Source organism: Catharus ustulatus, chromosome 7 (genome assembly GCF_009819885.2).
Source record: "Catharus ustulatus isolate bCatUst1 chromosome 7, bCatUst1.pri.v2, whole genome shotgun sequence".
Lineage (NCBI taxonomy): Eukaryota > Metazoa > Chordata > Aves > Passeriformes > Turdidae > Catharus > Catharus ustulatus.
Genome location: NC_046227.1, coordinates 30,228,620 through 30,300,708, shown reverse-complemented (window position 1 = coordinate 30,300,708; position 72,089 = coordinate 30,228,620). Strand labels below are relative to the sequence as shown.

The 72,089-nt window shown below is 41.2% G+C and overlaps 1 protein-coding gene and 1 long non-coding RNA gene across 2 annotated transcripts in view; both read left to right on the top strand.

Moving 5' to 3' along the window:
* INSIG2 (insulin induced gene 2) overlaps window positions 1–4,418 on the top strand; it is a 12,338-nt gene extending 7,920 nt beyond the window's left edge. Inside the window, exons 4-6 of the mRNA XM_033064891.1 lie at window positions 528–694; window positions 1,108–1,207; window positions 1,664–4,418. Coding sequence (XP_032920782.1) covers window positions 528–694; window positions 1,108–1,207; window positions 1,664–1,705 — 309 coding nt within the window. The 3' untranslated portion in view covers window positions 1,706–4,418. The remainder of the gene's footprint in view (window positions 1–527; window positions 695–1,107; window positions 1,208–1,663) is intronic.
* Window positions 4,419–39,555: 35,137 nt separating this feature from the next.
* Window positions 39,556–45,398, top strand: LOC116998848. The gene is made up of 3 exons (XR_004418482.1): window positions 39,556–39,708; window positions 40,612–40,726; window positions 45,244–45,398. It is a non-coding gene; the product is annotated as an uncharacterized LOC116998848 (long non-coding RNA).
* Window positions 45,399–72,089: the final 26,691 nt, after the last annotated feature.

Here is a 72,089-nt window from a genome sequence, read left to right as displayed (position 1 = left end):
GTTTACATTTACCCTTTCCTGTAATATTTTCATTTTGATTTATAGAACATATCAACATTTAATATTGAGCTGAATGTAAAGCATGATAGCATTTAAACAAAATTGCAGTTAAAATTGCAGTTAAATTCTTTTTTTTTTTTTAAATCCCTGTCAGGTGAAGAAATATAATGCTAGATTTAACATTTCATATTGAGTGTAATAAAGGGCAAGGTGAGTGTGAAAAGTAACATGTTCAGTGTGTGTCTGTATAAAATGCTGGATTGTTTGGTAGATGAAGATCTTCAGTCTTGTACAGTGCAAAGACCCTAAAATTTGAAGAAGTGTCATAAGTCCTTAGTTTCCTGAAATATTTACAATTGCAAGCCTTAATTCCTCATATCTGATAGCTGTGTGAAAGGTGACACAGGTAGCACTGTATTTGTCTTAATGGTGCTTTGTTCTATTGTGCCAAAATAGAATCAGAATGACAAAAACTGCTTTCTACTTGTACATGGTATTTCCAAGCTTATCCTTGACAGCCAACACAGAAGGTGGATTTTGCCAACAATATCCAGCTGTCTCTCACATTGGCGGCCCTGTCCATTGGGCTCTGGTGGACCTTTGACAGGTCACGAAGTGGCTTTGGTCTCGGAGTAGGAATTGCTTTCCTGGCCACGCTGGTGTCACAGCTTCTGGTGTACAATGGAGTTTATCAGTAAGTATTTGTTCCTCTTAGGTGAAATGACAATGTTCTGAAGCTATAACATTAAATCAGGGTAACTGGAGGGGTACAATTTGACATGATTTTCAAAGCTGTCAGTACCTAATTTTGAGCATAAATTGGACCCTTTATGAAACCTCTTACTTGTGTGTAAGTGAGAAATCTAGTTGGAAATGCTAACTGAAATAAAATTGCTACCTTGCCAACAATGTAGCATGCTTTATTTGGTTGAATAAATGCAGCAATAATCAATAAGAAGCCTCCATTGTTGTTTGCTGCAAGAAATTAAATTTCTATAATGTGTATATTTTGAGTTAAAATATCCTAATAATTATGAATTTGCCTTGTGATTGGCGGACTCTCTGTATTGTACAGTACTGAGCTCAAAAATGTGCCTTCCTTTCCAGATACACATCCCCAGACTTCCTCTATGTCCGTTCTTGGTTGCCATGTATATTTTTTGCTGGTGGAATAACAATGGGCAATATTGGCAGGCAGCTGGCAATGGTGAGTGTGGAGGAGGGGGATTGGTTACCTTCCAGTAAAAATTTAAATGTACATATAATTTCTTCCTCCATGTATACCAGCTATTTGGCTCAAGGGTGTGCAGTGGGATAGGAATGAGCAATCATTTCTTGTTGATGTATTTAGTGAGCTGATCATGCTGTAAATCAGAGCACACCCATGCTTTGCTCTGTACACTGTGTTACATACTTTCGGGACCATGAACTAAGTAAGAGCTCCTGTGTTTGGGGAGAAATCAGGCTGTCCCCAAAGTCTCACCTGCTCAGAGGACAGAAATTTCAGCCACCAGTATGTGCACAGAACTTAAGGAGATCAAATTTATCTGGGTAGAGTTTAACAAGAGTATTTTATCACCCATTTTGTAGAAAAATCACTTACTTTAAGTCTTTTTCACTAGTTATGTATATTAATATTATTTTGTCAACTTCTGTTTTTCAGTATGAATGCAAAGTCATTGCAGAGAAGTCTCATGAGGACTGAGGAAACAATATGCACCTTTGAAACAGGAAAATGTCTGACAAATGACTGTTGGAGGAGCATAAGGAACACTTGACTATGAAATTGCCAAAATGCAATTTTTCCCCTTGAGTGGTATACTTTACTGCAATCTGTGATTGCTGCTTCTATAGAAACCTTGATGTCTGATTTTGATTACTGTGAAGTTACAATAGTATGCAATACATTTGACAATATTGGTTCAATTATAGGATTCTTTTTTCCAAATCTAAACAGTTTACCATAAATTCTTGTCTGTCTGTAATGTTGCAGTGCCAAACTGAACCTTTGCACTACGTTTCTGTAGCTGAAACTTCTTCATTCACTTTATCTTGAAAGTTTTGAGGAATTTGTTCTTAACAGCTAGTGAAAGACAGAGGGGGTTCATGTTTAGCAATGAAGAGCTCTTTCCATGATGACAGCCCGTAATATCTGTATGAAATTTATGGATTACAGGTGAACTTTGATGCAATAAGTAACTGATTTACACCTATTAACACAGTATATAATTCTTCTGACTCACATTACAGGTGAGGAAACTCAATGCAGGTTTCATGGGTTATTGCCATAGCGTTTCATCTGTCTGTGCTGTGTGCCCAGTATCACAGAAATGGAAACTGAGTCTGGAAACTACTTGCTAATTTTCCTTTGGTACACCCATCAACTGTGCTTGGTTTTGAATTTATGTGAATTGTGGACAGATTCTGAAACTACTTGTGTGCAAAACAGGATACAGTTCAAGTCCTTCTTGTACAATCCTTTAAGCTGATTTGTGTCAATAGGAAAAAAACTTAAGGAGTTTTTATAAATCAGCTACTACCATATAGTGTCATAAAGTCATCCATTACCAATGTTACTCCTGGTGGTCCTTGCCCACCCCTGCTCAGTTGGCAGGGATCAGCAGGGCTGTATTTTAGGTACTGATGGAGCCCTTGTTGCTGTTGCTGTGTCCAGGCAGCCATAAATGCATTTGTTCTTGGGGCAGTTTTCTGAGGTAGAGAAATGCTGTTAACCCTGTTTGACAGACAGCCTGGTAGGACAGTGAGCTGAAATAGACTGTGTGCTGAGCAGTTCCTGTCTTCAGAAGGATTGGAGTGTGTGACCCATATTTGGGGGCATACATGGAATTTTCTCTTGGCTTTGCAGCTCCCTTTTAAGTCCATGAGCTGGAAGAAGTGCAAGAAGGCAGAAAGCATATTTCAAGAGGACACTGCTAACCTGTGCCTGCAGTGAGTTTGGTGCGGGATGTCTCCACTTTGTTTTCCCCTTCTGTCTTTGTTGATGATATTTAAATGTATTTGTTTTCCATTTTTTGTCTTTATGTACTATTTTTTAAGTCTTCCATGAAAGGTTTGTAAGACATGTTACAGTCACCTAGGGAGGCTGGAGTTGGTCCAAAGAATAGGTGTTTAGACAAGTTAATAAATGTGTGAATGCATTGTACGTGAAGCTTGAACTAGGCAACTTCTTCACTCTTACCTGCTTACCTCCGAGTCTGAAAAGTGTGGAATGAGCACTTCCAAAAGCATTGTAACAAAAGACATGGTCACAAAAGAAAATTTCTTGAATGGGAATCTGTAAGAATATCAAGTAAGCAAGTGATGTATGAAGAGCTTGGTTCTGCAGCTCCACAAAGTGTCATCACTTGCTGTCCTGGGAGGATGATTCAGGATGGCACTTACAGAAGCACTTTGCTTTAAGCAGAGGCAGAACATGCCTAAGTAGATCCCTGACCTGAGATTTTCTCTTAATCAACCATATGGTAATAAGCAACATTAACAAAACCAAGAAGCTGGACAGGAATGCAGGGTGAGTTTCTTTAGGCAGACTCTGGCAATTTGCTGAAGAAGCTGTTGGGTCTCTCTCTTACAGTATTTCACCTCTTCCACCTTTACTTCAACAAATGGCTTCAGCTTGGTGGGCAGTGTGAGAAGTTCCTATTGAGTTATCAGGGCATGAGTGGCATAAAGATTCAGGTGTTTCTAGGAATAACATGGTACCTCAGTAGCCAGTGTGCTGGCTTGGTAAACAATACAGTTTCATCATGACCAACGAGTGTGTACAACTGAAGATGAGTTGTTATTGTTATTCCCTTGGTGGTAGAACTGCTGTTATCTGCCAGTCTCCATACTTACACAGAAGCAGCCTTGTGTGTGTTGGAATGTGCAGTATGTGAGAAGTGGTTCTTGTGCATCTGTGGCACCCACTTTGCAGCACTTTGCACTCAGATTCAGCTAAACCTGGTTAGACTGTGCTGTCCGCTGACTTTTAAATTTCATTTTGGAAATTTTGAGCATGTTGTGCAAAGGCAGCAATCATCCAAAATAAATTTGGGTGGAGTCCTTTATTACATGTGTCTTACTGTTTTTATTTTTACTTGACTAACATCAATACAGGATCACATAGTGGGTGTCCTGTTGTTTCAAACTGCTGTGGTTTTATGGCTGATGTGTTCAAACCACGATGAGAATGCTGACACAGCCTTAACTTCAGTGGTGTGGACATGCTGCTACTGTATAGCATTTAGTTATAACATTAGACTGTCTTTAAAATGTTATTCAATAAAGAATGAATTTTAGATGCAATTTTAAAAGCACTCTAACCTCTTCACCAATTAACTCTTGTAAGATCTGTGCTGTTTAAACTGGCAAATTGCTGTTAAAAGCAAAATGTGCATTAAACAGAATTGCAACCTTGATTGATAGGTTTCTTCTTTCTTTAAGAAATTATATTGATATTTAAAATACACTGAGTCACCTTCTATCAGCAATCTTATAATAATTCTGACCATTTAGCTGGCATATTGGTTGCACATCTGTATAAAAATAGTGAAAAAGAAGGAGGGAAGATCAAATCAGCTGTGATTCTATCTTAATTACCATGCTGAGCAGCCTTGGAAAATGTGCTCTTTTGAATCTGCAGTGGGAATAAGATAACTTCACTCACAATACAGAAAATAGAGATTTAGATACACATAGCTACTGTGGATATGAAAAAAACCCAAAACACAAATGGCAGGGAAATTCATAATATATTTGTATTTATTAATGTTCTGGTCTGGATATGAACTGAATGTTACTTTGGTATTCAGACTCCATTCATCGTGCCCATCACTGTCTCAGAAAAGATGTGATAAAGGGAGGTTTGGAAATGTAATGGAAAAGCATCCAGGCAGAGGTGAGGGAAGGGTGGGAAGAGGGGTAATGGGGGTTTGGGATGCAGTCCCACAGCAGGGCAGCAGCACAACTGAAAGCTGAAAGGAGTGCAGGAGATGAGTGGAAAAATCCAGTTTGTCTTGGCAACCTGTGGCCCAAAATTCCTAACTCTGCTGTCAGAGTGCAGCATCCTGGGCATGCCATGTGTCTGAGCAGGCAGATTACAGCCAGGGGTAGAAATAACCATAGTATTTGGATAGTGAGCACTAAGATTAGCCAAAAGCATATGAGTAAAGGTGTTCTGCTGGAAACAACCTCTGCCTTCCACCTGTAGCCTCAGAGAATGGAAATTCCAGGTCCTTCAGCCTGAGGGTGTCAAATGGAAAGTTACTTGGGTTATGAGGGAATATTCCAACTGCTGAGCTGTCAGACTCTTGAAAAATGCATCCTGTGCCTCTCATTATGACATGGCTACTGTAAGCAGCTAGGAGGAGAGTAAACAAAGAAACTTCTCCTCACTGCTTCTGTACTTGCCTGCTGCCATCTGGCTGGGAGCTGCCATGGGGACCTGTGGGCACACACCAGTCCTCCCTTTTTTTCTTTCCTGGTATGTAAGGAAGGAGTATAATTCCATCACCCCAGACATTTTGCATATGCTTTCTACATTTTGGAGCAGTGGTACCGATAATTCCTGGTGGCAGTGGGTGAACAGAACCTGTGGAATGATGTTAGATATCAGATCAGTGCTGGTGAAAGTATGTGCACAGCTGGGCAGAGGGAGCGTGGGCCCCACGGTGGGAATAGCTATCTAATGCTGTTAGTTCTGATGCCAGTACTAAATGCAAAGCATGAGTAATTTTGCAGCTTAATGTTCAGCACTAAACAGTAAATGAAAGGTCAGTCCAACATGTTAACTGTCATGGAATAGTAAACACTCCTTTAATTGCTTCAGGCATCCAGCTTGGATTTTTGGTGTGTCTGTTGTCATGTTTTGAGCAGCAGGGTCCAGAGCCTTGTCCTGATTACCTCCTCTCCAGTCAAATGACAAAACCTCAAATTAAAGGATAAACTTTATGCCTGGGATTTTCAGGCAGCATACTGGGAGTTTGTGCTTTGAATGTTTAAAAGCAGTGCTGGGGAGAAGTAGGGGTTATTTCTTGATCTGATCAGAGCTGAAATTCAGGTTGAAATGTAGTTGGGCATTTTTTTGAGGTTTTCCTTTCTTGTCTTTGGTTCTGAAGCACAGTAGCTCCTGTTGCACATCCACACTTTTTTAGCCTGCCCGTCACTGTAGCAGATAGAGGGCAATATATAGGAGCAAAAAGGAATGTAAAGCAAAGGGACAGCTACTAATTCTCTTCAGGCCAAGCTGGTGGAGTGCTCTGTGTCCAGTGTGCCCTGTACATCTGTGTCAGATGCACAACCTGCAGCAGTTCCAGACTCAAGTTCATAGAATTCCCTTTCTGTACAGGCAGCAGTTCTGCATTGTCTTTGTCAAACACCCCTGCAGGAGGTCACCTGTTGTGTTTTAGTTCTGTGGGGACATGTGCACACATTGCAGAGCATTTGCAGTGGCAAGGTCCACAGGTGTAGCCATAAGATCTGCTTTTTATGACTTTGTTGGGAGAAATCCTCTGAAATTGTGCCTTCAAAGCAAATATGGCAAAATATTTATTGAAGGAAATATCTGTATTTATAAATGTCTCTGTCTGAATTCATTATGTAATTTTGTTGTTTCTGTTCTCTGATTAGTTCAGTGTACATCTTGTAATGAACTTTTAGATATTTAATAGTTTTTGGTAATCAAACCTCAAAACAAAATTTGTTTCACATAATTATTGGGGAAAAATGTTTGCACTAAAAGGAAAGCTTTAACAGGGTTGCACCCTCATGTACCATATAGAAATTATGCAAGGAGATCCTCCAGCATTTTCCATGATGTTGCAAGAAGGAAAAGGACAGTGATTGTTCTGATTGTACCCTGCTTTCAAAACAAGGGTAAGGGGAGTCTTGCAGATGCATTTGTATTGACTTGTTCTGCTCTCAGCTGCTCTCCAAAGGCATCACCTCATTGGCAATGATCACCAGAACATGTTTGGGCTCATCTGTTTTTCTCTATCCCAGCTGTGCCAGTTGTTCCCTCAGTGACTAGGGATGCCTGGGGTAAGCCTACCTGTACCACCAGAGAATTTTCATGGGAATACAGCTTTAGCAACTTCTTGCTTATGTTGACACATTCCACGTGAACTTTGTGAGACACTGCAGCTCTGACCCAGGGCACTGGTTGGTAATGTTGTGGTAAAGTGAGGGATGTAACTCCACAGTGGGGTGTGGGTGATGGGGTGAAAGGATGCACAATGGCTGTAAGGACATCAAGTGCATGTGTTAATTACAGGTTCCAACAAAGAGCAAAGTTGCCCTACTCTACAGAGCACCATTTCTTGTCTCAAGTGGTGAGACATGCCATCAGTGTGCCAAAGAGAGAAGAATGTGCTTTCTTCCTCCTCCTTACTCTTTACTTGCACAATACATAGGAGCCTGAGCTAAGGACAGTTAATCCTGCACTTGGAGCCAGGACTATGTATAGGCTGGGATAGTACTGAAAGACTCCACTGTTTCTGTTTAAAAACAAATGCTTGTTCTGAGCTGCACGTCAAGTGCAATCATTGCTGAATGAACTGACGTGCAAAGCCAAGTTCTCAGCCAGACTGGCATGACTCCATCCATTTCAGTGGATATGCAGCATTTCATGCTGGTTGGGAATTTGGCCCACTGTGTTTGAAAGGGATGAAATTGTTTAGACCTTACTCTTTCCTCATCTGATACAGGTCAAAAAAAATTCCTACATTGTGCAACATGTAAGAGCAGCATACTGCAGTCTGCCTTTTCCTCTTCTCATTCAGCACTGATGAAAACTGTCATCCTCCTCTGTGATTTGCAGTGTGTGCTTTTTATATGGGATATCAGCTCTTCAGGAGAATCAGATCTGGCAGAGCAGATTAATAATGATGCAAATACAAAATGTTGGCCACTGATGAGCTTGTTGTCATAGATGCTTGCCACAATCCTGCTTTTTTTTTTTTTTTTGTCCAGTATTTTGCATGTAGGAAATTCAGCTGAGGCTTTGTGTTGGACCTGTGCCTGCTCTGATTAAACTAGGGAGAGTGAAATAATACTGCTTTGTGTGGTTTCAGACTCCTCTTACCAACCAGTTTCCTCAAATCAGTGTATCATGCAAAAATGGTGCCAGACTAATGGCTTGAAGAAGATGAATGAAAGATCCTGAAGGACATGAATCGATGAGGTGATGTGTCCACTGTGGGGATAGGTGGTACAAGAAACATTAGACATTATGTAGGTAATAAGTGTAGAGATGCAGTGTTAGGAAATAATGAAGCTGGTGGAAAGGAAGGTATGTACCTATTCCTGGAAATGTATTTTTTCCTGTTTTAGTTCTGCAGACTTTGATCATTGCACTGGTCCAGGGGATGAACTTTGGGACAGTGAAGAGCAGCAGGATGGGAGGGTCACTTGATAAACTGGCTGGATACAAAAGGGAGTTAGATGTCAGGTCAAAATGCCCTGTTCAAAGACAAATACCAGTGGTATTTGTATAGTACACACACAGGCTTTTTGATTTTTTTTTTTAAATGTAAGTTTATAAAGGAGAATCACCTTTAAGTACCAAAAGACAAAGAGAGGTATGACAGGTTGCTTTTGCATTCAACCATTAGCCTTGGTGGGAGTAAACTTGAATGTGTGAGGGAGAGTTGTTTTTTCAGACCCCACACATTCAGGTGCTTTTTTTTGCACCCCAAGTCCCTGGATTTGCAGTGTGGTTTGGGATGTGAAACCCACTGTGTTTCATCACTCTGGATCTGCTCACAGGTAAATGAGGAGGGCTGTGTTGCTCTCACAGCCTGTGGCTTGACAAATGTTCCCAGGCAATAAAATAAGATTATTGAAGCTGGAGCTTTCCTATCAATGCAAGGTCAGTGCAAAGGGTTGCCCTCTTCTTGTCTGTGGTGTTGCCTCCTCCTGCCTACCACTAGTCTTAGAAGCAGCACACCAGAGGTGCTCTGCAAGGGAAAGGGACCCAGTTGCTACCAGACCCCCCCACACTTTCAGGGAAGTTTCAAAGCTGTAGGCACAGTATGTGCTTTCTGGCATCACCTGAATCAACTTTTCATGGAATACTTCCACTTTGGTGACCTGTCAGACCCTGGTAGTTTGTGATTTCCAAGGTCACAGTGACTAATGAAACCCAGAGGGATGTGATGAGCTTGGTCATGGAGCAGGGCAGATTAAGGGATGGGACCTAGGAACGGGTTTGTACAACACACTCCTGATGTCTCTTGCACAACTGCTCTCAGGTGCACAATGAGATTTCACTGAGGAAGGACAGAAACAGGCAACTGACACTTAGAAAGACAAATCTTTATGGGATTTAATGCCCTACCTAATGCTGACTGATGTTAAAGGTAGGAAACCTTGCTAGAAAAATTGTTTTACTTGAGTCCGGATAAATGATGGGCAGTATCTGGTGCATGCAATGAAGATGAACATATGTTCATCACTTTGGCATCTCTTAAATTATTAAGGCCTGTTCATTCTGGTATCTAAAGCTCTTGAAGGTAGTATCTTATCACCATGTCATTTCTTCCCTGAGATGGTTCACAATATTGTTTACCATGAGCACTCTTGCATCTTGTAGTTGATTAAAACAGTAACTCCCAACTTAATCTCACTGTGAGAACGAAGTGGCTTAGATATTAATTTTCCTGCACTTCTTCAGTATCAGTCTTCTCTTCAACACAATACTATTTTTAATTAAGTCAGCTGACCCTTTGTTATGATTTCTAATGTAAAAAATTGCTGATTAATGCCCAGGCACAACACCTACCTAAAAAAAAGGTCTGAAAAAAGTCTGAATTTATTCTGGCAGACAGTTAACACCTAAAACATACACCTTGTAGCATTTATATATGTGCTTAGCTTTTGGGATGTCTTCATCGTGCTGAAGTGTCTGAGGTCTGATGTGAGTTGTTGGATGATGCCACCTCCATCCCTGGGAGCAGAATGTGCATTTTTTGGAGTATGGAAGGTCTGGGCTGTGGTAGGACCTTGAAGATAGCTGCAAGCAGAAGATGGAGACCTGTCTGCTCTTTCTTTCCCCACTGGTTCAAAGAAAGACACCAAAGCAGTACTCTGAGCCAAGTGGTAATTGTACAATTTTGATTTACAGTTATCTGAGTGTTGAGGAAAAAAAATAGTTTCTTTTCAGTGGCGTCTTGTCAAAATGCCAAATGCCGCTTGTTTTTGACATTTTCAGCTACTGTTAAATAATAGTCTTGCTTCTGTCACAGCTAATGTTGACTTGAAGGCAGTTGTGCATCTCTCAACTCAAATGCTAAGCAGACAGGCTTGGGTCTTGACAAATATTTTTCTGGGTTTGCCCAAGGCAAGTAAAAATGAGCTTCTAGTTAATCGTTTGTTTTAAAATTCAAATCGGTGAAATAGGCAATTAAAAAAATGACAATTTTCATCAAAATTTGCAAATTAAACGTCTCTTTGCAGTCAGAGTGGGTTCAAGAAACTGCAATAGATAATTGCTATTTGAAATCAGTGAAGTATCCAGCATTTTAGGGCCATGAGGATTGTGGCTGGTTCTGCCTTAGTAAATCTTGATTGATTTGGTAAATAAGCATTTCAACTTCTCTCTTTAAAATAAATAAGCAATTTTATTGCTTTATTGCTTACCCCTGTACGGGAGGTAAACAAGCTCTTGAGCAGCAGCCCTGTAATATCATGAGCCCAAGTGCCATCTGTCACCGAGAATTCTGTCCCTTTATGCACAATAGCTTCTTATGGCATTAGGTCCATTGTAGGTTAATTGATTAGCAGAGATCCTCCTTTCAGTTGTTCCTGCTTTTCTTCGCTAAAGGACCGTATCTCTCATCTCCATTTCCTTTTCTCTCTCCCGTATTAGCATACTAATCACACTGAACTCCCACTGCTAAAAAACTCTATCCATTTCATACTGGGGGAGGGGAGGAGGAATAAGCTGGCTTTTCCTGGGAGATTTGTGGATGCTGTTTTTTATGACGGTTGGAAGGGAGGAAAAGAAAAGAAGAGGTGGTGGCAGAGGCAAATAATGCAGGCTCTCGTGTGCCAGTGAAAGCTGAGCCTATGGCTGCATAAATATTGAACACGTTTGAGAAGCACTATTAAAATAAATATCAAAGGCAGCGTTGCTCACACATCTGTTTCTCCTCAAATTTTGCCACAGCGCTCTCCATTTGTTTTCTTTCCAGCTGTTAACACCTGTCTTTCTGTCAGTGGTAATAATGCAATTTTAGGTGGGCTACGGAGCTGACAGTGACATGAAAGAATTCTCTATTTTTGATGTAAGAAATTCCTTTTTCGAGATTAAAAAGGGCCCAGTGAACAAAGATATATCCTTGTGCTAATGCTTCAGAGCAGTGTATAGGGGGTTTGTTGTTGTTTTAGGGTGGCTTTTTATCAAACTACACAGAGTTGGGCTTGTATCGAACATCTGAACTTGAACTAGATGAGACATCCTACAGTAGGTAGCTAGTGCTTGCCTTTGTAGTTATTATTTTATTGCTGACATATATTCAGCAGGTTGTGTGTGCATGGTGCTCCTCTCTCCATGTGATGCTTGTTATCTAACCTCATCAAAAGTGTATGCTGTGCATTGATTGCTAGCAGAGAACGCACATCCAGCCGTGATGTCTTCTTTATTTACCCCTCAAATGAGCACACTATGCACAGGGCTGCCTCAGAAAGGGCTTTATGCCTTTGCAGTAGCCATCAGCAGAGGGGTCATAGGAAGTGCTCAGCTCTTTTGGATTGAAGATGATGAGACAGATCCTCAAATAATGTAAACAGAGAGTCCATTTACTGTGCCTTTTTACTAATGCAGGAGAAAAAGCTATTTATGCCTTTTGGCCTATAGAAACACGTCCTGAGATTTGGGGCAAAAGCACTGATGAACCACACCAGAAACAGTCCAGGTAAGGCACAGGCTTAAGACCGTTGAGCCCATTTTTAGTCCTTATGCCACCTTCTCCTGCAAGGCAGCCCATGGGTGAAGAAGCTCCCATCCACTGTGGGCCTGTACCTTTCCATCCATAATTCCTAGCTGTACCACAATCCTTAGTCCCAAGGAGAAGAACGTGGGTGAACTTTGCAGGTCTTTCAGCACAGGTTGTTTTTGCTGCCTGGGTGAAGCTGAGCTGGCAGTCAGGGTTTGTCAAGAAATGTGACAATGGGTGTGGCATGGCAGGTAGGTGTCCCCAGGTTTGGTTTGCCTTTGGGTGGTAGGCACAGTTTGATCAGACACTTCAACAATAAATTATTCTTCTCCTTCTGAAGGTCCTACATGATGATTTATGGGCACATTATTCTTTCATTAATAAATGAAACGAGTCAATTTTCAAAAATATGAACTTGCATCAAAATTTGCCACCGGGGAACCAAAACTGACCATACAGCAAATAGCCCTCAAGGTCAGAAATCACCATCTTTGTTATCTGTGGGAGGAGATGGATGTATGAACCACGTCCTGGCCAGCCTGGCCCTGAGCTTCACAGGCATGCATGAAGCAGGCAGCTGGGGGAACGCGGGCTCCCCAGGAGCAGCATTCCAGGGAAGATCCCAGCCTGTGAGCTGCAATGGTTAACGCAGAGGGGCTGTGGTGTCACAGGCTGCCCTTGGCACGGCGGCTGCGCTTCCCCACGGCGATTCCTTGTGCAATGCCTGTTTATTCAGGCTTCACACAGGGATGGAACATTTGACCCATTGTGCGGGAGCGGGTGGAGGAGAGGAATTTCCCGAAGCGCTCTGTGCTGGCTGCGCTCTTCTGCCATTAAAGCAGCGAGGGGGTTTGGGGGCTCATTGTTTTCCAGCGGGACAGGATTTGGGCCAAGGCTGAGCCCTTCAAAAGAGTCCCACCCCAAAGATCTGCAATAATAGAAAATTGAACCCAACTGTAACTCTGGAAAAGGGGATGTTATAGCATGAAGCACTCCTTCATGTTTTCACTTTGCCATGGGGGCTGCATGTGCTTTGGGGAAGGTTTCTTACATGTTTAGTGCATGCTGGAATATTTTCCACTGCTGGGGAAAAATTCTGAGGTGCCAAAATCCACTGTCACCCTCAAGTCACCTCTCCCATTTTTTTAAGTGCTGTTAGTGCTGATGGGCATCCACACTGTATTAGAGCTCCTGGTGTCTCTCAGAAACTCAAATATTGTGCAAATTACAACCAGGATGTTCAGGGAGCAGAAAGTCCCTTTCATAGCAGATGGCAGCAACCCACAATGTCCTGTAATCGAAACATAAAATATTACTACTTTTGCATGCTGTGTTTGGGAAGACATGCCAAGGAGTCGTTAGTTTTCATAGACTCAGAGAAGTTTCTTCAGTAGGAAATAAGTTGTTTGGAGAGTTTGGCTTTGGGAGGCTTTTTTTTTCTTTTTTGTTATTACCAAATAGATCTGTCTTCAATCTGTAAGTGCAGCAGGTCTCTGAATATGGCATTGTCACAGAGGCAGCCTGGAAAAGGCTGTACTTCCCTATAGCAGAGCCCAAGAGTTTAAAAGGTCTTATAAACCTGTTTGGGCTGAGTGATTTGGCACTGCTTTAGAGGCCTTTGCCCTGGGAAGTTACAGGGTCTGGCTGCTCTTGGGACAGGCGCCTCGAAGAGGAGGGCTGGTCTGAAGTGGCTTTAGCTGAGCGTGGTTCTGCTCCCAGATGATAAATGGAGCTGTACGTGGAGTGTGCAGAAAAGAGCATCCTTCCTCCTGGAGACAAATTACTTTCTAGTTTCTGCAGGCTGCATGGTTGTGATTTTTCCCCCCGATGTAATCTGTATTGGGTGTAATGTTACATAATGCGCGATTAAAGACCAGTGATGACTAAGAAGGTAAGTGATCAAATATTTTACCCGAGACACATACACACATCATTTATCTCACTTTTCTCACAGAAGAAATTAAACCAGTTTCCTTAGCTGTTAGTCCAAGCAAATGAAAGCCTGGATTTGATTAAGCATTGATCCTTCTGCCTCACTTTCTCCAGGAGATGTTATTCAGATTTTGGGATAACATCAGTCCTTTGAATTGCTCTCAACAAGTCCCAGTCCATGTGGTTTCTTTTGTGGAGCAAAGAAATCAAATCACTTGGGTTATTCTAGAGGTTGTAATGTCGTGGCAAGGACGTTTTTATGCTTTCTGAGAGGCCACCTCTCAGAGGCCTGCTGACCAAAATATTCTCCCATCCTAGATGACAAAACATGTGGTTAATGCCATCCTAGAACAGATAATTTTACCCAAATCATGGCTCTGTTAAACTTCCCTTCTTCTGAATATGTAAGTCCCAGACAGGCTGCCAGTATGAATGATGAGCCATAAAAACTGATGAAGCAAGAAAAACATCAGGATGGATGCCTTGAATGAGAGAAAACAAATCCTTTTGTGCATAAAATCTTCAGTGTAACGTGGCTGCACATCTGCCCATGGGCGGGGATAAGGATACTCCAGTCCTGTTCCCTGACCTCTCCTGGTACTACTCAACTGTTCTTTGAGTTATTTGGGAAAGAGTAAACTGGCATGACATCAAATTATTTCAACATCAAGCACCTAAATCTGAAGAGCTTCTCCTCTGTGGGACATTCCCAGGGTTGGCCACATATCCTGAAGTTTCTTCCTCTCCGTACCTTGCCAAAGTCTTTGTAAAACTAGCCTCAAATCCAGCATATTTCCAGCAGGATGACTGCAGCACAGCTGCTGTCCCAGCTCCTTCATAGTCCTGGGCCTTGCAGCAGCTTCTTCACAGAGATGAGGAGAAACCTGAGCCAAGCAGCGGGGCACTTAACAGGAGCCTCACATCTGATATGTTCATTTTTTTAAGTGCAGTGAATTACACATTTCCAGCCAAATTCAGAGCATTCTGTTTGCTCATCACAAAAGCCACCAGCACAGCTGGCAGCTGTCCCCCTGCCTGGTTTGATGGGAAGGGCTGTGAATAACCCCATAGCCAAATTCCGGGTGAGCAGCGTGGGTGTAAGGCTGCAATCCTGCTGCAAACCCCACTGTGCCAAGGAGGGAGCCCAACTTTTAATGTCTATGCAGTAACAAATGGATTAGAGATGGAGTCAGGCCATGGATGCTGGACAGGAATTGAAAAGCTTCCAAAATTTGTGGGTATTTGAATTAGTTTAAACTTTTGAAACTTTCCAAAACATTAATGTCCAGATTTTTTTTGACTCCTCTGGCACGTACCAGAGAAGGGTGTGCAATGAAATATTTTTCCAGGCTTTACAACACGTCCCTTCACACAACTGTCCTCTGTCTTTGCCTTGCACAAGGCTGGCATTGGGATCATGGTGAGCAGGCAGCCCTCAGCTTACAGAGGTGCTCAGCCTCTGTGTTTTTGCTCCACTGAAGCTTCACTCCATTCGGGCTGAAATATGAAGTGTTAAAAACTGCTGTTTCCCTCCTTCCAGTTGCATTCCTGAGGGAAATTCTGGAAGGTGGCCAAACCCAATAGAAGGCAGGAACCTTGCAGGAGATGGTGGGGCTGAGGCAGCAGGAGCAGCCTGTGCTGGGAGTGCCTGCAGCTGCCAGGGCATCCTGCTGCTGGCTGGCCATGGCCAGAGGAGCAGTAGCACCATTTCCTCTGCCCTCCTCACCTGCTGCTGTGCCTCGTTTGTTTTTCTCTCTGTCATCCAGAGTCAAATCATGGGATCACAGCTCTCAGGCTCTTGGGGAGAAGGAATTGACACTTCTGGGCTTGCACTAGGGAATGGCAGGAAAAGGCAGCCAGAGGGAGCAGAGGGCAGGAAAATGTGTCCTCCCCACCCTGACCGCAGGCATCAGAGCACAGATCCTCACTAGAAAACGTGACCCAGTGGAAGCACACTCTGCTTCAGGGCTGAAATGCTCGTGGAAGGGAGGAGCACTGTTCCACTTACTTATGCCCAGGATTTATGTTGGGTGAGGGAGAAGGGAAACTTAATTAAAAATATGTACATAGAAAGATCAGGAAGCAACAAGGTGGAAGACTGAAAGGCATGGCCTTGAGTGTTGAGAGCCAAAGATACACACAAAAATACACTTCAGTGATCAGGCCTTTGACAAGCTTGAGCTGTGTGTTAAATAAAAACCAGAAAAGGTCACAGAGCCATTCATGAGAAGGCACTAGTCAAACAGACATCCTTGTGTGGAGGTGGCAGAGCCTGCAGGGTGTCAGCTCAGACAAGCACTGTCTGTCCCTCCTGCAAAGGGACTCTAAACCCTCTTTTGAGGTCTGTCAGTCCCAAAGGCACTTTGGGGCCAGGCATGGGTTCTGAGCTGTGAGCAGGGCCCATGCCCAGCTCCTGCCCTGAAGGCTGCAGCAGAGCTGCCTCATTCTGTGTGAGCTGCTGATGCACTGGAGGGGAGCTGGGGCAGGTTCCATCACCTTGGAGGGGATTCAGCTGCTCTAACTCAGGTGTCCCACACTCCATGGGGCAGCCCTGCCCTCCTCTGCAGATGTGGGGTCTCACACTGGCCGTGCTCCCTCCCTGCCAGCCCCACACCAATGTCTCAGCTGCCCAGAGAATCCCACCTGGCACCAGGGACTGATGTTTCAGCTGCTGATCCTTTAATTCCTCCACGTACACGTTGGCAAACTGTGCCTCGTTCCAAGAGCTTCTGAGTGGAATTCAGGAGCAGAGGGAAAGGCTTTATGGTCTCCAGTGCAAATTACACTCCAAAGAGAAAAACATGCCCAGATTCTGAGATAAGTGGCTGTTTTGCTAATCAGAAAATGGCAGTAGTGGGTCTGGATGTAATTGGGCTCCATTGGTACTATCTGGAATAACATGAGATGTTATAACCTGGAAGGACATTGCTAAGGCTGTGCCAGAAAGAATCTTAGTACAGATGTGGATGAAATTTAATCAAAATATTTTAGGGTTGAAAATCATGCTGCTGTTTTCTTTCTCATCCATGTTTTAATAGAGCCATTTTTCCCTGGAACCTGGCCATCAGTTCTGTCTCCTGAAGCCACGCTGAGCCAGATTCTGCTCAAGGCACATGTGAGATGCCATGAAAAACCCTGCCCCAACCACTGTGCTTTGTGATGTGGAGGCACAGCATTCCTTTCAGCAGCAGTGCTGAGGAAAACTCCTTGGAGAGGTTTCTCCTTTTTTTACACATGGGAGTGTTTTCACTGTACCATCTCCAAACTCTGCCCTGGCTTTGTCTGGCTCTGCCTTTCCTCAAATATGCAATACCTCACCTGCTCCACTGTGTTTTGTTCACAAAATGGACAGTTTTCTTTGCTTTTCTGGTGGAAATACCTACCTGGATCTGATGAACAAGGATGAGATTTCAATGCTGTAGAGCCAGTGCTTGAGCTCTCAGAGGCAGGAAGATTTTCCACAGGAAAATCCCTTCAGCACAGGATGCTCTGTCAAAAGGAGAGGGCATGTGTTTCTTGAGGGAACAAAAAGACATTTGTCTGACACCTTCCAGTGGGGTCTCAATCCTGACATGGACTGAGAGCAAACAATAAGCTTTTGAGGACTTTTGAACTTCAAAAAAAAAAAAATGTGGGCAGTGCATTGCATGTTTTTATGACAAGTTTTTGCAGCCTGGGCTCTTTCAAGAAGTTCAGGTTTCTTCCCTGGACTATGTGCTAAAAAGCAATGACTGTGGAATTTTATCTCATCAATGCAGTGTGTTATTTTATGTATCTGAATTATTCCAAGATAACAATAAGCCTAGATTTTACTATGGCTTGTCATAATAACAAATGCAAATTTTAAAAAGTTTATTTCTCAAAAAAAATATATCTAATTTAAATGAAAATTATATTTACAATCCAACTGGAACCACAGTTCCTGCTGCTGTGGAATCCAACTCATTTCTAAAGCAAGGAAGTCTTAGGGATTAGTTTTTTTCATCACTAATAAATTTCAGCTTATTTTCAGTCCAAGTGTATTTAACTTGAGCTTGCAGCTACCAGATCCTTCTCTACTTCAGCCTGTTGGCTTAAGGAGCCCTCTGCTGTCAGAATTACCTCTCCTGGTATTGTGTGTAGGTGATAACAAAACTATTGCTGAATTTTCATTTTACTGAATTACACAGGCTGAACTTTGCTCCATGAAGGTTTTTCCAAATGCTGCATCATTTCCTTGGCTCTTTTTTGGAATCAGTTTCAGTTCCCTATGTGTCTTTTCTGTTTTTGGCAGGCAGGGAGCCCTGGCTTCTCTCTGGGAAGGCACAGGATGTTAGTGGTGGACAGGGACTCCAGCACTGCTGGATTTCACTGGAGATTAAAATGGACAAGTTGATAATATGTCAACTTTGCCATTTCTTCAAGTGTAATTTTTATTTCCATAGTTACCATTTGTGCATTTTGCCAAAAGAAGAGGCTGAAAAACTTTCAGCTGTGGAAAGTTCCTTGCAGCCTAAAATTTCCCAATCTCTCCTTCTTTGTGTGAGCCCAAGGCACTGTCCAGCAGGACGGCAGCTAATGAAACTTTTAAATTTGAAAATCAGTGGTGAAGGAAAAAAGGTGTTCGGAAGCATTAGGCACCTTTTCAGATTAAAACCTCTGTTCTCCTTTTTAACAGAAGGGTGGAAATTGGTGGCATGTGAGTTCATGGCATGTGTTTCCTATCATATAATCACTGGGAGAAATATAAAATAAGTAAAGGGGAAGTCATTTATTGTGGGGCCTTAGAAAACAGTTCTGGAGCTCTTTTCATACCTCCTTCAGTAATTACACATGAGAACATCATGCACATACTATAACATCTGCCAAGAAATCAGATGCTTTTGATTCCCATCTGGCTTTGGGGACTGCTGTGAAGCTTGACCTTGGGGTTTGAGGCGCAACCTCCTCAGGTGTATGAGGGACCACCTATATCAAGGGGGGAACTCAACTCCAGTGGTCTGAAACCAGCTCCTGTGAGTACAGGAAAGGCAAATTCCCCAGAAATGTGCTCTGTGACCCACACATGCCCTGTGGGCAATGTGGGGTGTGCAGATTATTTAAGGTGAACTTTGAAAGAGTTCAGAGTAGTTTCATGCTGTGTGTGACATCCAGCAGCCAGGGTTTCCATTGTGCTTGTGGGAATCGTGCCTTCCAAACCTGCTGGTTCAGCCTCTGGCACAGAGCCCTGCATCACCACTGCCCAGTGTTCACCTCACACAGGCACCTGAGCTGTCCAGGTAAAAGTTACAGTTCATCTCACCTGGGTGGCCTACATGGAACTGGAATGACATCAGCAAACTCTGAAGATTAGAAAATGCTGGGAGCCAGCTTTAATAACTTCTAGAAGAATTTCTTTCTATAGCTTTTTTTTTTCTTTTAAACACCCGAGAAACTTTTGCATTTATGTTAGGGTTAGCCAAGGCATATCTGAACTGTAAAACTTTAATATTTTCATGTCAAAAATGATTTTGCTAAAGTTAACTTTCCCCATACTTTGACTTATCAGTTTCAGTCGTGGTGGTGTGCATTTCAGTTGAAGTTTTATTACATTATGTTGGCAGCACATTATGTTTTTTACACATGGATTTGATTGAGAAATGAAACTGGAATAAGAATGAGGCAGCAGCAGCATCTGCTGGGAGACGCAGCTAGTGCTGGTGTCAATCAATCTGATTGATTAAATATGGTGGCACACATTTTATTAAAACAAAATGCTCTCCCTGAAGGAGACTATTATGCCAATATAATACACAGCTTTCCTAAAGAACATTACAAAAGAGGTGGTCTGTTTGTGACATACAATGCTTGTAAATAACTGGAAAGAACTGAAGAGTTCAAATTACATGGGGCTGCTCATGGAAACAGCTATTTTATTGCTTTGGCATGCCTTAGCTGGTATTGTTGCGTTGGCAAGATCAGCAGCCCTGATGGAAGCTGAATTATTGAGTGGGACCACAAAGGGTTTCACGCACTCGCTGACGTCCCTGAACAGGTCTGAGGCTTTAAAGTGTGCAGTGGATCAAGACTAGGGTGCAGGACAGAGGCACTGCCTGCCCACCCCACGCCTCCAGCACCATGGAATTCATTTCCAGGCCTGCTCCTGGCTCTCCCATTGCAAGGATGGGTGCTCACAGCGCCGGCCTGACATTCTCCTCTGGGAATGGACAGACACCAAAGGCACAATCCCTGCCCTGCCAGGGCAGACATCTCCACCTTGCCCTCCTCTGGCAGGAGCAAACAGGACCTGCAGCCCCTGCACCCCAAAATACAGCTGGTGGCAAAAGAAACCATTTTGTGGTGCATTCTCTGCTGTCCCCAGAGGAAGGTCAAGAGAAACAATGACTCATGTTCCTTGAGATGTGCTTGGAGGCTGTAGTGGTGGAGAATTTAGGACACAATAAATCCTCACAGTGTTTCCCATCCACCTAAAATAATGGCTTCTGCTGTGTATTTTAAAGACTCCAGTAGTTTTCCACTAGATTCACTTGGGCTGAGGTTTTACCCACTTCCACTTACATTCTCCACATTAAGATGAATTAGGAAAATTCTTAACCAATGTCAATATTTTACTCACTTTCCTCCAAATGTAGACATTCATAATTTAGTATAGGTTTCTGCTTGCTACGTTCTTCCTCACTAAATGTATCCAAATGATATTTGCTTTGGTAAATAGTATAAATATAAACACCTGCACCATAGAAGAGTGCTGCATCCTGCTCTTCAGATGTGATGGCTCTGGGATCAAACAGGTGTGGGTTGTACATGGCACTGCAGGAATAGAAATATATGTAACAGCACAGGGGAGAAGCATAGAAGACATAGAAGAGGTTCACTCCCTTTTCATTTTTATTGCTGGGTTTCTCATGGTACCTCCTGTGTATCAGCTCTTCTAGTGAGAGTGCAATTCCTTGTCCTCACGGTAACTCCTATGGATCTCCTCACCTAGTTTCAGAGCAACTCCTCATCCTGTTTTATTCCATTAGGAGGAAGCAGTCTGCTCTCTGTGCCCTGATGTCCAGGTACCCTCAAACCCACAAGCTGCTCCCCAAGCACTGACTGCTCTTTGGCCATCTAATTCAGGGAAATACTTTAGTGGGTACTAGATTTAAAACCAAGCTCAGCAGAGAATCTCAGCATATTTAATGTGATGACTTCAAAACAACCTGAATTGGCTTAGACAATATCTGTGTTGAATTTTTAATGGCATATTCAGAACTATTTTTAAGATCCTACTGTTATTTCTCTTGAGAGATCTTTTCTTAGCAATCTAAGTAGAAAATAATAATGAGGGGAAAAAGCCCTTGCTAGGCAACCTCTTCAATATGCAGATGGTTTCTGCAGTGACACTTCTGCTGAGGCTAATCTTTCAGGATTGAGATATTTTCAGAAACATCCATTTGTGGGTTTTGTTGGGTTTTTTTCCTTACTCACAAAGTCACAGCTTTGTACACAAATCTCTTCTCCATCCACACCTGTTTATTTGGTGGTTTTGAGGCTTGCTAACAACTTTTTGCATGAAAAGACATTGCTGTGGTACTTTGCAGACCTCAGGAATGTAGCTAATGATGGTATTTGTACTTCAGCCTTCTTTTCATCATGGAGTCATCATTCCTTTCTTTAAAGTTCACTACCATCTGCATTGTCTTAACTTGCAAACTTATCCCAGTTCAGAATTTCTCTGAAGAGCATCAGGGCTCTGATCTTACCATTTTACAGTAGGAAATGGTGTATTTTCAGATATCCTCTCAAAAAGAGTCACTGAGGTCATTCTGAGCACATCAGTCTTTGGCAGGTGACTCTCCCATTTTTTCTTCTAAGTTAGTTTCCTTTCATTCCCATTAATCTTCTGTACTCCCCACCTTTGCAGGAGCTTCTCCATTTAGTTTCCTTACTGCTTGGATGCCCCTGGGCTGGGAGACTTCCTGGTTTGTGGTGCTTATATTGTCATCCTGATGGAGAAACCCAAAGGCAACATAATCTGTGGATTTATGGTTAATGTGCAAAGACAGGACAGTGATGTGGGCTTGGGGGAAAAGCCTCAGGTTTGCTGTACAAGCAGAGGAGAGGATGGTCACTTCAGACTTCAGTAAGCATCTGAATTAAAGCAAATGCAGTGCCACCACCCCTTTTGATATTCCCTGACAGTGCAAAAACGAAGATTGACATAAGAATTTGATTTCATGCTAAAATGCCAGATTGCACAGCAGTTCAGGAGCGCTGAGCATCCTGTGCAGGTGTAACTTGCAGCCAGCCCCAGGAGCAGCCTGGGCAGCAGAAATCACTTCAGCCATAATGGTTAAATAGCTGAGAAACATGCATCAATTTTTAAGTAGCATAGAGTGAAATGTAACAGCTCCTAAAACATTCAAGAGCAGACTAAACATTGCTGAAGGAGTGAAAATAACATGAGATATTATCAAGCCTTTTCTTTAAATCTTCATGAGTCTGCCAGTTTTACTACCAGAGATTCATAGCTACAATTGTTAACCCAAAATGCTTGTTAATAACAACTGAAGTGCATAATAGGACTTTGATCCATATTTTGACACAGCTGCAAATGCTGGCATGGAAAGACTTTAACTTGCTGCTGGCTGTGATTAGCCCTAAAAGAAATATTTTGTAGGGTGGCTCTATGAGATTTTAATCTCCTGATAGCTGTTGAAAGTTAATAACATATATAAAACATAACTAAAATGCAGTGCTTATGCTTTCACACAGGACAAGGCACTGATCTGTGTTAGCTAAAGTAGGTAATGTGCTCTGGGGATCCTGAACAGAGACACAGCATCAAACTGGGACCTTCTGTACAATCAAGATTTTGCATACCATGAACTGGGTAAAACCCATGTTAGGTGTAAACATTTCTAAGACCATAAAGCAGTTCAGTGCTCGACCACCCCCATATCTCAAGTGCTTTTGCTGGGCACAATGGATGCCAGCTTCTCTTTTTCCTTCTTAGGACTCAAAATCCATTTTTGATAAGGAAAATGCCCCTGAACAATGCAGTAGGAGGGAAGACCAGCTGGAGCTCTGCTTTGTGGTTAGTTATATTTTGGAATCCTAAGTAGCTGCTTGCCTATGTCTATATTCATTAGACAGGGATTTAAAGCAAAAAGTACACCATTCATTATTGTTACCACAGCACAGACCTCCACAGCCAGCCCTATCAAATAATGCAAACCCAGTGAACAACCAACCAACATAATTTACTGTCAGCTTCTGTAAAAACTTGGGAAAAAATCTCCACAGTCCAAAATATCGTGGGTGGTTTTAACAATGTTGTCCACAGTGCATGAAATGCAGTATTTTGGGGGTAGTAATTGCCGTTATTTAAACCTCAGAAAGCCACAGATTTATATTTGTTCAGTTTCCCCTTAAGCTGGATAATAAATCTGTACAGCCTCTTCTGGGCTTTTTTTTTTGTGTGTCTCTTATTTATTTATTTTTTTATAAGAAAGGCTTCTGAAATTATAATATCTGCCTATATCAGGTTTGGGTTTTTGGGTTTGGTTTTTTTGTTTGTTTTGTGGTTTTGTTTTTGTTTTTTAATGCTTTTTAGAAATCACAAAAAATACTTTAGCTGCTGGGTTGTTCTGCATGGAGCAAATTCTGCCCTTAGACATCCCATATGTACTGGAGATAGCACCACAGATACATATGCAGAGACCAGCAGTCAATTTTGACTCAGAAGATAATACACCAACTGTGTATTAAGTTTAATGTAGATTAATGTGAGTTGCTTTCCTTTGCATGTATGTACACAGGTACAAATAATTAAGATTAATTCCACTGGCTATAATGGCCTTCACTGTGCACAGTGCCATAAAATTCTTCTTTAATAGCTGTTAATTGGATGTATTTACTTTGATGGTGAAGTCCTGATTAGTCTTGTTACCCTACAACCCCTTCCCCCTCCCTTTGCTCACTTTTGTGCTTAGGAAAAGATTTATAATAAGGGAATCACAGCTATGCAGTTTATTAGCAAAAAAATCAATAGCTGTGTCTTTTTACACATATTAGAGGTTCAGCCAAAGAGGAGTGCTCTGCATAATATTTGAAGAGTAAAGATAATGCATGTTTTCATTTTTGATTCTTTTCCCCCTGCAATGTCTTTACTGGTAATAACTCAGATTTCTTACTCTATTTCCTTTTCTTAATCTCTTTTTTTTCTTTGGCTTCTGCACTGCACCTGAGGAATTTCTCAGTGGTAACCGGAGGACCTCGGTACCTTCAGCAAATTCCAACTCCAAGGCTTTAGGCAGAGGGTTGAATTTAGGAGCTGCTTCCATACAGTGATTCCATGAGATTTTTTTCTGGAAAACAGTCAGTAATTATTTTGGCATTTCTTTTCTCTGAAATACAGTAATCCTTAGCATAGGGACGTGTTCAAGTCAGAACATCTTCACTGAAATCTAGGTGCATATTTGGTTTGTGCTGAAGTGCTGCCCCTATTTTTTAACCAGCTTGTTTTTAACAATGATGCTGTGCATTTTTTATCTCCCAGGAGCACAGCTGTGTTTATGGAATTAGCAAGTGATGAAGGAAGAAGTTAAAGGTGCAGCTGCAGCCAAGGCCTGTCTCAGAGCTGAGCTCCTGGCACAGCTCCCCCGCTCTCACCCTGGCTCTGCTGTGTGTGTAACTAGGGGCAGTTTTCCCGGGACACCAGCCCAGATGTAGCCAGGGCAGTTTTTTCTGCCTGGAGCCATTTTATGTACCTGAGTCCAACCACCCAAGAGCTATGACAAAGCCAGGCTTGGCCCCTGCTGCACCTCTCCATCTTCACTATGGATTTCTGCTCCAGCGCCTCAGCCTTACTAACAAATCACCTGTACCATTTCACCACTAATATACTGGTTCCTTTACTCATATGAGCATGAGCTCATCAGCTCACTCTCTTTCCTTCTCCTGATCATCTCATTGAAGGGAACAGGGCTCTTTCCTTCTCCTCCTGCCCCTTCCCATCTGCCCAGAGCCACTTGACACTGTTGGGACACAGCCCCACACTCCGAGGTGGTTTGCACAAATATGTTCTCCCTCCAGAAACACTTGCATTAAATATTGTGGGGTCTGGTCTGCTGCCAGGAAAGCTTTGGTGGGACTTGGTCCAGCCCAGGACAGGCTTTGCCTTCCTCCTCCTCCCCCTCTGCCCTGTGTTTAGTGAGTCAGCACACTCCAGCAACCAAATGAGATGCCTAAAAATGAACGGGTTATAAACGACCAACCTGATTAAAAATTACTGCATCAAGCGCTCCATGGAGGACAGGCTAGCTCTGATACTTGCATGAATCACTGCTGTTTATGTCCTTTAATTAGGAAAATTGCAGCACAATGCAGGTTTTAGAAGATGCCTTCTGACAGATCCTCAGGGCTCCCTCTGATTTTATCTCTGCGTCCAAGCCTGCTGCTTATATTATTTGGATCTCTTACTGCAGCCAGGGGAAGCCCAGACAGGGCCAATTCCTAAAGTGTTTAAATCTGAGAAGCCCCATCATGATGCCCAATTATAGCATCATCTGAGGATCTGAATGAACGATTTGGAGACTGAAAGAGCAGGTCTTTTATGAGATTAATAATCTACGGAACATTAATATGTAATTCTCTCCCCTCCTCCAAAAAGGAAGAAGTCTGCATAATAATGGCAATTATAAGAAAAGTTTTAAAAAAAAGAAAGGCCATTTATTTGGAACCACTTAAACATGCTTTGCAATTATACATTTATTGTCAGTTCTGAATGAACAATTCAGAAAAAGCTGGGTGCATATCAGCAGAAGCAATTAAGAAAGGTGTTTATTTTACTGAGAACTCACCATTTCAATTTCAGGAATAGAGCTCTACCACTGAGTTTGCAGTTGTTTTATTCATGCTTTTAATTACAGCCCATTCCCAAACTTGGCTGCATCTGCCCTAGGCAAGGCTGTGTTTCCAAGCACTTCTGCCTAAAGTCCCCTCTGGCAAGGGAAGGGTTAAAACCAATATTTGTAGATAAAGAGGTAAACATATTTACATTCAGTTTTTCACACTTTATGCATATGTCATGCAGTGAATAGTTTTAGAGGTATGTTTGTACTATCTCTCCAGAATTTTTACAGTCTGCAGGACACAAAATCTCTATAAAGTGACTTATTGAAATAGAAGCAGATTGGTAAAACCGTTTCTCTCTTATGAACTGTGAAGAATGATCCTCTAAATGAAATCAGGAAGGAACTGGACAGAATCTTGTTTAATGGTGTGACAAAATGAATCACAACTATTCCAAGCATCCATCACTGCTAAAAGGGGACCACAAATGATCTGTGAACTACTATATATTGATTACTCATGTACTACAAGTGTCGGATTTAATGTTCACACACCATGGAAAGGCGGCAGGGACAGATGGTGCCTTAACTCTTCTTTGATAGATTTTAATGGTGAAATATTGATTTCTATCTGGCCAAGGCCTGTTGTTAGGGGCCAAAGTCATTTGTTGGGTATAGCTGGACACCCAGTCTGCTAGGGGTAATCAATCATTTTTGGCAAGGCAGGTGAAATTCTGAAGAGAAGCACCTTGGGTTCCCAAACTGTATCGAGATGAGGCTGAGGCCAACATTTGCGCATGCACGCCCCCTCCTCCCCCACGCGCGCATACAAAAAGACTCCATGAAATTGTGCTTGTAAAGAATTATTAATGATAAGACATGTTTACTGAGGACAGTCACAGCGAATCACAGCTGACATGAAATAGTCTGGGAGCCTCGGAGAGAAAATGAGCTTCTCGCTAAAAGGGACTATATTTTATTTAAACATCCGTCTAGGGCTGAAAACTCAGGTAATCTGTTGTGTTACAAGCCACTGGCTGTTCTTGCCATCCAGAGAGATAACAGTGAGAAGCTAATAGGAACACATCAATCACAATCAGGCTGCAATTCCACCGGTGTCTCCTCTTCCCAGCTCCTTTTTAAGCTCCTTAATAACGATGATAACATAGTTCTGGGCTTGTGAGAGGGTTTCTTCCCTTTGAGGGTCATATTCATAAAGCGAATGGCTTGCAAAGTCAGCATCTCACTCCTATGGAAAGGCTGAGCAGAGGGAAGGGGTTTGCAGGTGGGAGGGGTAGGGGGGCAGGAGGGGGTGGATTTCCCCTGGCAATAAATCCGTGGACGCCCCTCTTTCCCCTGACAAGCCTTCCCATGAGAGGATTCCTGTTCAGAAGCAGGAAGGAAAGGGTAGGCTCTGCCCAGATGTGCCCCAGATGTGGGAACCAGTTGAGGTTGATTTTTCGTTTAGATTATCTTGCTTACCTAATGATTTTTGCTTCACTGCTCAGCTCGATTGTGTTCACTAGGACGGCAGGCTATTAAAATGTCAAGGTGCATTGAATTGTTGTTATCAAGGAAAGAGACCTTTCCAATCAGCCCATGTTCCCTGGGTTGCATAAAGGCGAAGAAGGGATTGGAGGAGGAAGGAGACCTTCCTCATCCTGGGGAGGGGGTGTGTGTGAGTATGTGCTTCTGTGTGTAGGTGCAGATGTGTGCATGTGCCTGCTGCAGTACAGGTGGTAATTAAAATGCCATCTTTTATAACAGCTATTAGACACTTCTCTCATTCGTATTTACAGGGAGAGATGAAACTTCTCCCCGTTGTGCTTTTCACCGCAATCCTTGTAAAGAAAATACTGGGAGGAGGAAACTTGTGTGGTTGAATCACTGGCCACGCATACTAAGAAGCTGCTGGGCTGGGCTGAAGGAGAAAAACAAAGGCAAATGCCTTCCTCATGTCTGCACCTGCCTTTAGGCTTGATAAGAAAATAAGTTCACTGACCTACTGGGAAAAACACTGGAGATTGTCCGGTATCACAATATTGAACAACTGGTGACAGGATGATACAAACCCAGCACATTTGGAGACACAAAAATCCCCTACCTCTCGTCACCAGCACCACCTTGTTCATATAATTGCAGAACAGTTTATTACACAGAGGTACATCAGATACTGCCACAGATTGATTTTTTTCTTTCTTCTCTTGTAAACTATACCGTACATCATATTGGTTGGGAAAAAATATATTCTTTGGATTTACTTCTCTTTGTTTAAATCACCTCACAAATATTTTGCTTTTCACCTGTCATTTCTCTTTCATTTTCATTTAAAAAAGATGGCTTTGTTTTTGCTTGTGTACGGTTTTGTAGAATAATGACATCTATCCCGTCCTCCATGCATCAAGCATCATTGATTGCCCCAAACATCATTGTCACTACTGGGTGTTCATCTTCACACTTGCCACTGGCAGGTCCCTCATCTACTTTCTGTCTCGCACATGCCCCTCTCCACAGCCGCACACTCACTCACAGCAGGCATGCCCACTTTCTCTTTTTGCCTAATACTCATTTCTCCTGCCCTGCTCTGGCTGTGCATCTCCTCCTCACAGGCTCTCATTTCTCTCCCTCCAGCCTCGTGCTGCTGTGCGAGTCCATGAGCACAAACCACTCAATTCTGCAGCAAAATTCAGCTTGGTCTGCGTTAAAAAGCCAGGATAAACCAAATCCTTCCATCTTTTTCCACATTGTCTACACTGACTCATGAAAGTTTCTCTCTAAAGATTTGATTCCTTGTCAAATTCAGGCACAGGGAGCAGAGAATACTGAAGGGACAACAGTTTTCTCTTGTCCTGCAGTGGTAGTGGAAAAGTGGTAGACAACCCTGCTTTCTCACCATGTTGTTGATCCAGCTGGCCTTAATTTTTGCCCTTCCTTACATTTCCATTCTCATGTCCGTCTCCATGGAAAAATTATTGCTCACAAGGCTGGGAGGTGAATTAATAGCACATCCCCACAGCGAACAGTGCAGGTACAGGGAGGACTTGTGTGCACAAGGACGTTACTGTGGAGGCAGCCAAGGTGTAAATCTGCCCTGTCATGGCACAGCTCCCCCAAACACACTGCCAGTGTCTGCATGCCCCTCCCCAGGCCCAGCTGGGCTCCACAAACCCACTGCCCATATGACATTCACAGCACATGGGCTTTACAAACAAGAAGAGCCCCAGGTGTATTTGCTGGTGTGCATTAACCCATACCTGTGGTCCTGACAAACTTTGAAGTATTTATTCGTGCTTGAGGGGTAAGAAAGTGGTATTATTCATTTAGAGAAGGGAAACTGAGGTGTGAAGGCTCATGAAATGCCCAAGGCTTTCAGATGCTGGGATCCAAAGTTCCTTCCCTGAGGACATATAAAGTGGGTAGCTGAGCCTAGAAATTGGCACCCAGTCCCTGAATACTGTACCCAGTTTATTAGTACTCTAGTTATTAGTCTAGCTTTCTTTCCTCCTATTTTTTTTTCTTGTCCCCTCATCGCTCCTTTCAACATCTAGCAGTTTCCATGTTGTTCCTGCAGACCAAATCTTCCTCAAGGAGGTGTTTTTGACTCCACAACCTCCAGCCCAGCCAGAGGAAGTGAGGCTCCTCCACTCACTTACCAAGTCAAATAGAGTGGGTTCCATTGTGGCACAGGTGTGGGACTCACTCATGGCTCACACAGGTGTTCAGCCTGACTCTGCTCCCTGCCATGGTCTGTCACCAGACTGTGGAGGAAGTGGGAAAGGATTAGAATCAACAATTTTTAAGACTCTGAAGTGGTGCTGGTCAAGTTTATTAGGTAATGAAAAATGTGTGATGATGCTTAGCCTGCAGAAAAGAAGTGCTCATAGTCAGTTGGATTAAAAAATACAATTCCAAACAACGTATTCAGGAAATTGTCACAGGCTGCAGTATTCTAGTTGGAGGACACAGATGGAGCCAGAATGACAAAGGAAGGAAAGGAGACAAATGAGGCCAAGTAACCAGGAAAGGGTCCAGGCCTATGAGCCCTGATCTTAGATATAGATCTAGTCAAGGAGGCAAGCTGGGTGTCAGTCACAGTGCCTCACAACAGGAAGACTTGCACCTCTTGTCTTATGTTCAGTCTCTATGCTGATCCTAATGCCACAGTGTGCCCTTTTAGGGCTAGCTGAGCTAAAAGGCTTGTTTTCCCTTCTGAAGCACAGAGGTTTTTCTGTTTATGGCAGGATGAAATGGATGGTGGTAGAAACAGGATGAGCTCACAGTGTCTTTTGATGAAATGTCACTCCTGGACTTACCTGCTACCTAAGCCCCCAAGTCTTTCCAATGCAGCAACAATTTGCTGTTCTTTCTGCTCCCATACCTCTCAGTACACAAACTTCAGAGGCTTTGCAAAACCTTCAAGAGGATCTAAGTTTCAGCACCAAAATCTAATTTCAGACATCTAAGACCTGCATCTGGTCTTTTGTGCAAGAAAGAACCTTAGTAGTGGCTATTACATTTAAATGTAAGTTGAGTGGGACCAGGAGAATTGCTCCCTGAACTGTGCCAAAACCCCTTTTAAGAAGTTAAGGCTGGTATATATATCAATCACATGGGCATAAAAACACATCAAGGGGAGATAATTGTCCCCCAAGCAAGCCTTATATTTCACAGAAAACTCAGCTGAATTTAGCTCAGTTAAAATAGGTCTGAAGAGGAAGACACTGGAAAGTTCCTGATGATTTCTTGTGATATCATAAAATAACCTTATAATTATGATTAAAGCTTTATTTTCTTTGGCTTCAGAATTTATCTTCTTCCCTGGCTGCCTCTCTTGGCTTCCTAGTGACTGCAGCAGTCTGGGTTTGGACAGGGTCAGTCAAGACCCAAGCAAATATGCTTGGCCATGGGGCACCCTCTCCATCGGAATTCATCCCTCTCTGTGGGGGCTTCCAGAATCTTAAAATAAATCCCTGGGCTGACACCATCGAAGATGTGACAGAGAGAGCAGAAACACGGGAGGCACATTGAAGTAGCCAGTTCAGCCAAACCATTTTTGGGGCAGATGTGACCCAGAGTAAGCCCTGCTGTGTTTGAGCCCAAGCAGCAGCTGACTCAAATGGGGCAAATTAATTCCTGAGGCAGTGACCAATGACAGCCACAGAGCTGCTGCCAGATATGCCAGAGATGTCCTCTCCTGGCAGGTCCTGGTTCTGAGACACTCAGCTTACAGAGGAATCAGTGTCAGCCAGGGCAGACCAGGTATGACAGGGTGAGAGTAAAGGTGAGCAGTCTCTGCTGGCTGCCAGACCCCAGCTCCAGCCAGCCTGGGCTCTGTGCTTCAAGGGTCCTGCAAACATTCCCAATCCTCCTCAGTGTGTCAAGGGGACCTTCTCAAACAGAGTTATAGCTCTGGACTCCTCAAAGGAAAGACTGACCCAACCACAACTAAACCATGTCCTTTTTTTTTTTCATTTTTTTTCTTTTTTTTTTTTTCATTTCACATACCACAGATTTATTTGCTTGCAAAGGAGCTGGGTAGGGCAGGGGAGCAGAGGGCATGGCTGTTGTTTGCAGAGGAGCACCTTGAAGAAACTAAACTAGCACTCAAAGCTGAATAATTGGTGCAGCAGGAGGCTGTGCCCATGCTAATAGTTTTTGCTGAGATGAAGCTTATTAACATGTGCACTGGTGCATCTGTATTGCCTCTGGGACTCAAACTCAGCATGGTTCTCTGCTGTGCTGCATAGAGGTTTTACCTTCCTCTGACCTTGCTCAGGCTCCTTTGTCCTGTTCTGCTGTGCTCTGAGTTAACCTTTTGTCTGCCTGGGCTCATAGCCTACATTTTAAATCCAGGAAACTTTTTCAAGTCTCTTCTACACTAAAGGTTTTAGTTGTGCTGAAAGTATTTTGAGTTCCATTGTTATGATGCTTTTGATTTGAGGAAAGTTTGTTGTGAAGTGCACGCTTCAAATAATCTGCCCACCTCTAAACTGAATTTTTTGGCTATTACAAGTGATAAAAAATCTCACTCTGTGCTTGCCCTACCACTGTAGTTTGGGGCAAGAGGTGTGCATTTATTCCACCTGATTTCACAGACTGAATCCCTGTTTGAGAAAGAGAAAATAAAAATTAGGCTGCTTTTATGATGTCCAGACTGTGCCCTTATTTATCTATTAGATGAACAGAAACAACTTTTGGGGACTAACATAAAATAGGCTGGAAGAGAAAATGTGGTGTCTGCTGTGAAGTGCAAAGCAAACCAAAGCTCTGTGTTTTGATTTACTGCTGCTGCCACAGTTTAGGTGGAGCATTCTAGGGAGTTATCTCTTGTCATTAAGACCATAACAAAGTCCAGATAAGGTGTGTGACACACCTAACTTATCCCTCTGTGCAAAACAGCCACCTTGCTGAAACAGCACCTTTACTCACATGGTTCAGGCTATAACCCACCCAGGCTGTAACCTTCCACCTTACAGACCATCCAACCAGAGCAAGCTCCAGCAGACACAGGCTTCAGTAGTGTTTTGCTAACAGTGCCAACCATCCCAATCTGCATGTTCCATCTTGAAATCCCCTCAGCTGTAGTTAGTGGTTGTCCCAGCCCAAGGCCTCTTTTCAACAATGTTGTGCACCAAAACTGAGCACCCACTAATTAAGTAGGTGTTTTTTGGCCCCAGACAGGTTTCAGACAGCATCTGGAGACTCATCATTTGTTAGTTCCCCCTCACTGTTGCAGTGTTGAGATCACCTCAGGGTAACCCCCGTTCCACAGTCAGTCACCACACCAAGAATTAGCAGATTTTGCCTCTTCATCTTTTGTGAACTCCAGTTGTTTTGCTCCGAATGCAGCACATCCCCAGCAGATATGATTCAGATCAGGCAATCATCCTCCACAGTGTAAATCAATGAGATGAAATGTAGCCATTGACAGCACTTACAATTTTGCCCATTACTATGAAATCCTCTTTCTTTAAACGGAAGGTGCTTTTATGAATGCACTGAAGCATAGCTGACAAAGCCTCCAATACCAACTATTGCCTACATACTGCAAAACACACCAGTTATAAAAGATACATGTGGTGCATATTTATAAGGATTAGAATAAGCACTTTGTTGAGTCGCTGCAGTACATTTGTCCCTTTTTCAGGTTACTTATAAACCTTGGATATTTTCTTCTTCTCATGACTTAAATAAACACTTGTCTGTGGGCTTACCAAGCATCCCTGCCTTTCCCTGTGCTGACAGTGTGAAATTTGTACTTCTAAAACTGTGTTAAAAAAAGTCCCTGCACTGTAATTATTCTTTATGCTAATATAATAGACTAGTAAGTGTTCCTACACTTCTTGTAGGACTAATTACATTTCAATAATGTGAATCATCCCTGGAGCCACTACTGTTAAATATTTTTGGAGCAGTAACAAGGGAGTTTGTTATTTGTACACACTAGAGAAGTGTGGATTTTTGAAACAGACTAGTTTTACAGCTCTACAGCAGTAATGCTCCTCCTGAGGTGGCCATGCCAGGTCAGGGTAGATGTAGCTGGAGGATTTGCTGCATCCCATCTGATGCACCAACTCGTCACCACACTCAGACATCAGCTTTTGCAGTGGCGGAAATAAGTTTCACTTGAGACACCAATTACAATCAGCTCATTAGGAGCTGCTGAATAAAATGTAAATTTTATGGATTGTTCATGTCTAAAAAATGTAAGGGATTCCAAACCCACATCTTGTTTAATTGGCTAAATTAAATGATTTACTGTAATTTGTGGATTAGCAAATAAATCCAGAAAAGTGTTAAGGCAAGTAAACAGAGTAATTACAGATAAAGCAACAATTCCTTGTAAGAATCCTATAACAATTTTGGCAATGCACCCTGTCTGGTTGCTGACTTCTGAGGAACACTTTGTTTTTGGACAAGGAGCTGAGATGGGAACAGTCATGTCATTCACTAGGGGAAGCTGTCACTGACGCTGCAGCCTCACTGTAGCTCCTGCTCAGTGTGTTGGTGGTCAGGTGAGTCTTGTCTTCACCCTCTGCTCTGCAAGACAGCAATATTTACAATACTCCACAACTCCAGCTTCTGCCCCTCCTCAAACACCAGAGCTCTGATCCAGGTGTAGCCATTCCTGTTCTGCACTTGGGTAGATCAGTCTGGCTTCCTGAGCCACATCTGTGAGCAGGGCTGGTACAGCCTGCCTGGGCTGCTCCATCTGAACCAGCCCTGCACCACAGCTGGGTGCTGCCAAAGTTTGGGTTTGGGTTTGGGTTTGGGTTTGGCACAGCAGGATAATGAACCTGCTGCTGCAGGGAAGTAACGAAGGGCTGGGAGTAGAGAGATGTCCAATAGGGAAGGGCCACTGGAGCTGGGTGTGACAGAAATGAGCTAAGGGTGGAGTGCAAAGGGAAATCACTGGGGGGAAAGAGAGACTGAAAAAAGAGATGAAAGACTGAAAAAAAAGTAAAAACAATAAAGAGGAACAAATGTGAGATTTGAAGACAGGAAGTACAGGTGGGAGATTTTGAAGAAATTTGTAACTATCAGAAGGAAATGAGCCTTTGGGGACAACATGAGAGAAGTCTATATACCTGTATTTCATCTATTCTTCTTCCCTACCAGGAGTTTCAGTTTTTACTTTTAATATGGTCACTGAAGACACTTGAGAGAAGGACAAAGCCCTGTTTTAAGTAAGCCAGTGCTGCTCATGGCATCTCATTGAAATCTCTCTGGTCTGCAAGCAAGAGGTTCTTTGGGCTTTGAGTTTCCCACTGCAACACCAGATTGTAGCTGCTCAAACATCCTACCTGCTACAGACCTTTTGTCCTGATAGTGAGAAGAGAACAAAAGGTCATATTCAGAATGTGTCTCCTCCTTCCTGGACACATGGAATGGAATTATTCTACTGTAGTCAACAAAGGTTAATATTTCTGATGTAAAACCAACAAAAATAAATAATAATACTAGCAATAACAATAATAATAATGTTAATAATAATAATAAAAATAAAATCAATTATCAATTTAATATTTACTTGTTTCCATAGAGATGAAGTACAGATTTCCAAAACACTTGCTAAATGAACACTCAAGAACCCACACCTAGGACGTGTGACGGAACAAGGGACATGGCAAAGAGAATCAGGGAGTGTCTCTTCAATTTGTCCAGTGCAGACTCAGTCTGTAATACTAGAAAATTAAATACAGACATTTTCTCAGGCTTTGTTTTGGCCAAAGAAGCTGTGAAATGGGTTTTTTGAGCTGTGCTCATGACTTGTAATATGGAAATCTGCCAATGCATGGCTGAAATGGCATATTTTTCCTGTCTCCACACCCCCTTCTCTTTGTGTTCCCTTTCTCTTTAAATTTTTCCTCCTGATAGAAAGGGATCAGAGCCAAAAGTTCCTAATTCTGGAAACCATGTGGTTCTGAGATTTTGACTTATTTTATCTTTACCTGATGATGTGAGTGAACTACAGCCCTGCTGACTACCTCAGTGTTATCCAAGGCTAAATCAGCGTGTACCTGATCCACAAAGGAAGCATTGTACAGCATGTTGGCATTTGATCATGCTGAGGAATGAAAGCCATGTTTGACTGAGGCCTACAAGTGCCTCATTACTGCACTGTAAACAACTGGGTAGTACAGTAATGGACAAGGCTCTGAGTGCTATGAACGCCTTCACATTCACTGTATTGATTTGCAATGTGCACAGTGATGGGCTGCTGTAATAAATACAAATGCCATCGCGTAGAAATGTCAGAACAACTTATTAAAAATGTGTCTCTTCCTTGCTCGTGCACTACAGCTTGTACATCTGCACAGCTGCAGGGTTGTGGCGAGGTGGGGATGGAGCTGCACCTCAAAACTCAGCATTGCAAGAATATAAATTCAGCAAAAATCACAGCCACTACAGGCCAGTCCTTTCCTTTTTCTTTGTGCCTCCCTGTAACAGACAAGACTTCTCCTGTGCCTCAGAACACATTTCACATCACAGAGGATAATACATTGTTTCTCACATCTCAGGAGGGTTCAGGTGGTACCAGCTTTCAGCCCACATGCCACAGGCAATTCCCTGCCCACCCTCTGCCACTAAGAGAAGCTGGAAATTGGAGCCATCGTTTCTCTTAGCAGTACAGTTGTTTTATGCAAGCATGGAAACACCTCAGCATTTCCCAGGGCTGCAGTTCAAAGAAAACTCTTGTGGCAGATCTCACATTCTTCTGCTGGGTGCACATAAAGCCTGTTTGGGTACTGTTACATACACTCTCAATAGATACCCATGTGTAGATCATTGCTCTTGGAGCAGATCAGGTTTGTATAACACCTGCCTGATCTCTTGGTCCACTAGGTGGTAAGAGGCAACTTCCTTAGGAAAATGTGTGTCCCTCTGTGTTTTTATTGAGGTACAATTCCCCAGGCCATAATTCTGTGACAATTGAGGTGGGCTGCACCCCCCAGCTGGACTCTCTCATTTCTGGCAGAATTCATGCACTTACTGGTAGTTTCCTCTAGAGTTTCCCCACATGTCCTGAAAAATCTGTCCATAGCTCTAAAAAAATCTATCCCAAACTCTAACCAATGGAGAAAAGTGAGAATCAAAATAGGAAAATGGCTTTTCTGTATAGGAGAAATGACAGGCTAATAATTGCAACCAAAATAAATTAGGAGTTTATGAATAAGTGTGGAGTGTGACAGAAGCTATGGAAAGGCTGAGAGGAGAAGTGGATGGAAATCTGCTGGAAACTTCAGTGTGTTTCCACAGTCATGAATATAAATCTTGCCTATGCTTCAGAACTGTACACCTATACAAACATTTAGAGAGACAGTTCCATGATATTTGTCACCATGACCACTTTGCAGATGACAACTGAATTAAAACCCATCATATATTATTTGAAAGGGATTACTGTGCTCATCATTCAGACTGAAAAATGGAAAGGTTAGATGACTGAGCTCAAACACAGGGCTTGTGGCACAACCAAATCTGTGAGCTCTGATTCCATCTGACTTTGTTCTTGTATTTATAAAAAACGTCTTTTTAAATTCAGGAACAGAAGAGATCTATGGAGTTTCACAGAAGTCTGTAGATGTAGCTACAAGAACTGCCAGGACCATCTATTTTTTAGTGTTGTTCTCATTGTTCAGGTACTCCTATGGATTTAGATTTTCTCTACCATTCTGCTGTAGATGCCATAAGAAATGGGGAAGTCTTGAACAGAATAGAGAAGGTTTGCTCCCCACAGCCCCCCATTTGGTAGGTGTGCAGGAGGGGGAGGAGAGCCTGCTGTTAACCTCATCTGATGGGTAGTCCCTGAGGCACCACTGCCATCTGGTGAAAGCTGGAGCAGCCCATGGGGATGTGTTTGGGATCCACAAGTGACAGCCTTACCACTGCACCAAGCCCAGCAGAAGGGGAGCAGTCTGGCCCACAAAATTTTATTAGAAGTTTTCCTTTGGAGTTTTTCTTTTAAGCCTGTTTTAGATTTCTAAACCAAACCCACAATTCTTCACACAACCTTTGCACACTCATCAAAAACTATAGGAATTAAAGTCTGAGGACCATCTCTATGAGGAAATCACAGGATGGTGTCCTCTCAGACTCGAAAATGTTGGTGTAGTTTTGCTCCATTTGCCTAAGCAAACCCATTTTCTGAATTGTGTCAGAAGGAGGTCCCCTGCTTGTGTTGTGAAAATGCCCTGTTGAGGAGCAGGCAGGAGTGGTTACTTCTGCAACACTGAATGCACTCTATGGTCACATTTGTCAAAAAAGGAAGTAAAATGCTTTAGGATGTGAGCATGTATTGTCTGTGCAGTTCCCTGGGCTTAGGAAAATAACCTGATTCATGTCCAGGACACCCAAAACTTGTCTTGGCCAGACTGGCCAGGCAGATGAGGGAAAAGGAGCTGCTGGCATGAGCAAGCTGGTACAGGTATCCCTGCCTTGTGAGGAAGAGAGGAGAGGAAGGCAGTAGGAATTACTCCAAAAGCCAGTGGATGTTTTAGTGTCACTGAGCTGATATCCTGCATGGCATGGGGGAAGCCTACAGGTATGGTGTCTCCTGGGGGTTGGTCTGTTTAGACCTGGGTGTTGAAATGAGAAGAAAACTACTGGCTAAATAGACCTTACTCAAGCACCAACCTGCTGTTATCAGAGTTCTCTGTAAGTGATATGAGAGTAAAGAAAATCTCTCCAGCAGAATTGTACTCTTAGTTTAAGTGTTACAGTTGGCTGGGGTGATGGATATATACAATATTTGCTTTCTCTTTGCACTCTTACTTTTAGAATAAAAGATCTTTTGGGGGTGTTTTTTATAACATACCTTGAAAATTTATTATTAAACTGTTTATGTTGTGTTTTACTTTACCTCAAATCTTAGAATCATATTTAGAAATAGCATCAACTGCTGTTTTGACAAGGAGATGTTGTATTACAATCAATATTATATATTATATCCTGGGGTCTGTTGTCAGCAGACAGTATTAAGACATACATAATTTATTAATAATTTCAGTAGGGGCCCAAAGTCCTGAGTGAGAATCAGGCCAAGTTTTGGTCACTCTTTGGTTCAGCTTTTAATGACTTTGTAGGTGCTAGGTTACCTTCACTGTAGTGCAAACCCATTAACTTCAGTGGAGTTAAATAGCCAGTTGTTCAGGGGCATAGAAAATGCAGAGACTTAACAACTAAGTAATAGGTTTTTCAACACAACAAAAACAAAGGAAACGAAGAGATTTCTATTTTGGATAATCAATTTTGCATCCTGAAGAACACACTGGCTAGAGCACTGGAGGCTGTGAGAAGCCAATTCTTTATGCTTCCAGCCAGAACCTAGCTAGAGGCCTGAATACAGCATGTCATTATGATTAATTATGGGTAATGAGTGTTTTATGAACCTAAGAAAGAAAAGCATTTATTTTTCTGGTATTATAGTGGTAGTGTCTTGTTTTGTTTAAAGCTGGGATTGCAAAGCCAAGCAGATGATGAAACCCCTTTATTAGCTCTTTTGTTTTGCTCTAAACTGTTTACTGCACTTATGGGGCCAAATCCCCATCGCACAGTGGCTCTGCCAATGGAAGAGACAGGGATCCAGTTCAGGAGCTACGGGATTTTGTATTTTTGCCTTTTGCTCTGTTTAATCCCTTCTCTGTGTCAGAAACCCCACAGACCTATCTAGGATGCTGTTCAATAAACATAAGAGGTGGTAGAACCAGTCTGTTCCAAGAGTGGTACCCCAGGAGTTTATGAGTTTATGAGCTCTGGGCCTGACTCAGAGCCTGCTGGAACCTCCAGGAATATTTCTCTTCATTTTTGAAAGCCCTCAGACCAGATCCTTGAGGGTTTCTCCAGAACATTCTGGTCAGATTGATGAAGGCTTGAGAGTAGCGATGGCTGAGGGGACAGAGCTGTGACAAAGGCTCCATGCAAACGAAGCTGCCAGTCAGTGGCAATGCCACCACCACTGTCAGTCCAGAGTGTACCTCTCCTTGCAGGTCTGGGGGGTTTCCATCCCTCCAGGATCTCCATGCTCCTCAGACTGGGACCCTGTAAAGTGCTGGCATTACCCACAGAGGCGTTCTTGGAGATGGGCAGCAAGAGGGGATGTAAATGCCCTCTGCTTCATCCCTGTGTGTTAGCGCTCTGGGCACAGCAGGGCAGCACAAGGGGTACTGGCGCTATTAACCCCTAAGCTTTAAAGAAGGGATGGATAAAGAATTGGGGGTAAAAGCGGTGAAAGGAGAGAAGAGCTGCGGCTGTTCCCCGGCACACCAGGAGGTGGTGCCCAGCCCCTGCGCATCCCGCGGGCAGGGAGCAGCCTGGCTGTGCCAGCAGCGCTCCGGCTGGCCGGGCTCCCCCCGCCCGGCTGAAACACCGCAGCCTTCGCCCTCCTCATCCCGCTCCCCAGCTCTGCTGTGTGGTTGCTGTTCTAGGCTGGCAGTGGGAACTGTGCGAAAAGAAGCAAATGCAGGGGGACTTTGCACTGCGAACTGCTGTTGTCACGCTGCAATAATGGCAATAAAATAAAGGTATTACCCAATGACTCCTAAAGTCAATATATTTACAGGACAAGTGATTCTTGCTGTGCAGAATGCAGGCAAAAATGTGATCCGATTTTAGATTCCTTGTGCTTGCTTTTTCCATCTTGCTCAATTCTTTATATTTAAAACTTTTTCATTAAATGACGCTAAAAAAATGAATAACGGCAAAACCAAAATATTATAAACATATGGTTTTCATAAACCATAAAATCCATGTGCACTAATTTTTTAAAAATAAATTAAAAGATATGTCATGAAATTGTGTTTGCAGTTATCTCTTATTTATTATGGGAACTGCCAAACATTTCCCCTTTCTCCTTCCTGGAATATTGTACATTGGCAATACGGATTTTTTAATATATTATTTGCTTTTGATGGTAATATAGCAAAACTAATATTTTTTTTAAACTTTGTGACAAAAATGGCTTAATTGCTGAATTCCTGAAACATTAGAAAAAGGAACAGGTTAGTAAAAGACAAACTGAAGTGTTTATTTAATTTACAAAACCTCATTGTGTTATTACAAAGCTACCATATGAAAACGCATTCTGCATTGTGAAAAAAAAAAATATAGACATGAATTCAGCATATCAGAAAATAAAAAATTGACTCAGTTTATTGTTCCTAAATGTTCTGTCTTGATTTTTTGATTTTGGTTTTGTTTTGTATTTTTTTAAGAAGAACAAGGGTCTGTAAAAGATGCATTCATTTAACTTCCCAGTTGGCAATGATTAACAAAGTCTGTTGTGGGATAGTTTAGATTGACAGTATACAAAAAGGAGTATATTCCATAGTTTCTCCAGGACAAAATGAAATATAGTCTTTTTATAATTTATTTTTTGACACCTTTAACTTTTTTCCTGCTCTGGCTAACAAATCTTTTTTTTTCAGGGAAATGTTGCATATGTTCCAGGTGCAGAAGCTTCTGTTGTTTTTATGAATGCAGAGTTCTTCAGGCAGTGTGTATATATGTTTTTCAACACGTTATTAAACAAACTTTTTCAAGGTATGGGGGAAATTAAGTTGCATAAAGTTTAAAGAAACTATAGGATTAAATTTGTGCTGAATTCCTTGCTTTTTAAATTTCTGAGAAATACTGGACAGATTTTTTAATGTCTATCTTCATAATAAAACATATACCTATTTATTTTGCATTTTGCTTTGAAGGTGGGTGTCACTTTGGAAGTGAGGGTTTAGGGAGGAAGAATGGTGGTCAGCTGTAAATGTAAACACACAAGCATCATCCAAAAGACTCAATAACATATTATTTTAAATTTTAGATGAGAAAAAGCTTTTAGAGTGTTGTATCAGAATCTTTGTTGCTTTCTATCAGTGTGACTTCACTGCAGCCAGGGAAGCTACATTGGCCCATGTCAGCCAAGAGTCTGGGCTATTGTTTTGAATCTGATTTTAAGAGTAAGTGCTTTTCTACAAACCTTTAAAAGATCAGCTTTGCTTATTCAAGAAAATGAATGTTTTGAACTCTGACTTAGAGTATTAAAAAGCCTTTTCAAAATATAGCCAGATTTTCTGTTCTTGCTAATTTAACCTTCCTTTATTATCTTTAGAGAATGTCATTTTTCAAGCACGCTACTGCAGCAAACTTTTATACCATCATTAAGGATCATGGTTTATTGGATTTCATCTGACTACTCAAGCAAACATTTGTTTAGTGACACTCTGAAAGACAAGGTTGTGCCACAAATGTCTGAAATGCTTTTTGAAAGTTTCTGAGTAAAAACTTCATTGCTTTTAAGAGAACCTGGAAAGGAATGAAAATGCAAACGTTTTACATGAACTTTCTCTGTGGTGCTATGAGAAAAGTATTTGACTCCTGGGATTTTTTCAAGATTCTTACGTGATAGTAAAAAAATTTATAATTAAGTTTAGGAAAAACATGCATAAAATAGAGATATAGCTCCAGCAGTGTGGATGCAGGTGTGTGTCTGTCACTCTTAAGCAATCATTTTCATTGACAGCTCTTGATAGCAACAATTAAAGATACAATATTCTAACATCATGATGACTTTATCTAGATTTTCATGTTGGTAAGCTAAAGGAAAGTTTCCTATTTTATTCCTTTTCTTTGGATCTTTTTTATTCTTTTTTTAAATCTGGTTTTAAAAAATACAAAGGTGGAGAAACTGCATTTTGCACTTTTTTATACCCATTGCTGAAAATCTGTCACAGCTACCAAGGAAAGCTAAAGAAAACCAGAAACAGAAAGACTATTATTTATAGCTAGCAAGATACAGTATGGCACCATATGGTAGAATTTATCAAATTCTTTCCTCTCTCATGCAGGGCGAATAGGGGTTGCAGACAGTTCCCTCTTAAAGTCCTTGCTTTGCTGGCCACTCATTCATTTATGCTCTGGGCTGAATCCTGTTGGATCTACAGGTTTTATACCCCTAAAATCACTGCAGAGGGCCAGGCAAGCAGGGCTTGGCCCTCTGTGTTTATTTCTTCTCTGCTAATGCAGTTTTGCTCAAACGCTGTTTGCATTTCAATCAGCTGAAACAAGAGGATGGATAAATTAACGCCTGACTTAGCTCTTCCCATCTGATACTGAAATGCTGAGGGTTTAAGTTTGCAGGGTGACACTTACCAGGTGTAAGGTGCTGTAAGGTTAAGAAGCATCAAACCTATAATAACAGTCTGACTTCCTCTTCATTTTGTCTCCCTTTGTGTTACATACTAGGGCAAGGAAGGTCTGCCAATCACTATCATTTCTTTTTCTTGTTCTGTAAAGACTGGGTCGTCACAGCAACAGGCCTGTGACAGGCTGGTATCCATTTAGAGCTCCAGGGGGGTCCTAATAGGATTGAACCAAAAGATCAAGTGAATAGCTTCCTATTTTAGATTTGTAATAACTCTGAACTGCTTGCATATACATGGACCTTACAGTGTTTTGAGGAGACTTCTTACCAGAGAAAAGATCTGTCTGTTTCTGAGAGCGCTGCACTTTCGAAAGGATGCCCCTTAGCCTACTCCATCCTTAGAAAAGGAAGAGGAAAAAAAAAAACCAAAAAAAAAAAAGACAAACCAAATTAAGCCCACTTCTCTTTCTCCTGAACACACGAAATTGGAAGGTGTCATTTCCTTTCATTAATTCATTTTGCCAGATCAAAGTAAATAGTCTGTTTACGGAGAACAAAGAAGCCCCTTTTTGGTATTCTGTTGAAGTCGCTATCAGATTCAGAAGTTTACTCATCTTTCTGAAATCTGGCAAGGCTGCATGCTGCTGAGATTACAGCCAAACAGCTCATGCAAAACGGGCAAATAAATTCCATGCAAAACAAATTCTAACAGAGAAAGAATTAGGAGGAGGCATTTTGTTGATTTGGGAGGCTCTCGAGAGGCCGGGGCTCTCATTCAGCTTGCAGAGGGTTTAGTAAACCCACAATATTCAGCAAGCAGACGAAGAACCACTAGGGGAGGGAGGAGCTGTATTTTGTTAATGTTATTTTGACCAATTATGAAATCCACCAGGAAATAGAAGTTGCTTCATACGTTTCATTTCCAGCCACATTCTTGTATCTATTGTTTACTAGGAACAGCGCTTTATGTGGAACTTCTTGTAGGGCAAGATCCCAGGAGTAAACATGTCAAGATCTAGCTCCAGGAGCTGTAAAATGCATTTTTAAAGAGGAATAAATTTGGCTAGCTATTTAATTTTCCTAAACTACAGCTTCTGAAGCTTCTGAAGGATCTCCTTCAGAGAGCGTGGGACTGTCATAGGAGTGGCATTGGTTCTGCTGTCTGAACTAACTCCAACCAGGTTACAGCTGAGTGTTGAAGATCCCTAATGCTGCCCAGCCCTGGAGGGGTGTGCTTTGGTATCTCAACTTTGATAACACTGTGCCAAGTGATGACACCTGAAGGCTTGTCCAACAGAGCCTGTCTTTTAAATACTCTCCTTGTGCTCCTTTATTTTTGCTGATCATCAATGCCAGGCTGTACAACCAGCCCAAGACTGCCTCTGAATCTCTCTTTCAGCAAAGAGGATTTTTAGTATTTGTCTTCTCCACCCTGCCTTAGAAAATACTTTGGTTTTAACCACAGAATGCCTTCATCATCTTAAAACCAGCCCTAGACTCTTTCAGGGGGACCTTCCACTATCAAATAACGTGCAGTTTCTATACTAAAAGTGCAAGATTTACATATGTCAAGATATACTCACAAAGACTATGTCTGGGTAAGAAAATTCTCTGTTTTCCATATAGGATCTTGGCACATACATATACTTCCCTGGCACTTTTATCAGTACAAATTTTGAGTAGGATTTTGCATAGATTAGGGACCCAAAGGCACTCAGTTAATTAGAATTAGGGGCATCCCTCTGTGAGAAAGGATTAGGCAGGTAAAAGGCTAGGACTGTGATCCGTCACCTTATGGGGACAATGGTGAAACCGCAGTTCATTGGTTCGGACCCTGCGTGTGGGGTTGAGATACATGACAATGAGCACCACGATGAAGGGAACTGGGGGAGGGACATGCAGCAAAACCCAGGGGCATCTGGAATGGGCTTTGAATGGATTTTCCTAGGGCATGTTTGCCCTAACCTCAAATTTCTCAAACTTCCCTTTCACATTCAGCCAAATCAAAAGGAAGACATGCTAAACAGATTTTTATAAAGCGTTTCTGCTGTTTTCTACTCAGATTTCCTGGTGAATATGGTGTAACATGGTCTGAAAAATTGAAACAAATGTTGATGTTTTATGCATATTTTATTATGAATTTTAGGGGTATTTTGATGAAACTCTTGGCATACTTTCTATAATTTAAAAAAATAGAGGATATTTTTTCTTTGCTACAGTTTTCCTTTAAAAACCTGTGTCATGAAGACTCATTCTTAAGGAAGATCCTTAAAGGATCTTCCTAACAAAATGCAAAGAATATAATTTACCCATAAGGTCCAAAGTTTTGATGAAATTATTTTAGATACTTTGAATGTTGCCTTCCAGTTGTGAAGGAGGCACAAAGTCTTCATGACAAAGAATGTATAAATCATGTTGCAATCCATCCTACATTTTGTTGCTTATTTTCTTGAAATCCCACTATAATTTCAGTCTTTAAAATATGAAATTGGTATACCCAAGAAAAAGGAAAAAGATCAAACCAAGTCTTTAATTTTTTCTCCCATGTCATCTCTTCCATTCAGCCAGGTCTACCAGCTTGATGGTGCTGAAGAAGCAAGTTTGGTTTCCTGATGCCATTTATCCCAGATTAGCTTTCCACCCATGACTGAAGTATGCTGGGTCACAGCAACATTCTCCCCATAAAAATTTGGTAATATTTACATTTTTTCCTTTTGCTTTTTAAAAAATTTGGTCTCACTTGGCTGTGGCAGGGGTGAGGAATGTAAGGACTGCTGTAAGGACACTTGAAAAGCTACAGCTTTGACATAAAAATAGAGCTTTAAACGTAGTATGATCGTTTGGAATTCTTTTTTTCCCCCCTAACTTTCAGGCCACAGATAAAAGCTTTGAGTTTAATATGAAAAATCCCTTTTCTTTAAAGGATTTAAAGGTCCATATCCATGGAGAAGCTACCAGGCAGTGTTGAGGCCTGACCTCACACACAAGTGCAGTGAGAACCTCTCTGCTCAGGGATGTGTTCCTCAGTCTTCACCTGCAAAACAAAAAATCTGCTGGGCTTGAAGAGATATTTTAATTGTTTTTTCATCATGTGAGCAAGGCAGTGCTTTGCATATGTGTTTGTAAATAAAACATTGACTCATAGTAAAATCTGTTTGTCTAATTCTTCCGTGTCTCATGGTCATTTCTAGTCGCTTGCAAGACTAACATTTCACAACTTCCGAGCAGTTTTCTCTTCAGCAGTTTGATGTCTCTGATAAAATGTTTCAAAAAGGACCTTGAACAAACACGGTGTGATAAAGGTGTCTGTTCCCTCCTTCAGGCTTTCTCCAAGTGTTGCAATCCTGAATCCAGTTAGACAAAGACCCTATCTGTGAAAAAAACAAATATTTTATTTAACCCCGCTGTCTGATGTGTGTTCTCTTTTGTCCTGATCTAGACTAAGCTGTCCAGGTCAGGGATGGTCACCTTTGCTATTATTCTGTAACCTGTCTGCAGAAGAGAATTACTTTTTGGTTTATGTTGTACAGCACCTGGCTCCTGGCACAGTGCTAGTACAAATAATAATAATGTACAGTACCTGGCACAGCAACACCCTGTACTCTCCATACGTGGCACTGCCATAAATGTGATAGTGCAATTCTTCCAGTGCACACTCAGAATTACCTCTTACTGGAACTAAATGGATGTGGGTGTTCTTGACGATAAATCTGCCCATCCTGGCCCTTGCTGTTCTTTATGCAGTTAGCTGGAGTGAGGGATGGGATTTTTTTTCTGACAAACTACCCACTTTTCAGCTGCAAGCACAAGAAGATGCTTCCTTCAGAAGAAGGGCTTGTTTGGCCATGACATGGCAGAGCTGTGCCATTGCTCTGGGTGATGGATCTGCTGGGGCTGCCCTGGCCCAGCTCTGGCTGTGGCACTGCATGTTGGCCTCTCTCGGAGCAGGGACTCCACCGTGCTCCCCTCATGAAAACTGCATTGTCTGTCCTGCAAGGTTTGAACAAGGAAGCAAACAGCCTTGGGTAGAATTACAGAGGCAACTCCAGAGGGAAGCTCTGGGATGAGGGAATCACTCTGTGAAAGGGATAAATACTGCTCAGCTGTCAGCATGCAAGGAAGAGGACTCTTAAAAATTAGAAGAAGCAGAAGAAATTAAAGTCAGCAGCTGTCCAGCCTGGCTTGCACAGACCCCACAGCATAAGGGCAGTGTGGTCCAGCAGAGCTGCCATGGCCTGAGTCCCTCACAGCCCTCACAGCCCCTAAAAACCCTCACAGCCCTCGCAGATCCTCACAACCCTAAGCAGCTGCCGTGTGTCCGGCCTGGTTTCTTTGCTCTATGGCAAGCCTCTCACAAGTACGCCATTATTTGTATCATTTATGTTTATATTACACCCATGTGGCAGGAATGAGTGAACCCATTATTGTGGTGGAATTGCTTTCTTCCAATGGAAAAGCCCTGCCAGAGTTTTTGGACTTACTCTCTCTTTTTTTGCTTGCAGGCCCAAAGGGCTTCAGCTCTGTTAGTGCTGAAATACCTTTTTTTTTTTTTTTTTTTGGTTTGTCTGACTACAGAATACAGCAATAAGTCTCAGCTCTGCCAGACTTGTGAAGGAGTCACACTTAGGAAAGCTTTAGAACCTTCACAGGGAGAGGGGAAGAGCAATGGAGTGGCTGGATCTTAACACTGTTTTTAGTCTCAGCTAGGTTTGTGGGAGCTTGTTTACGCCAACTTCCACTAGAGAAAGTCATCCTGTGGCATGGGAGGCTATGAATTTTACACAACTTCTCTGCACCAATTTCTAACCATATATTCTTCAGAGTGCCTCACAAAAACCACCCATGTAACAATACTCTTCCCTAGAAGTGTACATTCAGAGCATTACTGTGGAAAAGCATGTGGTTCGGCTTACTGCACGGCAAATTTCCCACATAGGCAAGTCCTCTGTCTGACAGAAAGAAGACAATTGGGGCATAAATCTTTTAAAAGTGTAAAATGATAGCTGTCTTGGCAGTGGCAGATCTGATAAAGTGTATTCCACCTGGTGTGGAAAGGCAGCATATGGCCACAGCGATCTGCAGTTCAATCAGAAATTCAAGGATTTAAGTCCCAGCCTGGAAGGATTTCTTGTCACTGTCTCTCCTCAGCACTGTCTATGGATAAGTCTGTTCATGTGGCACGAGGCAAAGAAAGGGGACCTTGTTCAGTGGTTGTGCTCTGGGTATGAGGAGTGCTGGGTTTGCCTGAACTTTACAGAAATTTCCTTTCAGATCTTCAGTTATGCAGGGAAATCTGAACAGTGTTTCCCATCTACAACATCTCCCAGATCTAAGACATCTCCAAATGGGTACACCAAAGCTTTCTTCTCTAGCACCTGTAACACTAATAACACCTTTAATTACTGGTAATTGCTCAAAGTTGTAATTTTCCATACTGCTAAGTCCAAGAACAGACGTAAGAGTTGAGTACAGAGAATATCTGTAAATGCCTCTTCTAGCCTTACTCCTCCTGGAAGATCTGAGAAAGGTTCTCTGGATTTGTTTTTTTTTTTTTTTTTCATGCCGTTATAAACTTTTTCCATTTTACCTTTGTGCAGTTTTTATTTTGATTTGAAAAAGTATACAGAGGAATCTACAAGCTAGTGTGAGACTGGAGTGTTTGTACAGGCAATCTGGGAATTTCTTTTTTCATAACCATATTGAAAAGGTCTACCCAAGCTTCCATGTAAACCAGACATAGACTGTGATTAAGTTCTGCTGAGCAAGATTGAATGTTTCTGCTGGGAATCTGAAAAGGCAATTTTAATAGAGTAAAGAAAATCTCTCTGAAATCAATACAGGAAAGAGAGGCTGACAGTTTTGTTATTCATTATCTTCTACTTAAAAAGCTGTTTAAGAGTATTCCTGATATTTCCTAAAACTGGGGGGAGCTATTGATAAAGTTTATGCTTCATGTTTATGTTTAGTGAACCTAAAGATAGTTTTATGCTAATATTTCTCAGGAGAGAGGTGACCTTCAGCAAAGAGCTGCATGTATGCACACTTTACCCCAGGCCCCAGGGGCAAACACTTCACAGCTCAAAGCTTGACCTCCTCTGTGCCTCTTTGTGCTTTCTCCTAGGACTTATGTAAAGCTTAATCCTTTGATTTTAGAGGGATCCTAAATGGGCTGTAGGAATATCTTCACTGCTTTTAGTGCAGGGTTTCAAAAAGGTCCCATTGCTGCAAGAGTCTGTGCTGAAATGCTGACCAAGACCCCTGTGCCTTTACTGGAGCAGAACCAGGCCAGCTCCAGCACATCCGTGCCCTGCAGATGCTTGAAGGCATCTGCAAGCTAGAGAAGAAATAATCTATTACCAAAAGAAATGGTGGCACTCCAGGGCAAACTTCCTGCTGCTGAAGTGAGATGTAGGAGAAGCTGCCTTTCTCCATATTGCTCTTCACCCAGTAACAGGGTATGTACCTCCCAGAGCCTCTGTGCAGCTGTGACAAGGAGGGACACTGATTTTCTTCCCTCCCTGTTCGGGTGCAGGTATCTGTGCCTATCTAGACGTGTCCATTTCTTAAATTTTGTAACGCTTTAGAGCAGAGGAACCTACAGTACTTTTGTGTGAAGAGAAGTACTCCAATAAAAAGAGAATCTTATGGGGGTAGACAAATCCATACACCTTCCCTAAATTAAAAATAAACTAAGCAAACAAACAAAACCATAGCAAAAAAACAAAACCACAAAAAAAAAACCAAACCAAAAAAACAAAAAAAAAAAACCCACCAAAAAAACCAAACCAAAAAACGAAAAAAAAAACCCCAAACTGACATGAATAAAGACCATTTTTGGCTGCAGTTTAAAGACAGCTGGAGTCATTCTCTATGAAATCAGCTTCTGCATTTTTAAAAAGTACTAGGCCAAAGACAATCTTCTGTCACTACTACTTAATCTTACCCCTCCTAAGGTCATTCAGTGGTACCACTAGGTTTTCGGCATGCCATTAAAAATGGAGAAAAATTGTTCTTATATGGTGATAGCGTAATGAAACACAACCTTCCACTGGCCAGTGGGACTCTCAAGGCGGAGATATGTGGGGCTTTTATAGTGTTTGTGAAGGATACTTTATGTTCTGTAACATATGGTATTGTTGTTACTCTTTTGATTTGTAGTTTTGGGCAGACACATTCTCATAACCTCTGTGCGCCTTCGGCTTTGGAGGTCCTAAAGCTGCTATTGTTCAGTCAGTTTCCGAGCTCAAGAAGAATGTTTTCTTCATAAAGAACATGTTAAATATTACCAGAATTTCAGCATCAGTTTTATATTTCAGGCATATGATTTGGCATGTTCTACAGATGACGGAACATAGCTTTTAAGTTATGATTTAATTTAGTTTTTTTAAATTAAAAAAGCAGCTGTTTCTCTACATATGAAATATGAGTCCTCTGTAACTTCACTTACATAAGCGTTGTTTTCAAGGTATAACATATTGGATAACCTAAGAGCAGAATAAGGGCTGGATTCAGTCTAAGATCTGTCTAGCTGCTTCCTACCAGTGAGTGAGTGCAAGGCTTGGGTAAGCTTGACAAATCATTGTCAGTTGCGTGGATAAAGTTTATTTCTCTCTCTTCACAGTTATCATTCTTCTGCCAGACATACCTGCCTTCTTAGATGAGTAGAGTCTGCACACTGGTAATCAGATTTATGGGAGTTTTGGTGGTGGAATGAGTTTCATTAGTGGGTAAACTGAAGGATTGCAAAGGGGAAGGCAGATCTTTTGGATTATATTCCCAGTACCACCTATGCTGGGTGAAATGCTCCTAATGCAGAGAAACAGTGCAAGATCCCTTTTATGCTCTATTTTAAGAATGCAAGGAGTTAGTGTGTGATGTTGTGAAGAATGTAAGAGTCCCCTCTTGTTTATGTGCTGCTGATAGTTTGGTGAACCACACACAGCATGGACTGCAGGATTATATATGGACACTTTTAGTGATGCCTTGATTTTTTCAAATGTCATGAAGTCCTTCTGGCTTTACACAGTTTGATGTTACATTTTTTCCTAATCTTTGTTATATTTTTCTTAGCCCCTTTTTCATTTGTGCTTTCACGAATTTCTCAAAAACAGTGAATAAGTTGGCTGTATAATATTCTAAGAAGAATGCAGGCAGGATATGCAAATGTGTGCTAATAGCTGTGTTTCAGGCAGTGCAGTGTCTTTGTGGCATGAGACATCTCTCTTCTAGGAGTGTGAGAAAAAGAAATTTCTTCAGATTGAGTTTTTCCACACTAGACTAAGCATCTGTAACTCTGACAATACTCAGTCACTAAAAATTGTTCTTCTCATTCAGTATCTCTTTTGCTTACTGCTATTATTCAGGAGCAGTTGTACTCCAGGATTTCTGAACAGGAAGGGAAAGAGGTCCATTTTTCATGCACCTATCTGCTCTCAGGTTTCCACTCATGTCTCTTCTTGGGGCATCCTATGCAGCAGTGATAAAATGAATGTCCCTGAAATTTCCTGCACCTCATTCCAGATATTGCACATCATTTATATGCAGTCTCACAATGCAGTAATTTTTCTAACATAGTGTGGGTAGCTGAAATATGTGGTACTACTTGTATGAGGACAAAACTTTAGTTTAAACCTTAATGCTGTGTTGTTGGGTTTTTAAATCAGATTCAATATGTACCTTAGATGAGATCTTCACACACTTTTCCAGTGAATTGCTGTGCCAGTGTCAATTGTGATAGTAGCTCATTCTTGGTTTTATGGTTCAGTACCAAGGGGAGGTCTAGAGTAATAATGAGATGGGTAAAAAGCCTCTTCCTATCCCCACCTCCTATTAAATCAGCAAATCAAAATAGTTGATTGGAGGATCATGGTCCACAATTACTCCCAACAGTCTTTAAAAAATTCTTTCTTTCATGGAGTTGCTTAAGATGATTTTTGAGCTCAACAGCTTTAATATAAACAACTTCATTATTTTGATTTCTTCTTAAAATATCATTAAAATATTTTTTTATAAAGTAGCTAATCCCATGAGATAAGGCAATAATATGACATCAGTAGATCAAAAGTTTTATTTATCAAATATTTGAGTAAAATTTTTAGCCATTATTTATCTATTCCACTTTGTTGTTTTCAAACTATGTGCTGAATTTGAACTGAATTTTCAAATATTTCCATGCATGGTCACAACACACATTTCCTGATGCATATATTATTTTTCTGAAAAATTTTACCCTACTGTGTTGGAAATGCCTGATGTGACTGTAAAGCATGGGCAAAAAAGTGAATTTTGGATGAAGAGCCATGTTAATGTTTCACATAGGGAATCTCCACCCAGAAATTCAGCTAAGAAAAGTGGAGTTGTTAATGCAAAGACTTTCACTGGGAAAAGTTTGAGACAGAGTGAAAGCAATAAATCAGTGATTTAAATCAAGGCTAGGAGTCCATAAATTCCTTTTTCAGCAGTAGGTTAAACTGTCAGGTATAACCAAAGCTCACAGCTCTTGCTGGTCCTGATTCTGCACGTGCTATTGCTACCAGGTGTCCTGTTCCCTTCTGGGACCTGCCCCCAAGGGAACAGGCTGGGACCTCACCCAGCTGGGGCTATGCCTCAGACATGGCATTCCTGGGGACATTTCCAGTGCTGCTGTGCAAGCCCTTTGATAATCAATACCAAGCCTGACAGGTTTTCCATGATCCTGTGTGATAGATTCAGTGTAAGAAGACTCTCACTGTGGAACTACCATTCTGACTTTTTCCTGAATGAATTATTCATATATAAATATCTCAATAGAAATTATATATTTATATATTCGTGCCTTTATCTATTTTATAAAAATTATACATTGAATAGATACTTATTTTTCTCTGTTTTATCTGGTTTTTGACTTGCAAGCAGATCACTGAGATGTACAGCTGTATACCACATTTTTTTCTTGTCAGGTAAATTACTTGAATTGTTTTATTCCTTCAAACAATCTTTCAGTATAAGTTTTATCACACCAGCTGCTGCTATGTTGTCCTTGTCATAAGTCTCTCAGTGTATCCTAGACAAATCCTTTTTTTCAGGTTTTATAGTCCAGTCATCAAATTAACTTTGGATCATAATGTTTCTTGGGACAGCAGCAGTTCTGTGGAACACATGCTGACAAATCAGCTGCTCATCAAAAAGGGCAAGAAAGACAATAGGAATTTCAGGGCACTTGTGAACTTCATCAGAGTGTGTTTGTGTCAGTTTTACGAGGACCAAAATAGAATATTGCTGGAAATCAGAGGAGATCAGAGCGGACTAATATAGTTCATGAGTCCATTTTTGTGGACAGCATCTGCAGCACCTCTCTGGCAGCCTTTTTGCCTGATGGGACTTGCAGCCTGTGTTTAAAACAAGTCCCTCTCTTAGCTGTTACCTGCTATTCCTCCTGATGGCTGCAATTGCTGAGTGTGGTGAATGCATTGACATTCTGACATTAAAGGTAAGCAAGAGCTATGCTGAAATAACATTAGCAGCAGAACTGGGAGCTGCACTAGGTCCTCCAGGCTGCTCAGTCCCTTAAAAGGGAGAGTTAAGTTAATTTTAGGTGTTGCAAATGCCTTCTGTGCAGCATCTGCTCAGCAGAAATTTCCTCTGCAGTTCTAAGTCTGGCTTAGGCAGGTTAATAAATCTCTGCCTCTCTTTGGCTGCAGACATTTGGCATTTTACAGCTGCACAAGGTGGAGAAAGAGAAAGTTATATCTTGTATGGAAAGATAATTCTAGGGCAACACCAAAGGAGTACACAGACTTCTTAATTCTTGATGCTCTTATAAGTAGTGGAGTGTGTTGTTTTATTACAAAACAAAGGCTCAGAGTGCAGAAAGTGAGAATTGAGGAGACTGAGTGGACAGAAAGGAAACAGATTTCCTTGCAGAGGAGACTGGGGAGATGTAAGGAAATCTGTATCTGTGTATGTGATTTGTTGCTGTCACTGGAGCTACAGAGTAGCCTAAATCAGATTCTGGAAACTGTGATTTATTCCACACTGCTGATAAATGAACTCAAATAATATTGATTCAAGATATTTTCTTATTTTAATGGGTTTTGTGTACACCCAGTTTGAAATGCTCAACAAAGTTATAAAAATGTCCTATCAAGTTTATGTACTTCTAAATTGTGATTAATTTGATTTACAAAAGCCAAAGTCTAAAAAGAATGGGAACATTCATAACCCAGTGATTTAGTACAAAACATAAAATTACTGGCAAAATAATACAGTTATGTGTTTAAAAAATGTAAGGAATAAGTTCCAATGATGCCATAAATTCCAGGAAAATATTTTAGGAACTACAACACAGAAATTTATTGTGTCTTGGCTGGAATATGATTTCTCCTTGGCCAACAGAACACTTTATAGCTTTAAATCTATGGATCAGTATCAAAGCTGATTTTATCAGAGAGGCTTCTTTTAGATTTATATGTAATTTCCTAAATTGAAAATATTAAAATAGCAGGTAAATTAACAATCATTTTACACTTAAAATGCAATAATTTAAATTAAAATTTAAGCTGCTTGTATATTGTGCATGATAAATTTGCGAGGTACGTAGGTTCAGCGAGACAGTTCTCATCTTTCCTGCTGGGATGGTGTCAGAACGACTGCTGTCAGTGTTCTGTTCAGTTCTCCAGGCAAACCTGACAGAGGGTGGGTTTGGTAGAATTGTCTGATAGTTTGGAGGCTCACAATTCAACCTCTAATAAAAGGCACACCTCTGTAAACAAGAGAGCTACACAAGAAAATTGTGCTATCCCTGATTGCCATGAGCTGGCACAGAGGGAGATTCTGTTCCATTGCTTTCCAGGTCCATTTTCCCTTCTGCACTTCAGAGATGCTCCCCTGAACCTCTTCTTAGCAGGGCAAAGACAAGAGTGTGGAACATCTGACCAGTTCTATCGTTCTCTATGTAATCCTGCAAGATCTTTTCCCTTCTATAATTGTTTGGGGTGTTTTTGTGGCCAGGCAGAGCTGTGATGCCTGGGATGTGTTAATATGACCAAGTTTTGGCTCTGTTACACCTTTAATTCAGGTGAGCCACAGACAGAGATAGATATGTTCAAAGGCAGAGTGCTGCACTTCTCAGATCTTCACACTGATCATTTCCATAATGCTCTGAGTAGAGGTTTAAGTGACTGTCAGGTTAATAAAACTTGATGTTCCTGCCCTAAGGATTTTACTGTCCAAAGTTCAGTTGCATATTATGACCCAGACTCAAGGACTTTCGAAGTCAATTAAATTTTTTCCATTCATGTCTCAGCTGCTGAGGAACATTTGAGCTGTGCATTGCAGAGTCATGACTGCGGCTATGCCAGGGAGAGGCAGAGGTGTTGTCCCATTCATCCTCCAAGCAGATGATCCTTGAATGCACCCTGACACCTCTCACCCTCTCAGGTGTTTCCAGAGACCCTGGGGCTCAGCCCTTCCTGGTTGATGCTTGATCTACATGAATTTGTGAAGTCCTTCAGGGGAGCGAGAGGATATTTTATGTTTGCCATGTGTCTGCTGAGCCCTGCTTTTCTCTGCCTTGTTTGTGGTGACATGGAATGATACACAGCACATCATCTTAGATGTCTTGCAGCTCATGACACCTGCAGGGCTCTGTCCATTGCCTCCTCCCCAAAGAAACCACGGTAAAAAAGATGGGGATGGCAAACTGGCATTGGAGTGCAGCAGAGATACATCAACACCTGCATTGAACTGCTGGGTCTGTGTGGGGTTTCAGTCCCACTGGAGCAGCACAGGACTCAGGGCAAACATGAGAATCTGTTAAAGGATAAGAATAAGTGTTTGAGTCTTGTCTTGCTGCCTCAGGAATAAAGCTGATAAAATGATATGTATATTTATATATGCATAATGCTCTGTCCAGCTCCTTCAAAACACTGTGTGCCTTCACCACCCGTCTCTGGCACGGGGCTCACTTGAAGCTTGTGTTTGCAGCTAATGCAAAGGGCTGTGCAGGCAGTGTGGCTGCAGCGAACCCAACAGCTCTCAGAGCTGCAAAATCCCTGCCTCAGCTGGCTGCCTTGGCATTCAACAGCTTCGTTTTAGGGTAATTCAGGTCGGAAGCCAGACTTAAGAATCAGATTTACCTCATTTGGTAGTGGAAATGTTGGTCTGGGACCTGCTTTTATCTGTCCAACATTTCTAGTTTTCAGTGTGGTTCAGTAGGCCAGGAACTGAAGTGGTTTCATTGTGGCTATGTGAGAGAGGAAAAATAAATCAAAGGGCCTAATTCTGAAGGAAGCAGCTTATTCTCTTGTGAGAAGTCTCCTCTCTCTTTTGACAATCCTTTGCTTTCATGTAGAGAATCATCCCAGAGTTCTGGCAAACTAAGTGAGGTTTTTCTGGGTTATTTGCTGGGGAAAAGGCCAATAATGCAATTTAAAACTGCACAGAGTCCAAATCTTATTTTTATCTAAATCTCCCAAAAGTGTTGTTTTTTGCATTCATGTCACTTAATAATTCAGTCCTGATCTTCCAGTCTGTCTTTATTTTCTGTCTCCTTTTGGGGTTTCAAATACTCTCCCTTTTCCTCAAACATCCTGTCACATACCAGAGTTGTAACCATATCTACCATCTTAACTCCAGGTGGCTGGAAGCTGATTCTGCACAAATTAGACAGAAAAGCTATGTTTTTCTCCTCTTTCTGAGAAAATTTCCCCAAATTAGACTTATAGACCATAAACCTTGCCAGAATAAAGCCTGCATCCACTTCCTCTTTAATGATTCTCCATATTTTATATTCACACAAACAAAAATGGTTTTCAACCATTGTTGGCTCTTATTCCTTTACCTTCCTTTGTAATTTCCAAACCCCAGATTTCAGTATAACCTCTTAGATGCAAGAGAACTAAACAACCCCACACTCATGAACATCCTGATTAAAAATGCAATGCAGTGGATTTCAATTAGATACAGAATCTAAGAAAAGGTCAGACTCCCATTACCACACAAAACTTAAATTTGTGTCACATAGCACAAATACATAAAGAAAGTGCTTCTCCTTAAATAGAGCTTTTTAAAATTAATACCTGAAGATAACTGGAACTATTGCACCTGCTCCAGCAGCTGGATACTCCTGGGTTGGTGAGGATGGAGACTACACTGACATGACAGCCTGCTGAAGGCTTTGGCTTATAAATATATTAATCAGAATAACTTGATTAATAATTTGAAACCTCAGTGGAAGTTTTCATTTCTGTCCCTTTTCATGCAACATATATGGTAAGAAACAAACCCAAGCTTACTGAAATTTGGGCTGTAATGTTTCTGTAAAGCCCTCACTCCTTATGGACTGAAGCTGACAGGAGCTGACATACATTTTGTGCTTGCAACTGTTTTTGTCTCTACACAGAAATGTATGTAGTGAGATCAAATCTCATCAATAACTGCAATTGTTGGTCCTGTGAGCTAAGAGTCATTAGTTAGACATTTGCAGCTCTGAATCCTGATGAAATCTCAAACCAGCTTCACTGTCAGACTTTTAGTCTGAAATTGGTGCACTCCAAGCTCACACAAAGCAGCTATAAAAAAAAACAGGTGACCCCATACAATTATTTTTAGTTTCCAGACAGAAAAACTGCTTTCTTTCTATTCATACTCATATATTATTCCTGTAGCACTGAAGAGACTTGTTTGCCAGGAAAAGTAGTACTGAATTATTTCCAGTGTGCCTTTTTCTGGGATACAGCAACAGAACAAAGTGAAAGGGGTCACCATGTCCAGGGCTCACTACATTTTGAAAAAATCAGCATGATTGTCCAGCTGATCCATGGGTTAATTTGAAAAAACTACATCATTGTAGAATATTGCTGTCATTAAAACACCAGCAAACATATTTGCCCTCAACATTTCTTCTCTCTTTCATACTTGCTTATTCTTTGCACTGCTAGATGAACCCAGTACAACTTTAAAACCAAGTGACAACTTTCTGGGTTTCTATTTTTCTACACTGCAAGTCCAGATAGTTTTTGATTTAAAAAGAGTGTCCATCGTTAGCCAAAGAGAAAAGGTTTGTGGGAGTATTGTCTTCATGCATTATTATTTTTAGAAAATGCATTACAAGTTTGATATCTACTTCAGGGATGAGATAAACAAAAGATGAGTGCAATATGCTCTTGCCTTGGGTGAGCTTGCTGCAATACTCATCAAATTTAAGACTTTTTCATGGCTCCTAAACTCCTTTCTGAAATGTTAAAGGTCTCACTAATCTTATCAGGTCATTGATTACCACCTGCTGAGCACAACAAAGAGCCAAAGAATGTGCATTACCTTCAATACACATCAGTGGTTTTACTCTCTGCTTCACTCTAAAATTATCCTGCTTCTTTAAAAGGTGTGAATATTGAAATTCCCTTGTTCAAAATGTATGTTGTGGGGAGGGGGGTAATCAGCATCTGTTTCAACATCGTGCCAGGTGATACAGCACTTACCCTGTTGATGACAATGGCCAGCACAAGGGAAGTTTCCATGGAGCCTCATCCCTTTCCTTTAGCTATCAGTCTCCTGCAACAAAGCTGTAGAGGCAGTGTTTGTTGCTGGGAAAGATGTGGAAAAGACTTTCTTCTGCAGTGGAACAGGAACACAGAAGATTTCCTCATTTATATAGTATATTATATAACAATATGTATAATATATTATGCCTATCACACCATATCATATCATATAGATATTATTATAATAAATGAGGTGTGAATTAGGAAAAGATGTTGGTTTTCAATGCTGAAAATTGAACCATGTGAGATGCTCCAAAAGCTCCAAGTATAAATCTTCCTTATACAGACATCAAAGCAGCAGGACTGGAAGAAGCCCCAGGGGTTTTGTGGAGCTGAGTTTTGACTAAAGATGGGTACAACTAACATGGGTCAAAGCTTGCATTCAGTGGATAAGCTCTCAGTTTGTCAATTTATTCCTATTTACTGAACTGCCAAAGTTTGGCAGGAGATACCAAGAAAATATCTATTACGATGCTTTCAGAATTTCCTGTTCTGGTTCAGCTTGGAAATGCTCCAAGATCAGCTTTCTTGTGATATTTTGGCACTACTTCTTCATTTCTCAGTTATTTGTACTTTGACATTTCTTGTTCACTAGCTGAAGCCTAAACTAAAACCTCTGTAGAGGAGGTGGAAGCATGAGGCTGGCTGAGTTGGACTCTGAGGTTAGAAAAGCTTGAGCAGTGGGAGATTTAGGACTTTACTGCTTTAATCAGAGTGACATCAGCTGAGGAATTGGGACTGCGACAATTTCACAGCCATAGCAAGGTTTGGGAGGAAATCACAGCGTAAGATTTTGGGTTTGTATCCAAAAAAGCGACGGAGATTTAACCACAGGGTGTTCAGTTAGAGACTGAGCACCTCTGAGCAAGCTACTCTGCAGCTCCTGCCATCTGGAACAACCTTCCCATGTCTCTCTGATTCTCCATGTCTCTTTGAAAACATTCTCTTCTCCCCATCCCGTACCCCTGGAGTTCTGTGCTGCTCTCCCTATCGTTAGCATTAATTGTTGTCTGAAATGCCCGTTATGCTACTGAGTTTTGGCATATTTTGGCTTGCACTTACACCTTGGCTGGGCCTGTGTGAGCAGTAAAACACTGGGGGGTTCAAAGTCTGTATCATGCAGTTCAGATTAGATGCTGGGGCAAATCCACAGAAGCTAAAGTACTGCTGTAAAGCACTTTTTTTTCCAAGAGTGTTGTACTGGCGCCAAGGATTCCAGCCCTGTGTCTTGTTAGTGAAGTAATGCTGAGCCAAAGCTCAGTGCAACAGATAACAAATATCAGCCTGTTTAGGTTCTTCATATGCTTCCCATGTAGGATTCCTCAAGATCCAAGGACCTTCTCCAGACCATCCCCAGCTAAGAAGGAATCTGAAGACAGAGCTGGCTCCGTGTTGTTTCAGCAGGCATGCCCACAAACCTGCACCTCCTCTCCCTGCTCCCTACAGTGGGGATCACTGCTAATTGGCAGATTGGATTGAAGAGAATCCTTCCAGATGCTGCTAGTTAGTGTCACAGTGACACTTTGCTTGTGCCAGTGAAGTTTTTGTGAAGCAGCTTCCAAACTGCAAACTTCTTCCATGGTATGTGTTGAGCTGGTGGAAACAGACATTTTAAACTTTGTTTTTTGGGGTGAGGTTAGTGGAAGAGGCAGGTGGTTTGTGTCTGGGGAATCTTTTCATGCACTAGGAGCGCTTAGAAAATGCAAGTCCTTCTACAGATATGCCTGGCCCACTGACTGATACTGCTGGCTGTGACAGGACACCATGAATTTTGGTGTTTTAAACACACATTTCCATTTCACAGCCCTTAGGATTTCATCTTTGAATTCCACCAGAATATCCACACACTGATCTCACTTTTGGCACACTTAAACTCTGAGCTACTTGTTTGGCCAAAGTAGGAGTGGCAAAAGGATGGTAAAAGAAGCTGTTAACACAAGCAGTATATTATCTATTTAGATTTAATAAAGGATGTCAAACAAAACAACATCTCAGTGCAAAACTTTGCTTCTGTAGAAGATTAGAAAAATGTAGGTTTTGAAGTTGCTTACCAAGCGCAGTTTTTAGGACTTGTTCCGTGGCTCACTGAAGATACTGGTAAGACTCTCACTGACTTTAATAAGATCAGTCCCAAAATTCTAAAGGAAGTGTTTTGTGAGGATTAATTCTTCTACTTAAAGAACTTCCCCCTTAGCAAGGATTCCTCCTGAACACAGAACTCTGTTCATTAACTAATGAACCATTTTCTTCTGTCTATAGTTAAAAAAAAAAAAAGATAACTTAAAGAAAAGATTAATTTGGGAATAATTTTGGAGTTACCTGAAATTCTAACATATCGATGAAGACCTTAATCTTCATTTTGTATTATCACTTGTTCCAAATCTATAGATACATTTAACATAAACCCAAAAACTGCAGATATTTATTGTTTAAATAGATTGATAATTTGTGATTTTAAAAAAGTTTACTAATTTCAACACTCTTTTAAAAATTATGCATGAGTTGGGTCTTTAAGTTGTTAGTGTTTTCCTCTTCTTTTTTTTTTTCTTCTTCCAATGAAATGACAAACAGTGACATAAGACCCAAATAACAGTCCGATCTTTGTGTTTTGTAATGAATAATAAAGTGTTTTTAACCTCTTTAGGGATTTAACACCACGTTAATCCTTTAATCCCCAGAAAAACCAATTTTGTTGACATGAAAAGGGGATATTTAACTTCATCCAATTAATTTTCTTCCTTGGAAATACCATGATTATGAAGATTAGATTGAACAGATTCATTAGAATAATGTTATTTTGTACAAAGTGGTAGTTTTTCCAATAGAAAATTGTATCAGAAAAGAAAATTTTACATCACAATTACATTTATTTTTCCTCACTGTAAGAAGAGCTAATACTTTGAAACTCAGAGAACTCTGCCACTTTTTTAATACTCAAGTATTTGGTATTGGAACTTCTTTTTAACCATATTTGACAAGAAATGGAAGAGAGCAGAATACTCACTACTTTGACTGTATTTGCTCTATGACTTCCAACATTTGGTCATCTTCAAAGTTTTACCTAAGCAGCAAATCATTAAAGCAACTGTTCTGTGTTGATTTTCCAAATGCATTGCATATGTAAATTGAGACAGACTTTTCACTTCCCACTGTACATTTGCAGGAAGGTCAGATTTTCAAACATGTTTTGTGGCACTTCAAAAGGATAAGGCTTTTTTTGAAAAATCCTGCCTTGTAGTTTGCTGTCTCTGGAATGAAAAGAATATGCATAAGAGTGAGGAAGGGTGGTTTTATGGTTAAGACATCAAAGTGATATTTGGAAAATCCAGATTAAATTCCCCACTCAGCCACAGACTTGACGTGCAGTTTTGGTCAGGTCACTTGACCTTACATCTTCCACTCAAAGTGGGTAGATAATGCATCCTTTCTTTCAGCCTTTTTTTAGTTGCCTCTTCAAACTGGAACTAGTTTGGGGTACAGGCTGAGGCCATAGTTCAATGCTATAATAAGTTTGCTTTCTAGTACTGAATCAAACATTTTGAAACACCAAAGCCTGGATAGACTTTCTCTCTTAGGCCAAAGCTGTCACTTCTGATGACTTTGTACTAGTGATCTTCATGCTGGATGAGATATCACTGGAAGTACCACTCAGAGAGTGTGGTTTGTGGAGCTGTTTAAGCCAAAGAAAGCCCGGGGTCCTGGTGTGTGATCCTTCCTCCTCTGGATTATCTTTAACAGGGCACAGCTGTGCAGTTGGCTGCACCAGTGAGCTGATCCAGCACAAAAGAAATCTTACACAAACACACATATGCACATATCCTGCCCCCAAAATGATAATTTTTTGCTCACAGCCAAATGCATGATCACTGAAGCTGTCACAAGGGAGATGGGAATGCAAGGTGGAAGGAAGGTGGGACCACACTGCAGGTGCACAGATCTTTACCAGGTTGGGGAAGGGCTTTGCAAAGTGCAGTTTGTGCCCATAAACATGCTGGCAAAATCTCCTGGCACAGGCATGGCCGTGCTGGCCAAACAAGAGTGCAGCAGGAGGTACCAGAATAGGTACAGTGAAAGAGCTCCCCGAGTGTGTGCTTGGCCTTCCCCCTGAATGCTGGCACTGGCATCACTGAAAACGCTCTTCTGCATCTAAGTCTCAACTCTCTCATGCTGTGGTGTTGGTAACCTGCTATTCCATATCTCATTCTGAGAAGTGATGGGAATTTTAAGTGTCACTGTGCTTGCTCAGGAACTTTAGTGATGAAGTGCTTACACCTCAAACAAAAATAAATATTAGACTGAGGTTTTTTTATGGATTCCACCGTTCATATGAACCTAATACACACTAATCTTTCCTTTGGAGTTCTTACTTTGTTTTCATTATACAGGCAGATGAAACTGGACAGAACACGAATTATTGCAATCCATTGGTGGATATTTTGCTGCCTATAGTATTGATTTTGAAGTTCTGGTGCTGCAGTGCTGCAGTATTTCTTGGTGTTATCTACAGCACTCTTACTCCTCATTAAAGCACAGAGTTGCACAGAGTACTGCTTTGTGTAGGCTGAAAAACTTGCCCTGACATAATACAACATAATGGTTTCCAAGGAGTCATTACTTTCTGTCATGTCAATAATTGGCAGATTAAAGCTCCTTAAACAGACACTAACACCACTGAGTGTAACAGCTCCAAAGGAGCCATTACTGGTTGTGCTGTCAATAAACCATCAATTAAGGATCAATAGGATGCATTGGCAAAAGGGTTAGAATGGCTCTGAAAGAGCCAGAAGACACTTGCAGACAGTTGTTTGCTTTCTGTTGCTTAGGGTTTATTATTACACCCTTCTATTAATATATTTTATCTTCCCTTTCCTTATTCCTTTCCTGAAAGTCTGGACAAGTGCTATACCTTCATGACATAGGAATGCATTTTAATGTTACATTTAGATTCAGAATAATTCAACAGTATTGAACCAATTTTCTCTTGCTTTGGCCCCTCAACAGAGTGCACATGTGCTCCCACATGACAAAAAACAAATGCTGTTCAAAAAATTGAAGGTTATGCCCATGCAGATGCCATTTGAATTAAGACTTCACTGAATCCAAAATGCATCTTTAACTTGGCTTCTCTACAGAAGTCCTCAGTGATGATAGAAAATGAGTATCCAAGCCAAAAACACAAGAACAAAACTCACATGGTTGATATTTTATTAGAAAGTCAGATCTGATGAGAATATTATTTTCATCCTACTAAGTAAGATTCAAAAACATGACATTTAGGGAACAAGAGGCTCAGAGGATTGTGACTTGAGTTCAGTGAGTCCTAAGAGTTTTCTAACCCATCTTCCCTGAACTGTATCCTTGTCAAGGTTTCATTCTAAAGGAGCAAAGGAATGAGTACCCAATCCTGCACACTCTTCCTGCAGAGTTCAGTGCTTGCCTTGGCTAATTAATGTCCCTGCAATGGCTTTAGGAGGCTTTTAATGTCCTCAGCTGTCAACAGTTGGAGGAAAAAAGTAAAATATCTGTTGTCTGAACCCTCCTGCTGACCTTGGGTGGGGTCAATGTGATTTTACATGATGAAAGTGTGGAGAAAGATAGAAGAGCAGATATTTTTTTTTTTTTTTTTATTCTGAGTTCCACCCAGAAACTATATGGAAAAAAAAAATTAATAATAAAAAGTCAGGGTTTGTTCTGTTTATGTGGTATTAATAGGTCTGTCTGCACTACAATGTCTTTAATCATATGAGCAGATACTGTGCAGTGGAATACTATCCTCACTAATTCACATTATTCAATTAGCAGAGCAATAAGTGCTCCTGTCATCAAGATTTTGGGGGTTGTTGCACAGAGCTGAAAAATCACTATTTCATGCTAAACGTGAATATTCATTTTCAGTGGCAAAGCAAATCAGATTTAACACCCTTAAGAAATGCATACATGCAGTAACACTGTATTGCAGTGATGTGCAGCTTTGTGCATCTGAATAGTGATGTGTCCTTAAAATACTTCAGATGAGGAATTTTTCACTATCCTTCACCAAAACCCTGGTTTATTCACTGTTCCAAGCCCTAGGAGTTAGTACAGTGCAATCCGTGAAGCTTTTCTCTGTACACAACCTCACCCTGTTTTTTTTTCCAATGCTGGAAGGCAAATGGCAGAGGCAATGGGGCAAAAGTAGAAAAAGCCACATTTTGTGGTTAAGTGAGCTGGACTACATCCCTGTTGCCTTATAAAGCTGGGCAGATCCTTGGTACAGCTGGGCCTTTTGGATGAGTTTCTCATGTTCTGGGTGTCCACTACAGTTCATCTGAAGCCAAATTTATCAGGATATTGAGTTCTTACAGCTGAAGCAAAAGTCAACTTGAGCTGTGATTTGAATGTAGAAAGTGCTGAGGCAATGCTGGATACTCAACAAGAAGATCCAAGAACAAAACCCCCAAACAAATGGATTTCAGATGCCTGGGATTGATGCTGGCTGTTCTGTGCCTTGGTCCTGCAGCTGTGAAGTGGGGATTGTAACATCTGTTCTGCAAGGTGCCATGGAATGCCACAGGCTCTTTGTGAAGCTGCTGGTTACTCTAGAGAGTGCAATACAGACACGGAGCTAAGAGAAGACAAGCCATGGATGGATGGATGGATGGATGGATGGATGGATGGATGGATGGATGGATAGATGGATGGATGGATCCAAATACTAGTGTAGAGCTGTATCAAACAGGGAAGTAAAACTATTTATTGAATCAAACTGAAGCCCTTCCCTGTGTACTGATATTGTTGTATGTATATCTATTCCCAATATATTTAGAGCTTGAACTTGTCACAGTGTTGTTGTTCTAGTGTTATTTGACAGTGTTTTCAGTGCATCAGTCCATGTGCCTCTTTGCTCCAATAATACCAAGAGGATTTTTTTTCACAAATTGTTGTGTCAGATTAAACTCTGTGCTACAGCAGGGATCAGGAAGCTGTGGTGCAAGGGGAATCAATGAAACCTGCTTCCCTGGGGGGCTGTGCACTGCAGTTTTGCTCACTGATATGAGACCTATCCAATGGTTTTCCAGCCCTGGTACAAAATGTCTCGCCCATATGGCTTCTCCAATGACTAATAGAAAATAAGTTCAAGCTGTATGTTACTTTCCATAGGGCCACCAGCACAATTTTTCATCCTTCAGAGCTGTTATATTTAGAATTGAATCGAACAGAAATTGTAGGAAATTTGTTGGGACTCAAAACTTACCTTTCTCTCAAATTTGGCTGGCATTGACTGGTAGGCTCAAAAATCATTTGTGAAATGAAAGGGTGAGGGAGCATTCAGACGTGACATGATTGCATAAGCTTAATTCCCTGAGGAGAAAGGGGAAAAAGAAGCATGCAAAAGGCAGAGATTCCTTCTCCACTCTGACAAGCCATTCACCAGAGGACTTGTGATCTGAAAGCAGGAATGGATCTTGCAACTAATCCTGAAATGGTGTGATTCCCTGATTGCAAGAGTGTGACCAAGGGACAAAAAAAATCAACTCCATGCATCCAGGCGAATGCACTTCACCCAAAATTGAATGTCCATAAATTCAAAACCTGGGGCAAAAGTGAGTGTAATTCTGGCAAACTGTCAAATACACTGATGTAAGCATTTCTCTTTTAGAACTACTGCTGTGTAACGGCCTCCCCTCCCTTTAATCTTCTAAACTTTTCTCAGGAGGTAAATAGGAAAAAAGCATTACAGCAATGTGTGACCCTTGAAATTTGCTTCTTCCTATCCCCCTCCCCAGAAATTCACACTTATACTGTAGGAGACAGAACTCTATTGTCCTAATTCATTCAAGTGGTGTATATGTTTCATGCTCTAAAATGAATGTGCATAAAACATTACTCACATTCATAATTATATTTGCATCAAAATAGAAGAGATGTCTCGAGCTTTTTTTAATATCTAATGAGAAGAGCCCAAATTTTCTAAGTGACAACCTCATCCCCAGGACTCCTTTAGTGTGGAATGTATTGTTCATGAAGAAGGTGTTGTGTATGAGGAGAGAGAACATAAAGAGTATTCTTTGTCTATTCATATTTTGAAGAACTTTGAACAATTTCCGGAAATAGAAACAGTGCCTGCTAAGGGCAGAAATGTAATTCTTTGCATGCCCTCAAACACTGCTTTACTGCACCACTTTTCATCCTGTTCTCAAAAGGATTAACAACTAAACACCGAGGATTAGAGTGGTGCAAGGTTAAAAAAAGGAGATCAGAGGAGGCTGGGCAGGGAGGAGTAGGAAAAATGTTTATTTGTAACTCAGTAATTTATAAATCCAATTGCTACTGAATTCTCTGACTGGTTTTGCTTGCATGGTGAATTAAAGTAGTTTGGACCTTTCTTAGTGCCCTACCAGTCTAATGGTGCTTATCAAGAATTGCAGCTTCTTGTTTAGGAAGCACAAAACTGCCCCATGCACTCAAGGGTGTTTGTGCACACCTACAGACTAAGGGTGTTGAGGCCAGGGGCTGTCCCCAGGTGCTGAGTGCCTGTGGGGAATAAGCGTACTTATGTCTCTCATGGTGTAGCAATTAAACTTCTCAAGCGAAGGAATAGAGCAGGAAAGAACTTGAGGACAATATCTTGTGTTTTGGTGTCTTTATTTTATGTAACCCTTAGACAGCCCAGAGAAATGGAGCATTGCTGGCTTAGGACCTGACCTTGTCAGCACAAGGTTGGGGGTTTAAGTAGCCTGGAAGTGCCGGAGGGCTACAATAAATACCTGGAGCAGAAGCAGGTTGGTAGAAACCGCTAACAGAATCAAAAGCCTTTTCAAAAGTACCCTTAAATTATGTATAAAGGAACACAGTATTTTTTGATTATACAGTAGTCAAGCTCTTTAGGCAGGTGGACATAGATGTTTTGACTGTGCAGTCATTCAGACTCACAGCAGAATGGATGGGAGCTGCTGCATTCAGCTCTCCCTTTGCACATACAGCACAGCATTTCATTGATTTACTGCCAGATTTCTGTGGCATGCTTCACAAGATTATTAAAAAAAAATCAGAAGATTAAACTAACTGGAATTATAGACCTGGGAATGTGGGTGAGGTCACAAAATACCCTAAATACAGTTTTCAGAAATATTTCATTGCTGTCTAGGGGATGATGTGACCTCAAACTGTTTTTTGGGATAGAAATAATTGTTTCATTTGTGGGAAAACCAAAAAGACTATCTAGCTGTTTTAGTGGGCACTTTACTAAAATAAAAGGAACCAGTCCCAGCCCAAGTTAGGGACATGATTTGGTTGCTGTCAGGGCAGAAGATGGAACAGACACAGTCAGCTCATCCTCATGACTGTGGGAGGTGGCATGAGGCTTCCAAATCCTCATAATGCCTATTTTGGGAACACTTACAAAACTTCCTTTTTCTATGCTTTTAACTCAGTATGTTCCTATAGAATCATACAAATATATGGTGTTACTGCAGTGGAAGGGTTACAGTTCTAGCAGCTAAAAAGAAAAACAGTATAAAAAGTATTTCTGCTGATGGAGTAAAGCCAGGGTTTGGTCAGAGACATGTACACAGCCAGGTGCATTTTTGTCCTTTGACATGAAATTCTAGTAAACCTTTTTTTTCATTAAGTAAGTTTCTTCAAGGGAAAAATATCTTTTCTCCACCAGTTAATTTCCTTTGCTTGTATGTTTTATTGGGAAGAAATAACCAATCTGCTACCCTGTAATTAATTGGATTATAGAATAATTAAAGCCTTGTTTGCTTTCTGCAGATTACACGGTAATTATATTTGATATTACCATGAAAAACCAAGAATTTCTAACTATGTCATTACATGGTTATTTCTACAATACAATACAACTGTTTAATTATACATGCAGCTTCTTTACTTCAATGGGAAAAATGATTAAAATAATGCCAATGCCTCAAAGTTTTGAAGAGGTGCCAGCATATTATATAACATTTATAGTATTAGTAAGCTCTTGTGTGTGTGTTTCCAAGTGTGTATTTACATAGGCAGGGTCGTCCTTCCTTCTTCCATTCTCTCCTTTGTACCCAAGGTACATTTCAAATCTTCCAATAGCTACTCATATTCTGGTTTTCAGTGAGTTCAGAAAAACTTGGTTCAGAAGCCACGAGGATTTTCCCTAAAATTTATTTCAAAATAGACATGACAAAGATGAGGAAAAGGATGACTGTGGATAGATCCTTCAAATTGCATGAGCTTAGTTTTGACAAGGTTTGTTGTCAGATTATTTGTTGGCATAATATCCAGTTGCTGAAGGACTGAGGTCTTCTGAGCTTCTTCCCTGAATTATCCTTTGCTGCTAAACACACTTTACCTGGATTTCATTAGAAAGAGAACATCAATGCCACATGTTCCCTGCAATGAGAGGACAGAGCCAAGCAGATCCAATAAAGTTCATTCTGTCTTTTATAGCTACACAGAAGAGCCATGTATGGCAAAGTCCACTCTTTTAATGTTTGGGTCTTTCATGCAGAATCCTGATTTTCAACAGGAGCATGAGCGGCTGGAAAGTTTTTTCTCATCACCATTTCACACCTCGCTGATACCTGATGAATGAAGTAAAATAAAACCATGAAAGTTTGAAATAATGAGAGAATATCACAGTGGATTTTTGGGTTTTTTATAGTGTGGTGATCTCTACATTAAAGCAGAAGTAGGTGCAAAGTAGAAGCAGTTTGTACTGACTCAGTCATGGATGCTTGTAAGGAAGCTAATTAATAACTGCATGAATCACATGGGGAGCTGTGGGCCTGTGGGTCAGTGTGAAACACTGGAAGAGGCACTACTGGAGAAAGTTCTTCCTCTTCAGGAGGAACAGAAAGCCAGACAGAGCAACAACAAAAAAAAAACCCAAACTTTTCCATTTTTTCCAAGACTGGCATCTAGCATGCATTTTTTTCTCCTACATTGCCCCAGGCATGTGAAAAGCACCTTCTATCAGCAAAGCCAGGCATCCAACATAATAATAAATTCATGATGCACCCAGGTAATACAACTGTGTGAATAACACAGAATTTAGAAGTCTCAGAAAGGCTACCAACATAGTCATCATCTAGGTGATAAAGTGCCACATGCTGTCTCTATGTGAAGATGCAGGGTTTTTCTTAATGTCTGTTACCAGGGAATGAAATAAAATGGGAAAAAAAAATTAGAACACTGATATATTAGCAGTGTTAAATCTCACAAGATAATCAGTTAGGGTAGGACTGTCAGATGTAATATTATTTTTTTTTTCCCAGCTAGATTAAACTTTGATTTGAGAAGGAAGAATAACACCTTTTCTTTAGGTTTTTCTCTTGTGTTTTTTTTAATTTAATTTTCCACAGAGTATTGCTTAGAGATAATTGTCATGTTGGGCAATGTCCATAGAGAAAAGGGGAACTAAGAGATCCTTCTGATCATTTCATGTGACAGTAAGATGTTGGAGGAATACAGACATCCAGAAGAGACAGAAGTTGACATTTAGGCTATGGTTTGGAATCAGTAGGTAAAATATGATAAGCTAGGAAGATCCTCAAAAGTAAATATTTCTGTTAGATACTGCTGTGACAGATGAATCAAAGGATGGCTTGTACAGTGAGGGTCAGAGAGGCTTTTAGAATGATATCAGAATCACTGCTGTTCTCCATCTTTATCCATTCTGGATCTGGTCATGCGAATCATTTGTGCCTTTTAAGTCAAGGGAAATCAATGGGAGCTCAGTCTCCGGGGGTCTTGCAAGACTGTGCCCTGAGGAGAGGTATATTTTATAGTCCATCCAAATTAGCTTGAATTTGTTCTGTCTGGCGGTAGATAGCAATAGCTGCCAATGCAATCAGTGTCACTTGCTGCTGAAGATACAGCATGAAAACTCTGTCATTGGACAAGACATTTTGCATCTTGTTCATGTTTCAAAAAGCTGATTTCAACACTGGAAAATTCAGCAAAGCCATTTCCCAAGGCTCAATTTCAAGGTCTCTCAGTGCGAGCATAGAGCAAGCCAGCTCGATGACCTCAATCCCAACCTTGAAAGGCAAAGGCATGGTTCAGTGCTACCCAAGGCTACCTGGATCTTGCAGCTGGATGTTAAAGCACTGACATTTATACACAGTTCTACCATCATGTTTCTCTAGATGGTTGTTCTGGGATTCATACATGGATAGTGGAACTCATAAAAGAAAGAAGCACATCACAAATGAAGGTTGCTTATTAGTCATCACCTGGGGAAGATGAAGTGAATGATTAAATTTTGCTACCTCGTGTTTCTTTTCTGAGTTGCTGTCGCAGAGGATTCAGCACAGTGAGAGCTGCAAAAGCCTCCATGATCAGTTCAAATGCTGTTTTGTGTCAGCATCATTATGTGCTGTAGTTAAGCATTTTGTTAACTTCAATATTGACAGACAAAACAATTTTCAGGTGAGTACAGCTGGTAAATACAGCACAGCTTTAAGACTGTGGGAAAATACAGTCATTAAGCCATCTTAATAGCGGGGAAAGAGAGCCATTATTTGCTGTCATTATGCGCTGTTTGCTAATTATGCTCATCAGGTGATAAAAATGAATAAGTTAATTTAGTTTTTTATTGTTCTGCCTGAAATCCTCAGAGATTCTTAGGGAAGTAATTCTTCTGTCTATTGAGCCTTTCCTCTCTCTACCTACAGCCTTGTACATGAAAGACCAAAATATGAAGCTGATAGCAAGTGCTGTTTGGTTTAATGGATGTGGGGATTTCTGTCCATAGTGGTGGACTTGTCAGTGCTGGGTTAATGGTTGGACTCAGTGATCTTAAATGTCTTTTCCAACCTAAAATACTCTTTGATTCTGTGGTTCTAAACAATGAATCCACAGGTATTCCTGGGAAGCAGGATAGTCGTGCAGCTGAGCTCTGGCTACCCACACTTTATCTGAAAACTTCACTTACAACCCAGGAAATATGTGGTGCTGCTGTTGCAGTATATTCATGTAGAAAACAGCTGGGGACCAAGCCACTGGCTCCCCATTGTTACTCTCTGAAGGTAGAGGCAAAGGTTTTGGACACTGGATATTTTTTCTTTGTTCCCATCCCAGCAATTGGATGGCATTTCAATGTCACTCTTTTACCAGTATTTCTATGTTTTCATAAAGTTCTTTTCCAATTCCAGGTGAAAAGGCGTATATAGTCACAGCACCCATTATATATCTCTGGAGATACTGTTATTAAAGGTAGCCCACTGTCACCTGGATGCCTTTGGTTTGATTCACAGACATGGCACTTCTGCAATAACCTACTTCTCTCTTGAATTTCCCTGTGAATGAAATGAGGAGATGAATTAGACCTTTGACTCCAGCAAGGGGAGATTCAAAGTTCATCACAGTGTTGGGGTTGTTTTTGAGCCTCTAAGGAGGGAAGAAGTTCAAGCCAGACTGTCATGAAATCCAAAGGCAGAAGGCCATCTCCTCAGATGGTTTAAATCATTGTGCAACATAACTGTATCAGTAGTTTGCTGGCATATTCTACCCCCTTTTTAGAGAAATGTGTTTTAAATACTCTACTGTTACTGTGGTTTGATTAATGAAATTCCATTTGAAAATGAAACACACATTTATTTACAGAGTATGGCCTGTGCACTACCAGGGAACCTATTACAGTGGTGGTAGAACTTTAAGAAAGCTACGAAAGTGTTTTCAGATCTTCTCATGTTTTGATTCAATCAACTGCAGGAGTACAAAGGGTGTTTATGTATGTGTAATAGAAAAAGCTGTATACACTTGGATGAGTAGCAAATTCTGATGAGCTTTCCTTTGTTCTATTATTTAAAGTATTTATAGAACCCATTTGCATTTAGCTGGATGATTCTAGGAATTTTGTTTGTGTATTGAAATGCCAATTCTAAATCACGAGTACATATTGGAGTAATAATATACAGTGCTTTTTTCTTAATGATTTTTCATTTTGTGGTTGAGCCAAGTATCTATATGGGTTAAAATCTATAATTCCCAGAACTGATAGACAATTCAAAAGGCTTAACAGACTTCATGCATCGCTTGCTATTGAAACTGTATATCTAGAGGAAAACTAATATATTGACCCTAGAAGGCCATTTACTTTTATATGAAATAAACCCATCACTTACAAGTCTATGGAGTGTTTATTTTGGTGGGTAAAAGGGAAACATGAATACTGTGAGTATTTGGGCTTTTTGGGAAGCCCATTTTCAGATCCCAGAATAGCCTCTGTGTTTGATCTAGAGCTAAGTATTAGTTCCAATGGGAGCTCTGA